At 46.7% G+C, this 72,089-nt stretch overlaps 1 protein-coding gene across 1 annotated transcript; it reads left to right on the forward strand.

Annotated features, from left to right (window-relative positions):
• The first annotated feature begins 19,788 nt into the window (after positions 1-19,788).
• CYTL1 (cytokine like 1) lies at positions 19,789-23,942 on the forward strand. The gene is given in 5 exon segments (XM_019716688.2): positions 19,789-19,863; positions 19,865-20,035; positions 21,808-21,852; positions 21,980-22,108; positions 23,280-23,942. Coding segments are annotated over 5 exon segments (489 nt in total). The 5' UTR covers positions 19,789-19,803; the 3' UTR covers positions 23,364-23,942.
• Positions 23,943-72,089: the final 48,147 nt, after the last annotated feature.

Raw genomic sequence — 72,089 nt, forward strand, 5'->3', positions numbered from 1 at the left:
TTTCTGCCTCTCTCTCTTGCGGGGTCTGGGGGAAGATGTCTCTCTGTCTAAAACAGCAAAAATTTCCAGAGACGTGGGAAAGCTGAAAAGATGGAGCCAGCCAGCCCCATCAGCGCGACACAGCTAAAGTTTCAGGATTGACCTCAACTGCTAGGCTTGGGGTCAGACAGCCTCATTTACAGACCTGGTTCTACCACTTACTGTCTGTCCTATCCAGCCTTGGAGTTCTCATCTGTGAAATGGGGAGGATGGTACTAGTAACTCCCCAGGGTGAGACTTGTATCAGATAATATTTATAAAAGAAGGTAACAATAGTACTTGGCATGTAACAAATGATCAATAAATATTTCTTGCCTTTCATTATGACAACAAGCATTGATTGGTGGCCAGCCTACACCAGGCAAGGTACTGAACCAAGATAAAGCAGACACAGTCCCTACATCAAGAGGCAGGGGGAGGAATGGTGACAGGTATGGGCTCTTGGCCCTGTTCTGCCCAAGTTTCATTCCACTTTTGCACTCTCTAGCAAGCTAATGTGGTAAATTACTTAATCTTTTATAGCCTCAGTTTGCTTATCTGTAAAATGGGGATAATAATACTTCCCCCACTCCTAGGGTTGTTATGAGGAATAAATGAATTGATGTTGGTGTTTGGGACATAACAAGCACAATAGGTGTTAGTTGTTATATTCAGTAATGAACTATTGTGTACATTGTGCTATTTGCTCACAATTCTCCCTTCTCTTCCTGTCCTTGCCATGGCTCACTGGAGGGAGGGGCAGTTCCCACCACCCCCACACTGCCAATGTGAAGCTGACCATAGGACTTATTTTAGCCAGTGGTGTATGGGAGGAAGTGACATTGCCAGTTCTGAGTGAGTGACACCTTAAGAGATGTCATGTGTTTCAGCTTACTTGTGCTTTGGCAATCCACCATGAGAAGACCTGGCCCTGGGTAGCCTCTGTTCCCAGAATGAGAGATCCAAAGAGCAGTCCTGAAACCCACATGTATCTGAAACAGAATTGTAGGCTCATGAATTAAAAAAAATATGTGTTCATATAAGACACTGAGATGGGAAAGGGTGTGTTTGTTTCCCAGCGTTATCACAGAAAGAGCTAACTAATACATATATTAAATAAACAGTCAGGCATGCAAAGGCTGTGACTGTGATCTGTGCTGTGGTAGAAGGAATCCCAGGAGGCTCTGGGAACACAGGAGGCACTTGTCCCAGCCCTGAGAGGCAGGGAAGGCACAGGGTCCCCACAGAAGGGTCACGAGCATGTGTTCCCTCCCCTTCTTCCATTGTTGAACAAGCAGTTTCTGAACACTTATTTTGGGCCCGGCCCCAATGCTAGGGACAGACCCAGTGAGAAGTAAGACAGGGTCTGCTTTCATGAAGTTGAAGTTCAAAAGTCTAGTGTGGGACAATGACAACACTCTCAGGATGGGTCACACTTTGATTGGCGGAGGGGACATAAGCAAAAGCTGTGAGGGCAGAGGGAGGTTCCTGAACGGCACTCCAGGTCAAAGAAGGTGGTCCGAAAGAGGTGGTGCCTAAGCTTTCTCTAGAAGAACAATGAGGACACAGCCAGGTGGGAAGACAAAAGGAGCCACCTCTGCAGTCGCCGAGGCCAAGAGACAAGGGTACCTGCAGAAATCGGGAGCAGTTCCCACTCACTGGAACACAGCGTCAGAGTTCGGAAGTGATCAAGGTAGCAAAACCGTGTTTGGGTATTGAGCGTTCTCTACGTGCCAGGCTGTGTGCCAGCCCTTTGCAGGGAACCAGGCCTTCCAGCACCCCCCTTCCCTGTTTCTCTCCCCATTTACAGGTAATGTGTCAGGCCCTGTTATTTCAAGTGATTTTCCTGAATCACCTTTTTAATCCACATAACAAACTTGCTACCATGTTTCCCCGAAAATAAGACAGGGTCTTATATTCATTTTTGCTCCAAAAGACGCATTAGGACATATTTTCAGGCATAATTTTTCATGTACAACAATCTACATTTTTTTCAAATACAGTCATGTCATCTTCTTCTGGAACATCGTCATAAAGTACTAAATGCATCCGTCTGGCTGACGATCTTAACTGGGGCTTATTTTCAGGGTCGGTCTTATTTTTGGGGCAATATCATGGGGGGGTGTTATAGAAAGAAGACGAAAGCACAGAGAGGCTACACTACAGACAAATGGTTGAGTGGTAGGCCTGAGATTTAAATCCACAAATTAAATATACAGAGGGTGCCAAAAAACTGTATACACATGTTAAGAAAGGAAAAAAACTGCATTAAAAATACGCTATGGTAACCGCTTTGAGCACCTCTTGTAATTGCAGAAGTCAAATGTGACTTGTGTTCATCCCTTGTCATCGGTAGATATTGAGGATTACAATTTTAATACATTTTTTTTCCTATCTTAAAATGTGTATACATTTTTTTTTGCACCATCTGTATATAGTAAACCTGGGGGAAAAAAGGGCAGATGGAATAGTGGCTATTTGGGGAGTTGTGAAATTCAGATCATTTTTATTTTCTTTTAAATGCTTTTGTATTGTTTTACACGTTTTCTAGTAATCAGTAAAAACAATGATAATTATTTTCATTTTGAAAAAAATCTTGTGGACACTAAACCACACCTGATTTAAAGGCGTGTTTCACAGTTCGTCACTACAGTGACTGCATGACATGAGGGGTGTCCTGCGATCATCATAGAGAAGAGTCTCAAGAGGGTCAGATGGCTTGTCCTTGGTGCCAGAGCTATTGTATTAGTTTCCTGTGGCGGCTGTAACAAGTCACCACAAACTTGGTGACTTAAAACAGCCGAAATATATTTTCTCACTCTTCTGGAGGCCAGAAAACCAAAATCAAAGTGTCAGCAGGATGGGTTTCCTCTGGAGGCTTTGAGGAGGGGTGAGTTCCAGGAATCCTCCAGCTTCTGATGGCTCCAGACACTTTTTGTAGGGCTGCCATTTTTGCTTTAGGGCTTTTTTTTTTTTTGTAAAAGCATAAATCCTGTTTGGGTTACTTTCAGTTAGCGAAAACAGGTACTAATGAAGGTCTTTCACCACAGACCTTCGTGGTGTAAAGCGAACTTTTGAAAAGTGGAGGCTACCTGTATATTGTAAGCAATCAATACATGTTTAAATCGGCCATGAGGACAGCCCAAGAAATGGATGTGATAAAAACCGAGTTTGAGGTAATGTTTAATTGCTCCTGCAAAAGGCTTTCTCACTAAAATTTACTGCTGAGCCTGTATTTTGTCAGACACTGGGCTAGGAACACTATGGAGAGAAGTAAGCAGCAATGTATCCACCACCAGCCTCTGTGATAAAAGGTATCGTGGAAGCAGAGCAAGGATGCTTTATGATCTTTCTCTGTGTCTAGTCTTAGACAAAGTGATCATTTGTTCCAAGGGTTACGTGAGATATTTTATGAGAGATAGATTTATGAGAGATAGAAGTGAAATGATATGCATAATTAAGACTAACACATGGTAAATATGCTTAAAAACTAAGTACAAGTGTGTGTTTTTATCCCAAATAGAGGCTACAGTCCCTAACTCCTCCTATTGGTGGCTCTATAAAATACCCACAGGAAGAAACTTTCCAGGTATAGTTGGAAAAGACTGACACAGGGGAGACTCCGTGGACACTGGTAGCCAAAAGAAGACAGATGCGAACTCCATTCTCTTCCTGGTGTCTGGGTGAGGGCTGCTTCTTTCCTCAGGAGGACATGGTCACGTATTTAATCTGATCACCCTAACCTGAGCTATTTATTCTCCTTGCCAAAGCTCATTTCCAATGAGAAAGGTCTCCCGGTATGGAAAGTTGTACCCTGCCTCTCTCACTCTGGTCTCCCTAGCAGAGGTTGGAAGCTTCTAGAAACCCTAATCATGACTATTCAGGCTGAAGGAATTGGTTACGTCCTACTGAGACAATCTAGCGAATTATTGTGAAGTAAGCACATTCCTCTCCTATCTCCAATACAATGTTGAGTGCTGTCCAGTCCCCTCGAGAGAGAACGGCTGGACTTGGTCTCATGTGTTCTACATGAAGCCGGCTCCAGGTCTTGTCCTCTTGTCTGGCTCACATACTGATAAAGCTTTGTATGATCTTCTAACTGTGTGTAAAATAAACAAATAAAACAAAAGCCATCTGCTTCTCTGAGCTGAGCATATCTCGCTTTCCCAGGGGATGACTGTGGAAGGATCTTGGAACTTAACGGGTCTGAGGGTTCTCCAATGAATCTGACAAGGGATCCAGTACGTGATTCTGCGTTACTTCTCAAATCCCAAATATAGGCGCAGAAATAAGAACTTGGATCCTTTTTCTGACTTAAGTTGTCATGCGTAGATTTTTAGGGCTGCTAGTCCTGTCATTGAGAACACGATCGAGCATTCACCATACTTGAACTTGGAGCCATCAACCTCCAGCGGCTGTAACCTTGCATTTTGTGTAACTCGATCGTGCTGTAGAGGCTAACGTAATTCCCCCGGGGAAGGTTGTCTTCTGTGCCAAGTCGTTTTTTAGAGTCTGCTAGATCAGATTTTGTTATCGTTTCTGGTAAGCCTATTTTATTTAAAACTTGATTCTGGTTCACTTAGAGTAAATACCGTCAGCTTGCACTCTATTTCAATATGTTCTGTTTGGCAGCATTGTACATCATAAAGAAAAAAATGAGAGAGATAGTTTTGTGGCACACCAAGATAAGGAAAAGTTTTCCCATTCAGTTCTGTGGTTGAAAATCATTTCACTCAGATAGCAAATTATCTCTAACGATGAAAAAAAATAATCATTTCAAGAGGGACCTTTTTATTGAGTCTCGGTGTGTGCACGGGCGCACTCACTCAAAATAAAGGTCCATAAAATGCTACTAACGTGGTGTGTCTGCATTTCTTGGCACTATAAAATTTCCCTAGAGGCATTGTCATAGTTTGGAACTTGGTAGCCCAGCAATTCTGAGTTCCTTGTTCTTACATTAAAACAATTTGCATAGTAGCTCCATGCTGACCTTAAATTAAGTGTTTGCAGAAAATTCTAGCTGTGATGTGAACTAGGCTGGGTCAGAAGGAAGGTTCTGTAGGGCCAAACGCAGCATACATGGAGTGTTTCATTGTATTCCCTCCTGGGTTTATAGGGATTCTTAAGTGTTTAAAGGAGTCGTCATGAACACTCTGAAACTGTACTTGAACTTGTGTGTGTGTGTGTGTGTGTGTGTGTGTGTGCGCGCGCGCGCGCACGCGCAAGCGTGCACATTTGAGTATTTTTATGGGGAGAGAGTTAAAACCTTTCCCAGTTCCTTAAGAGGCTCCATGAATCCACGACTCCCTTGAAGAAAGGGACTAAGAACCACGGTTCAACAGAATAGTCTGTATCAGGGAGAATAAATTCTTCTAATAAAGCAGAGCCATGTATAGCGGAAGCAATAGTAATGATCTACTAACAGACACCGTGTATTGAGGGGGAAACTATGTAGCCGAGGAGGCAGGAGACAGACCTTAAGTTGTACTGCCCAAGACTCTGCTAAGCTACTTCCCCTCTCTGGGCCCCAATTTCCCTATCTGTAAACTGAAAGATTGAAGGAGTAGGGCTGTGTGGCAAAAACTGCTATTTGATCTTTGGTATCCATTTGTCCCTTTTTTAAAAAAAAATGAACACTCATACATTCAGGTCTAGCTAAGCACACCTGACTGGAGACTACATTTCCCAGCTTCCTTTGCAGGTAGGAGTGGCCATGTGACTAAGTTCCAGCCAATAGGATGTGAGAAATGAAATGTATATTAGTAACTGCACTCTCCCTTCCCCTTCCTGTAGGTTGTGATGCTTACATGGCAGTGTAAGCCAGCTTCAGCCCTGCTGAAGAGGACCGCACCCTAGGGAGTAACAGAAAACCAGAAAAAATGAGCCCTGCCTAACCTCATGCAGCAGGATACCCTACTAGACTTGGGCTGCCTACCCACCTCTGAACTGTTAAGAGAGAATAATACACTATTATAGTTAAGCTAATGCATTTGGAACTTGAGGGTTTCTTTGGTCCATCGATCTAGCCCATTATTTAACTAATACAGGTTGGATGAATGGTCATCGTTGCAATTTTCCTCCCCACTTACATCCAGAACTACATAGGCACACAACAGGCATCCAGCAAGCTGAAAGAATGAATGAACAAATGAACAATCAAATGGGTTTAACAGTCAGGAATAGTATAGGCAAGATTCATGAATCAACCACATTGGAGATGGATGACATCATGTCCAAGTATTCTTCCAATACTAAAATCCTGTTGTGTTGTTTCTCAGAGCTGAGGTTTCACTTGGAAGCACAGGGTGACTGGCATTGTCCCAGCTGAGTGTTTACCAAACAAAGACGGGGAGGGGAGGTTCTAAGAGGGACCTCTCTCCTACCTCCTTTCAGTTATTCTTTCATTTACTCAACAAACATGCTTATTCCATGCCAGGCACAGGAGGTACAGAAATGCACAACTCCCTATGCAACCTTCACAAACCAGTGAAAACGGTGCAGTGATAAGTAAAAACAGTGTGTAGCTGAATGGAAACTGAAACAGGCTAAAACATGGTGATCTTTTCAATCTTTGAGTCTTCAGAGTCACCCCAGAGCTGGTCTCTAGAAAAGAACTCTCTTTGTCTTCACTGACTTTAACATGACCAGGAGTTCTTAGTTTGCTTCGGGAAAGTTCATCTGTCAGAGCCCGTTCTCAGAGTTCTCCAGGCCTCCTCAGTCTAGGTCCACTGCCTTTGTCCGCAGAGCAATTGTCATTTATTAGCAATGACCCTGGGATCCTGGAGGGGTCAGAGTGACGGCCGGGGAATGAGAAGAGCTGCTTGTGATGTGAACCCACCACCGGCTGTTGGACCCCTCATTCATTACTCAGTCATTTAGCTTGAACAAGTCATTTCTTTTCAATTGCTCCATTTGTAAAATGGGGATATTTTTTCCTATCTTATAGCGTCATTGTGAACTTTGAATCAAAGTGCCCAACAGAGTGCCGGCTGCCTGCCAAGGGCTCAATGCATGTGACTAGATGCTGATTTTGTAACATGAGGAATATCCCTCTAGTCCAGAAGTGTCACTGGCATCTAGTGGATAGAAACCAGGGATGTAGCTAAATACTCTGTAATGCACAGGACAACCCCAATAACAAAGAAGATATGTCCCAAAATGTCAGTCGTGTCGATGCCGGGAGTCGCCACCACTCTAATCCATCAAAATGCCAGTTTCAACATGATACATTGAAAGTCTTGCTAGAGATCTGCTGTGTGCAATTTAAAATGTCACCCTTGCCTTGGTACTTAATATGTAATTATGAAACAGTATTTCTACGACTGTCAATTGGAATTTTGGGAGGATTTGCCTCAAAATACCAGCAGCACAAGCTTTAGTTTTCTATCCACATATGAATCATTGCTGGCTGTCCTTCATTGCTGGCTGTGACTTACTTAGGTCCCCTTCAATACTTATCAGGCAGCGTCACAGTTGTCTAGTCTGGCCTGCCACTGCAGAGTTTATTTTCTGACTTCAGAGACACCTGGACCCAATTTGCATAATCAGAACCGCGTGGGGCCTACAGTGTGAGGAAGGAGCAGAAATGGTGAGGAGGATCATTACCAGTTAAGTTGTGATGATTGTAACATTTGCTCAGTCAGTGTTTATTGAGCACCTACTATATTCCAGGCACTGTGCTAAGTACTGGGTATTCAATGGGGGCATAAAATAAACACAGTGCCAACGCTCATTGCACCTAGCTGCTTTCAGATGGCTTTGGCATGTATTATTATATGTACACAAACCTTTGAGATAGGCAGGAATGGCATTTGTTACAGGTGAGAAAGTTATGCCTACAGATAAGTGCGCAATCAGGATTCCTTGTTGCAAAGAGCAGAACGACTTCTAGGCCATATAAGCATAAAAGGAAACTATTAAAGGATATTCATTAGCTTACACAACCCCTGGGAAGCCCAGAGAATAGAACTGGCTGTATGATGCAGCCAGTACCATGATTATAACACCCCGTTGAACAGGCTGCAAGCACAGTCCATTGCTTCTAGGCACCAGCATTGGAGAAGGAGAAACCGAGCATCTCTACCCTCCTATGTTCCTTAGAACGTCCCATGGTTAGGTGCCACAGACATGGGGAGAGGTCACCCAAAATTCTGGGGAAGGAAGCATTGTTGAATGTATTATCCCCTTCTCATAACTCCCTCCTCCTCCCCTCTGCAGGATTAGCCAGTTCCTCTCCAGCCTCTACAAGGACTAAGGATATTAGTCACCATGCAGCCATTCATTGAGCAATTACTGTGTGCCAAGTAGTGTAATAGGCATGTTACAAACTTTAATCATTTTAACCACCCTATAAAGACTGTTTTTCCATTTTCCATGTACGCACAGTAAGGCTCAGAGATTGATTCATCTGTCCATTTTTTCAATAAACATTTATAGAGGCCTACTATGCAATGGGCATTTCTGGCTGCTGCAAATAACGTGAAGAAGAAGACATGCAGTGCTTACAATTTAATGGTGATAAGGAGCTTGGTTCTGAATGCCCGTCGCTGATGAGTGATTGGGCCAAGCACATCCCGCTGAGGCTGGCGGGCTCCAAATGTCAAGTGCTCAGCTATGCACTAAGATACCTCTCCAGTGGGGTCTATAAATGGAGGCAGAGGTTTTGGACAACTGTGGAGATGCTTGCGGGATTCCATAACGAAATTTATATCTAACTATGAAAATGCATTTTTAGCCTCATTTGAAGGAAGTCACTGATGGCCAGGAAAAGGAAAGCAGACACCAGCAGGGGACCATGTCAAGTAAGCCCCTTGCTACTGATGTTACTGCACGACTTCTGTGACTAGGCTGCCACAAAAATGCATCTCGAACCAGCCTCTGATGACAGAGCCTGGAGAGAATCCAAGACACCTCTGCCACCTACCTGACAAATTCGCTCAAGGGCTGGGACCAACGTAAGAAACAGCTGAGTGAATGTAAGGATCAGGATAGGTTTCTTTTGCTTATTTTTGAATGACACATCAAGCAGGGAAATGTAGATTACTTTGTAAAACACTTGACATGTGCACAACAGATCAATTTTTGCAAAGCATCGGGCAAAACCATCATGAATGACATCAACAGTGAAAACAAGAAAGCTGTGTCAGGAAGCCCTGTGATGCTTATGAAAGCTATTGATAAGCGTGTTCATTCTGCCATTCATTCATCAAATGTTTGGGGGGAAAGAAGTGCATAGAAGTGCATTTCTGGCACCAATCGCTGTGCTGGGTGCTCAGGATTCAGCTGTGAGCAACATAAGAACGTGTATAAGACAGAAGAACAAGCAAAGATCTGTGACTCATGTCAGGACAGGTAAGGGCAGGAATCTGTGGGAGAACACGGCAGGTGGCTTATCTTGTCTGGGGTCAGAAAAATGCCTTGTCAGGGAAAGGACAATGCAGACACCCAGTAGTCTGAGCCTGATTGCAGCAGGGCTCAGAACAGGGAATAGTGTTCCGGACAGAGGAACAGCATGGTCAAACCTCCAGGCCTCAGAGGCAAAATGACACATTTGAGGCACATGTTTTATAAACATTTGATGCCCACATGTAAGAGGTTATTATAGAGCTTCCAGTGGGAAAGACTTGATTAATTTCCATACATTCTTTGGTTCAATTGTCAAAAGACTGATTCTGTAGCTGTACGAGGCACAGCTGCTACTTAATAAATCTCTACTGAACAAATGAATAAGTAACTAAAGAGTCCCACACTCCATAGAGTTGAAATGGAATTAGGGAGAGCTGTGCTGCATGGATGAAATCTTTGTGACTTGTCTGGAAATGTAGGGGACGTGCCTCAATCCGCTTTTTGGCTTTTTCTTCTTTGTTTTGAAATGTTTCGATGGTAGAATTTTATAATGCATTTGGTGTCTTACATCTCCTTTGTGACAGTGAATTTGGCTCAATGCACAGAACTCCCAGTGTCTTTTGAAAGTCTATGACAAGTGAAGGCAGCCCATGTGACTGTCGGCATATTTGGACAATCCCAGCCGATGAAGATGGTTTCAAGACTTGTCCTACCATAAAGAGCACTGACTCTGCCTTTAGGAAGCTGTAGGTTTCCTTACCGGCCTGTGAGTTCCTAGCAGTGTAACTTTGGCAAGACATATGGTCCCTTTGAGCCTGAGAGCTCCCAGTGTAAGGTGGGGATTTTATGCTCATCTCTCAGGCTGGTTGTGAAGAGAAAGTTCGGAGCGTGGCCACTGTAAGTGCTCAAAAAACGTTTCCACCCTGCTTACCATCCTTAGTCTGTGCCGTAGGCAAGCCCCATGCTCAGAAACTATGGCCTCCGCATGAAATGAAAAAGGAACTATTCAAATAACACGAGAAAAAACTAGGAGGCCACACTTAACGAGGCTTACTGTGCCAGCACCGTGGAGAGGCTGGGCCGGGTTCTAAACCGCTTTCTGAAGAGGCTGAAATGTTTTGTGCCCAAGGTTGAAGTTATTCTCGCCCGCTTCCTGCCCCGGGTGTGTGTTGGCGACAGGGCTTCCTGGAAGGATAGAGGCCAAAACACTCAAAATGCTCTCCGAGGGAGGAAGCCTTAACTTCACAGAAGCTAGAGTCCACAGGAACTGGAAGGTGAGGGGGGGTTTCAGGGGTGAGGGCCCAGCTGGGTGCTTGTTTATGGCAGCTGTGCTGGGCACTGAACTCAAAGTGGCCTTCATTTTATGGGGGGGGAAGGCAGCACAGGGCACCATTTATTCATTCATTCCGCCAACACACTCTGTCCTTCCACTAGGCCCCAAGTGCTGGGCTAGGTCCTGGGGGACGTGCCACAGCCCCCAGCCCTGAACCTCTCATAGTCCAGTGTGTAGGTGTGCATTATGGGGCGCAGGGTAGGAGCTGGGTTTCTGGGGCTGCAAAACGCACAAACAATAATCAGAGCAAACCCACAATTCTTACTCTACCCCAGCACTGGTTGACCTAAGGGCTTTGCATAATTGATTCTCTCTCCGTCCTGGGGTGAAGGTAGGGGTGCTGGCAAGCAGCATTGTTTTCATTGCACAGATTCAGAACTAGAGCTCAAGTCACACAGCTAGAAAGATACAGAGCTGGTGTGTGAGCCCCAAGTTTGGCTCTCTGATTTGAGTTTAAACTTCTAAATCAAGCTGGGAGTCTAAAAGAAAGAATGGGGGGGGGGGGGTGCCAGGGGCCTGGCGGAGGGGAAATAGCGAGTTGTTACTTAATGGGGGCAGAGTTTCAATTGGGAAGATGACCAAGTCCTGGAGATGGATGGTGGTGATGGCACCACAACGAGAATGTACTCAATGCCACCGAACTTAAAAACAGTTAAAATGGTAACATAAATAAATAAATAAATTTTTTAAAAATTACCTTATGTACACCTCATCAAAATAAAAGAATTTCTTTCATAGGTACGGGGCACGATAGATAGACCAAGAAATAGTCATCCCATTGCTCAGGATCATCTTTCGTTATCAAAGTAATGGATGGGAACGGCGGTGTAACCCTTTCTACATCAGGAGGCGTGACTGGCTACTGGTGTCAGGTTCTAAATTTAAAAGAACGCTGTGGTTGTAGAAGCATGGCCAGTGCAACGGCATATGTGTTCAGCTAAGTCAATTCGATTAATTCGTTGAAAAGAATCTATCAAGTGAATCATTTAGCATCCTATAAACAAAACAGAAGGGGAAAAAATCGGAGCCTCTGAATACAATCTCGATTACAACGTGCTACCTGCTAACAACTGGGGGATTCCCCACGCGCTCTGAAGACAGGATCTGGGAAGGGACATTACTCCTCAGTGTCCCCATTCTGCCTGAAACAGCACCCCACTTAAACTCTCACACCCACAGCTCTGTGAGGGGCCTGTGGGGTCAAGAACCTGGGGGTCGTGTGTCTTCCCAACATTGCAGGCTGGCACAGGGGTGGATGAGAGCCTGCTGGGCCCATGAGCCCCAGCTCTGGCCACGCGGCCCGCAGACTCGGACTGCCCAGGGCAGAGAGGACTCTCAGACCCATGACTGGCCCCTGAAAAGCAATGTATCACCACATGTAAAATAGACAAAAACCCAAAACATCGCCTTAATTAAAATCACCCCTCATTTCCCACGGAAATGAATGTTCGAAGGTAGAGTGAGACCTGCACAATATCACACAGCTTGTTAGCATCTAAGTATTAATAAAGCATTTCCTTCCTTCTTGCCTTCTCTCTGTCCTTCACCAAGTAAGGACTATTTAATTGTGTGACCCTGAGCCAGTTACTTAGCTTTTTGCTTATTAGTGCCTCGTCTGTGGAGTGGGGACGTGATGATACCAGCACCTTCCTCGTGGGTTTTTAGGAGGACTCCTTTGGTGAACACGCACAACACCCTAAGAGAGGCAATGGGCACTCAGCAGCCTCTGCATCCATATTAGCGGTCATTCGATTCCAGGTCCTCAACCCACACACCGTGGGATGGGGCAGGCAGGCGGAAAAGTAGCATCAACTCACAGTTTTTTGCCAAGTGTCAGCCTTCCATCGTCCTAGAACACCCTGTCCAGGCTTTGTGCTTGGCCCAGGGAACACAGAGATGACCGCTCAGCACCTGATATCAGGAAATCCTGAGTCTGACAAATAAACCGTTGTAAGGCACTTAAGGTGTAATTAAGTTGAAAAATTATAATCCTCAATGAATAACCTGCCAGGGTAATGTATTGCTCAGTGTATTCACTTTCTATTGCTGCATAATAAATCTTCACACGCTTGAAGGCTTGAAACATCACCCATCCATTAGCTCACAGCTCTGTCTGGAGGGCAGACACCAGGGTGGAATCAGCTGGGTTCTCTGCTCTGGGTCTCACAGACCTCTGGGACCTCTGGGAACAAATCCACTCCCACACTCACTCAGGTTATTGACAAAAGTCAGTTCTCAAGGCTGTGGGGCTGAGGTCCCCATTTCCTTGCTGGCTGCCAGCTGAAGGCCACTGTCTGCTCCTAGAGGCTGCCGTCATTCTTCCCATGTCACTCCCTCCACCTTCAAACCAGCAGTGTCAGGTCAAATCTTCTCCACCCTTGGAATCTCTCTGACCTCCCCTTCTGCTACCAACCTGGGGAAACTGCTGCTTTTAAAAGGTTTGAGTGATTGCATCAGGCTCACCTGATTAATCCCTTTTGATTAACTCAAAGTCAACTGATTAGTAACCTCTAGAACATCTGCAAGATCCCTTTGCCATATAACTCACCTAACCACAGGAGTGATGTCTCATCTAATGCACAGGCTCCGCCCCCTCAAGGGGAAGGGGTCGTACAGGGGTCATTGGAGGTCATCATAGAATTCTACCTTCCACAGTCGGGCTGAGCTAGGTTGTGCTGTGATAACAAACTAACCATAGTCCGCACCACAGGTAAGCTGGGGCATTGTCCAGGTCTTCTCCACCTCACGGGGAGGCTGGCAGAGCAGCCACCATCCCCGACTCAGGTGGTCCCACAGCAGAGAGAAAGAGAGTGGCAAAGCATTCACAGGCTCTGAAAGCTTCTGCCCAGAAGAAACACCCATCATCTCCTCTCATGTGCCATTACACAAAATAACTCCTAAGGCCACGTGCAACTTCAAGGGGACAGGAAAGCTCCATCCTGACATGGGCCCGAGACAAAGGAGCCTGGCCATTTGTGATGACCAGCACTAATGATTGCCACAAATAGTGACTCATCAAAGAGAAAGCAACAGTGGTGAGGACTCTGCAGGGTACTGTCTGAGTCAGAACTCTTTCATTTGCAAGAGATAGAAGAAATCTCACTGAAACCAGCTCTGGCCAAAACGAAGCACCAGCTGTGTAGCAAGAAATGACCCCATGGCTGCTTACAAAGTCCAAGGAAGAATTGCAGGACTCCACCTTGAGGACTGAGCCCAGAGGTGCAGCTCCATGCAGGCCCTCCTCCGTCTACCTTCTCCTCCGCTCGTGCACATCCCTGATCCCGCCGGCCCCTCCGGCGGAAAGGCCCACTCCATGGTGGGAGACACCGGTGGAATGAGAGAGCGACTTTCTCCCGGTACCCATCTGTTAATCCCAGGGAGGGGTGCTCATTGGTCCACCCTGAGGCGTCTACCCATTACCATTATCAGCGGGGAGGTAAGAATTGACCTAAGATACGGTTAAGAAACAAGGTCTATAACCAGAAAAAAGAAAAAAAAAAGAAACGAAAGAAAAGATTAAAGAAACAAAAACCATGGAAGGAGAACTGACTCTGGGTGGTGAACACACAATGGGATTTATAGATGATGTAATACAGAATTGTACACCTGAAATCTATGTAATTTTACTAACAATTGTCACCCCAATAAATTTAAAAATAAATATTTAAAAAAAAAAAAAAAAAAACGAAAACCACAGCTCCCATGGTCACTCCAGCTGTTTCATGTGTATTTCATCTTCACAAAAACTCTATGCAATAAATGTGATGAACCCCACGCATCAGGGGAAGACAAGGGATTACAAGATTTGCACAGTCACATCAAAACAGAAGTGAAAGGGATTAAGAAGTACAAATTGCCAGTCAGTCACGGGGATATAAAGTACAGCATAGGGAATATAGCCAAAAATATTGTAACTGTGGTGCCGGATGGGTACACGGCTTACTGGGGTGATCACTTCATAAGGTATATAAATGTCTAATCACAATGACATACACCTGAAACTCATATAATGTTGTATGTCAACTGTGACTGAAAAATAAAACAAAACAAGTGAGATTGAAACTGATGTCTGTATTACCCCAAAGCCCGTGCTTTCTCTGCTAAGCCAAGCAAGACTCTTCTAGAAAGATTTTTTTTTTTTCCTGACTCCTTTCTGCAGAAACAGGCCCAGGGAAGACATTTGGGAGAATTTGTCCCGCACCTTGTTTCCCATTAAACTTTGAATCCATGTCTTGAGGCTTAGAGAGGGGTCTGTATTCTAGAACATGGATTCTTTTCATAATCACTGTGCAAACGCCAAGCCCAACCTGGGTGTTTGTCTTCACTCCTTCTCTCTGGACCATGTGGGCCAACTTTCCACGTGGGGCTGCCAAGAGCGCAAGGAACAAGCTCAAAAACACATCACGTCAACGGGTGAGACGTGCTTCTTTTAACTGAAGGAACGCCCATGTCAACAGGAACACTGCAGCAACGGTCTGGCTAGGTGCTCAACCTACGCCCCCCTCAAATACCTGCTGGCTGTCACTGCTGGGTCAGGTCAGCAGGGGCGTCCCTGGCTTCGGATCGCAGAATGCAGGCAGGTGTGGAGAAACCCAGAGGTGGCCTCCAGCACCAGGCCCGGCGTGTTAACATCTCAGACTGTGTGTATCTAGTGTGATGTTTCCCACAGGACAGGAGCTGCCACTGGGCTCTTCCAGTCTCTGGCAAAGATAGTTACCGGCTGGACAGTGGGCAACAGAGGAGATCTGAGCTTGGCTGTGGCCATTTCGACCTTAGTGGCCATCACCAGCAAGCACAGGACAAGAACAGAGGGGACACTCAGGAAAGGTGTGAGTCTGTGTTTGAGCCACGTAACAAAGGGTTAAGGAAACAGCGAGTTCCTATTTCTTACAGTCTGCTCAGGAATTTCCCATAACCCTTTAGGGCTGGGAACAAAGCGTATTTCCCTGATCGCCTGTTTCATGTATTGGAATATGCTATTCTGAACAGCCAGAGGAAAAAGTTAAATGCTCTTTATCCAGAAATGCTAAAAAGAGTCTTGACTAGGAAAATACCGACTAGAACAAGAGAGACACTGGCAGGGTCTGCTACCAGCACAAAGCTCAAGGTTTTTTTCAGTGGTCGGGGCAGATGTTTCCTCTCTGGGTGGGGATGAGATAGCATGTGTCCCAGACCCCATTGGCAGCCATTTTGTGACCACACAGGGACAGCTTTAAAACGGAGCTAATGGGATGTGTGTCAGTTCAGGTTCAACCAATGAAGCAGAACCAGAGGAAATTGCGTGTATGAGGGTCAAAGGCCACCTGGGTGTGGTAACTAAAAATCCTAAGGATTGCGAATGAAGTGTGATTTGGAGCACGTCACTTAACCTCTCTGTGCCTCAGTGGCCTCAAATGATGGTAACAGAATAAACGCATTAATACTCGCACAGGGCTCAGAGCAAGGCAGCAGTTCCAGAGTTACCTATTGTCATTATTACCTGAGTAAAAGTGCAGGAAAGGACTGGTCAAGATGGCTGCGGAGCTCGGCTGGCAACCAGCTACAGACCTCACACTCTCCTCCAGGCCTCAGGGAACCGGGGAAGAATTTCAAACGGGCTGGCAGGAGTGGACTTCTGCTTTAGAAATGGCTCCTGGAGCGAGAAAGGAGTCTGGGCAGACACATAAATCGTGATACAAATGTGGAAAAGGATCTTGAAGCCACTTCCCATGGAAAATGTTTTAAGAAATGGGTACATTGACTGTGAAAGAGAGTCAAGTCTGTTTGGGGGGGCAGGGGTGAGTAGGTGGTGGTGACAAAGTGAGGTATGAGCGTGGTCTTAGAGTCACTACAGGCCTATTCTGAGGAAGAAGGCACAGGAGTTTTAGGCTAAGAATAGCAGCAGCAGGCAGTCATCACATCTCACCTTCACCTTGGGAAGAATTTGTATAGTCAGAGGTGCCCAGAGACTGGAGGGTGGCCGTATGAAGTAATGAGTTCCCCATCTAGGGAGGTAAGCAAGCAGACGCTGGATGAGCCCTTGACAGGGAGGCTGTAAGGAAGCACAAGCACCAAGCAGGTTGGTGTAGGTTATTTCTAAGTTCCTCACAACCTTAATCTCTGTCATGCTACTGAACCCCAGGGACGTTAGTCTCCTACGTCAGCTGTAACAAATCACCACAAACTGAGTGGCTTAAGACAACATAAGTTTATTCTCTCACAGTTCTGGAGGTTAGATGTCCACCATGGGTCTCACTGGGCTGAAATCAAGGTCTGGGAAAGGCTGTGCTCCTTTCTTGAGGCTTTAGGGGAGAATCCTTTCCTGGCCTTTTCCAGCTTCTAGAAACTTCCTGCATCCCTTGGCTTGTGGTGTCTTCCTCCAGCAGCACAGCATCTTCCAAATTCTCTCTCTGTCTCTCTGTCTCTCTCAGCATCCCGCACACACCTCCGTGCCCATCCATTCCCCCAGCACTTCCTCAAATCACAGATGGAACCACTGCTGGGGAGTGACGGGGGGAATGACGTGATTTCGCCAGCAGGCCACGTGCCCCGCGTGCTTTATTTCAGAAAGTTAATTGCTTTGTTTACTCTTCTACATGTGGACCGCACCCCCATCTCTCTCATTCACGGTTTCATCCCCATGGTCTATCTCAGGAGATTCAATACAAACACGTGTCGGCAAACGAATGAAGAATCCACTCAAAGAAAATGCTGATATCCGGCTGAGAAATATCTCCCCGCTCGCTCCTTAGCTCTGGCTGTGGGTCTCTCCTAGCATAACGAGGTTCCACACACAATGGGGGCCGAGGCCCCAGCTAAGACACTGTGGGGGAAGGGAGAAACCTTTAGGAGAAGACAAAGGCTTTAGTCTGTGGGAAACTCCCGGCTGGATTTTTAATGTTCACATTCCAGATGGAGCAGCCTGGTGCTGGAGGAGAAAGGGGGCGGGGATAGGGGCCAGGGAAGGGGCTGAGGGGGCTGCAGGGCAGTGGCAAAGGAGACCTTTGTGAGCACAGCCCCACCTGCATCCAGGGCACGGTCTAGGGCAGCCAGTGGGGTTGGGGCCGCGCTCCCTGGGTGTTTAATGGGCTGCGCCTTGCTCTGAGTTAACAAGATTAACAACCATCAGGTTAATTCCGAAAAGCCTTCCTGGGCATCTGCTCTGCCCAGCTGGGTGCAGGGTGCCCGCAAACCGAGATGAAAAGGAGCACCGGGTGGGTGAGGGACACAAACAAAAGCTGCTTAGCTCATCGTTGGGTGCTCAGGACACAGGGGGAGCTTCCGATTCGTTCCAGATGCCCCTTGAGGACCGCAGACGGTGTCCTGAGTCAGATCTGCCAAGGCCACATTTATCTCAACTTCAAAGGCGCACCCCAGGCCTGCTTCCCAGCACAGGGACAGCTCCTGGATCTGAGCAGTCCAAGGACTTGCTTTGGTGCCTGGGCTTGCTCTCTATCTTGTCCTGAATGTGGGGCTCATTCGATGTGCACATCCGGGAGCCCTGGGGCATGTCAAAAGGGGCCTGGAGTCCCTGGCCGGAGCCGGCTGTCTGCCAGGGAGGGAGTGAGGAGGCGCCTTCCTCCAGAAGAAAAACATCTGTGTCTGCTGCTTGCACCTCCAGTTCTGCCCTGTCGGAGAGGGTGCCCAGGAGACGGTCCCTACGTCACTTTGCTAAAGGTGTTTAGAGAACACACTCTCACCTGCAAAACAGGAAGGCATGACTGGGATCCCTGCCTAAGGCTTTCACACCAGAAAACCAGATAAATAGAACGTCAGGGCTGGAAGGAGCCTCTGGCATTGCCCAGGGTGACACTGTTTTATGGACAGGTCCTGGGAACCGCACTGGGCAAACAGCAGGGAGAGGCTGGAGTGGGGTTCTTATCCTTGTGGTCCATCCTCCATCCACCCCACGTCCAGGACACCACGTCCCTTCAACTCGGCCCTTTGGCCCTCATCCTTGGTTGTTTCGTTCTGGTATGGCTTGCCCTAGCCCCTTTCTGCCCTCCCTTGCAGTGAGAGAAGCCTGGGCAGCCCAAGGGCCCAAACTCATCTCTGACTGCACTCCTGCTTCTCCGCAGTTCCATGCTATGGGGTGGAAAAATGGAAGGGACACAAGGCACAGAGCCCCACTGGACCCATCTGCCTCCAGCTTTGTAACCTTGAGCAAAGTCACTAGAACTCTCTGAGCCTCCATTTTCCCACCTAGAAAATGGGACTGTTTTCTATGCTACCTGCCTCACAGGGACACTTGTAGGAATGGAGACGTGACATTCGCTCAGACATTAGCTCAGTGGCATTAGCTCAGCATGTGTTGCTCCTCATCGTTGCTTCTGAGCGAGGTGGTCTCATCATCCCCATTTCACACACAAGGAGACAGAGGACAGAGTTAAGAAACTTGCCCAAGATCATGGCCAGAAGTGAGTAACCATGCACTCCACCGAGTGTCCCAGGGGACAGCGTACTCCCATAACTGGGTCTGTTACAGGAGAGCTGCCTGCAGAGCAGCCTCTGAAAGAACCGCACTTGTAGAACTGTCCCCTTATTCGAGTCTGCTCTGTACCAGGGCCTGTGCCGGGCCGAGCCGCGAGCTTGCACTGGCTTGGGGAAGGCTCTCACATTCCTCACCACAGGCACCAGCACGAGCCCAGCCTCCAGCTGCAGACTCGCGGCTGCTCAGAGGGTAGGTGACCGCCCAGGGTCCCCTGGCTGGTCAGTGGTGGGTGGACACTGACACCCAGCTGCCTGGTCCCAAGCCCCAGATCACTGACGCTCAATCTGTCACTCTGGTCCCTTTCCCTCCTCCGGTTCTGCTCTAGGAAATCAGCCAGTTACACAACCGGTTTGATCTAGCGGAGACCCTCTGAGGAACCACCCCTCAATCCCTCCTTATCTTCCTCTTGTCCCCTGTCCCCTTGCTGGCTGGTCCTGCCACTTCAGGCAAAGCCCCTGCCGAGAGAGAAACTTCTACTGAAAGTGGGCAGAGAAAGGCCTTGCTTCCCTTCCAGGTGTCCTGCACACCCCCAGGCGCCCCTCCTCTCAACAAGGGGGACCTTCAGGTCTGAAAGGATCCAGTGTCCCCAGCCAGGCCAGGGGGGCGTGCTCACTGGACTGGCTGGGCCCCACAGGAAATGGAGGCGTGGAGGACCACCCCCAAGCAGCAGCTTAAAGGGGCGGCTGGCCGGGGCTGCAGCTGGCTGCCTGTGCATCATGACGTCCTGGCTGCTGCCGCTGCTGCTCCCACTGCTGCTCAGCGGCCCCCCCGCCGTGCGGCCTGCTCCCCCAACGTGCTATTCCAGGATGCTGAGCCTCAGCCGGGAGGTCACCGGTGACTTCCAGAGCCTGCAGGCCATGGAGCCCTCGGTGAGTTCCCTCCGGCCTGCTGAGGACCAGCAGGTTCAATGCAGACCCAGTTCCCGAAAGTTTGCCTTTACACCAGGCAAACAAACATAATAAACAAAAAAACACACGTTATTTTTCTTTTCTGGTCGCTGTTAATCTCAAGGGCATTTGTGTTTTAGGCCCATCGTACTACGTACGGTAGCCGTGGTTTGCACTTTCTTTTAAGTACAAGGAAAAGTAATCAAGGACTTCGCAGTTTGGGCTTGTAACTTGCGAGCAAATGTCAGAGGATCTGTTGTAAAATGTAAAAAGCAAAAAGGTCCCGAAGGAGTTAGAACTCTGGAGTTAGGGAGGACCAAAGACTTAAGCTAACTAAGACGCTTTGCTAGCCTGGTGAGGAAGAGTTCGCAGCAAAGGGGTGACACCCAGCACGGGACTCCGTCCCCCACCTGCTGTGGGGCGCTGGGCAGATCACTCAGCCTGAGTCTGAGTGACCTGGTCTGTGAAAGCGGATGGCTGGGCACCCACCCAAACGCGTCGGGCAGCTGTGGAGGTCCAAGCGGTGAATACAGACATAGCACACAGCCGTCTGCACTCGGGACTCCAGGAATGGCAGCCACAGTTGTCACTGCTCTTCTAAGAGGAAGACCAGGGGCCCAGAGAGCGGAGGGCCCAAGGGCCTCCAGGAGCTAGAGTCCTGACCCCCTGACTGCTCATGCAGTGTAGAAACAACACGAGTTAAACGTCATTAAAAGCGGTGGTAAAATGTAAAAGTGCCCCTTTACCCCTTGTAAACACTTCAAACAAAATGTAATGTTTCTCAGATGTGGGGTTTACGATACCCTAACACCTTCTTTGTATTTTCGTTTATAAGTTAAATAATGTTTACTTTTTTCCTAATTATAAAAGTCATATCCTTTGTAAAATGGTTGGAAAATGCACAAAGGACAAAGAACATAAATATTACTTGCAATTCTACCCCCTAGAGGTAACTGCTGCCATAGCATTCTGGAGGATAATATTTCAGCTTTCCATCTATGCATAGGTATGTATGTGTGTGTGCGCGTGTGTGTGCGTGTGTGTGCGTGTGTGTGTATGTGAACAGATTGGATCACACAGCACAGCAGTTTTACGATTTACCTTTCAATGACACCATCAAATAAATTAACATTCTTCTGCAACAACATTCTGTTGTATGCTTGCATTGCAATTTATCCAGATTCCTTGGTGTGAAATATGTAGAGCAAACAACTTTTAAAGGAAACTGATTTTAAAATGTAAAAAATGAACGTATAGGCTCGGAACTGCAGAGCTGGAAGGAAGTGGAAAGATTATGTATTCAAACTCTAATTTCACAACTGGGAAACTGAGTCACACAGAAGAAAAAGACCTGCCCAAGGTCACACAGGGGATTTCTGGTAGAGCAGGACAGAATCTGGGTCTCTGGACCTCAGTCTTGCACAAAAAGTAAAACACAGTGATATCAGCATACGTATATATGCCCTTTCATATTATTACAGTATATATATGTGTGTGTCTGTATATAATATGACAGTTCCCTAACTCATAATAGATGATATAAAGTTTGCACTCTGCAAGTCAGATTCTGGAAGAGCAGTTGCCTATTTTTGGAGGCATGTGGCACACAGTACAAGTATTGTGCATGTCAGCCTTAAGACGTCCCATGGGATCTGGGGCTGGGCTGGCTGTGGGATGGCTGGCAGAGAGCCGCCTGTGAGCAGGCTGAGGGTGTGTCCTGTGGGCACCACAGTAACGCGTACCCTTTTGTGCAGGAGCCGTGTGTGAAGTACCTGCCCAGGCTGTACCTGGACATACACGTAAGAGGGGGCTGCCTGCCTGGGGGAGGTGTGGGGGCGGGGAGCGACCCCGTGCCGAAGGATGCAGGAGCCCCCAGCTCCCACCCCTCTGGCTACTGACTTCTCCCTCCCTGGCATCCACTCCCAGAATTACTGTGTGCTGGCCAAGCTGCGGGACTTTGTGGCGTGGCCCCAGTGTTGGAAGGTGGCCCAAGTGGATGCGCTGAAGGACAAAGTACGGAAACTGTACACCATCATGAACTCATTCTGCAGGAGGGTAAGTGACGCCATTGGAAGTTCGTTCTCTATGTGAAACGCTTATGGCATGCTTCCGGTTCTCAAAGCCCTTCCTCAACCATTGTTGCCCTCGGTAAATGATGGGGACTCAGGACCCACCGTCTCCACAAGCTCCCCGCTGATGTGGGGACAACACCCAGGACCTAATGATATAAGACAGACTCTGTCAGGAGCCACCTGGGGCAGGGCTGGGGTGAGAGGGTGATGGAATTCTGAGAACTCCAGGGGTCAGAGGAGACTTTTCTGGAGAAAGGGGCTTCAGGAGGATTCTGGTAAAAGAGGGGGAGGAGACAGAAAGAGCAGGAAATCAGCGCTGGTTAAGACATGGAAAGTAGACTCATGGGATCCCTTGGACACAGCCTTCGGCCTCAGACAGACCTGGACTCCTGTCCCCATCTTCTTGCTTCCCAGATGGGCGCATCCCCTCACCTCTCTGAGACAGTTTCCTCACTCGTGAACTGGGGACAGCATAGTGCTTGTCTCCTGAGCGCTTTGGGAGGATACTAACAATTACTCCCTGACCATGTGTGTGCCGGGGGGTGCTGTAGTAACTCTCTTGATCCTGAGAACCCCAGAGGGTGACTAAACACAGAATCCCTACCAGCGTCCTTGGCCAGGAATAAGTCCTCGGGGAACTTTAACAATTAGCTATTAACTTATAATTTATTTGTTCATACATCAAAGATTTGTTATGCATTTCTGCCCCACACCCATTTCCCTCCTCACCTCCCTCCCCTTGGTCTTTGGGGAGGAAGACGGGAAGAGGACCTCGTTACGATACCATCTGATAAGTGGTGTTACTAACTCTAAAGTGTTTGAAGGTGACCTCTGGCGCTGTCTGTCACCGTGTCCCCAATGCCTGGTCCAGAGTTGCTGCTCAGTAATTAAGGTTCACTGATTCATTCACGGTCTCCCCCATCTATCCATCTGGTCAACCAATAGGTGCGTGAATTCAGTAAATAGTAAGGAATCTGTGAGAGTCTATGGGAATATGAAGACGTGCCCAGCTCTTCTCGGGAGAGTAAGGGATGGAAAGCTTTTGCCCAAAGGGAACAGCCGACACCCTTGAGGATTAGCAGGAGTCCTATCGTCATGCGGGGGCTCGGCCACCACCTTCAGTAATGTCCCTGCTCCCTGCACATCTTTTCCAGGACCTGGTGTTCCTGTCAGATGACTGCAGTGCCTTGGAATACCCGATCCCAGGGACCACCGTCCTGCCAGACCGTCAGGGCTAAGGCAGCCGGACCAGAGAGAAGCCATGGGGACTGAATTATGTCAACTGCCCAGACACAATGGGCTGAAGCCATGGTCCCCTCAGGTCTCCCTGTTACTGTAGTATCTGAAACTGTCACGCGTCTGTCCACCGTCTGGAAAGCAGGGACCGTGCTCTATCCCCGGAACTTACTTTGAACATAGTTAGAAGCCTTGTCTTCATTCCCCTTGGCTCGTCTTGCCAGGAAGGTTAGATACACAAGCATGTTTATTTGATCACGAGGAAAAAAAGGGCGAACAAGCTTCTCTTTGATGAAAAATTAGCTTGAAAACAAGCAAAATAGCATGTCTATAGTACTGCTTTAAAGGAGTAGTGGTACCATTTTCCTTTCCTGATAGGAACCTGCTTACATGTAACCAACCTTCTATTTCATACCCTCTCCCATCACAAACATTCCTTAGACTTACCTTTCATGTTTAAAGAAATTTTCACTGCCTATAAGATGTATTTGCAAGGTTCGTAATTACAGAGCGCTGATGGGAACCACTCTTTCATAGAAAGGTGATGAAAATCAAATAAAGACGATCTTTACAGTGAGAAAGGTGTCCTGCTGTGTTTGTCCAAGGTGGATGTCAGTGCTTATTTCACGTTCTTTCTAAAAGTCGCTGCTCTTAGCAAGATGCCCATTTCTCCCTTTTTCCAAAAAGCCCAGGTGTTTCTGGGTCTGCTTCAATCCACCTGCATGAATGTCCGTCCTTAAAGCGTTGGGAAATGTTCCCATTTAGATTTCGGGACAGACTGTACCTTGCATCATACCCACAAGCAATGCAGCACCTGGCACGTATCACGAAGGTCAGACGCAGGCACCTTGGAGGCTGAGGCTCATGGAGATTAAGTGACTTGCCCAAGGTCACTGGCTGGCAGGTAAGTGCGTTGAACTCAAGGGCTCCAAAGCCCACACACATCCCAGGGCCTCCATGCTGGTTCTCTGTAGATGAAGCATGTTTGTTTAATTAATTCATGAAGCCTACAGCACACTCTCAGTTGAGTAACTGGATTGGTGAAATGTTGAAATGTGAAATGTTTTCTGTTTGTTTGTTTTTAATTTGCATGTTACACTGGGGTTGTTTTGTTTCTTTTACTCCCTTCGGTACCTATGGGCCATGCCAATCCTCCTTCATCTTAGACCCCTATGACTTCTCAGATGATTTAGGAGAATGCGTCATTAGGTTTTTGTTTTCTATTCAGAAGTAGAAGACCGCAGCATTGCAAAACAAACTATGACTGTGTTGGTTTCCTAGGACTGCTCTAACATGGCACCATAAACAGCTTTCACTGTTGACTGCCTCCCATCCAATTTCCACACAACAGCAGAATAATCTGTTTTAAATACCCAATAAATCATATCCTTCACTACTGAAAAACTTCCTATTGCTTCCACATTGAGTGAATTTGAACTTCTCAAGTTGGTCTACTTACTTACCACTCCCACCACCATCAGTCTCTCTAAAGCATCCCGTGACACACAGCACTTGTTCACTTGTTTGCTTACTTGCCTATTGTGGGTCCCCCTATTAGACAACAAGCTCCAGGAAGGCAGGGACCATGTCTTCTTGTTTCACCCTTTTATCCCCTGTACCTAACACTGTGCCTGACAGTTAGTAGATGCTCAATAAAACATTTTGGACATTTATGGATACTGGATACTGCTTACTGGGAAGACTAAGGAAAGTCAACAGTGACAATCTTGCAATTCCAGGTGGCCCATCCCCATTCATTTTCATAAAATGCACTACATTGCACACACTCATATCCTCACAGCCTCAGAGGCCTGCTTCCTATGTTCTTGCTCCTTAGGTCAACTTCAAAACCTCAGTAACTCACAGTCACCCACGCAGGCACGCACAGACCCACAGCTCGTGGGTGTTCATTCTCCCAGCGCTGTGATCAGAAAACATGACTGCCTGGGCTGTAGCCACCAGCAGGGACCTAAACGAAACCCTTAGCTTTCCTTCCTGAGTACATCAAAAAGCTTAATCATCAGTTTGGCTGTCTTGGAGCACTTTGACTGCTGAAATCAGCATTTCACCTCCATACCCAGGGGCAACTTAAACCAACTGAGAATTATTAGGCAAAAATCCTCATCATTTAATCTAAGTTGATTTGCAAAAGTGCTAATAATGTGCAATCGCCTTCTGCATTTGCAGAATATTCAGGTCTATAGACTGTCACATCAAGCATTCCCACGACAGAGTAAGGACTGCCCTGAAATCTATTAAGTGTTGGAGGAGAAGAAGGAACAAATAGAAAAAGAGCACAGTTACCCAGAAAATGGCCGAGTCAGCAGTCATAACTTAGGTTTATATTCCTTCACACTGAATGTGTCCTGGGAATTATTTGGACATTGGATGTGCATTTCTAAAACATGTGCAATCAAGTTCCTGAAATGCAGCTTGGCTTATTTTTCAAGAATTTTCTGGCAGCCACACAAAGATAAGGAAATGTGCTCCAGAGTTATTGGTTTTTCATTCACTTCATCTTGACACCAGGGATCCAGCATCAACCCAATTTAAGATGCTATAAAATCAGAAGACGCTCCATATTCAGAAGATGGGCTCAGGTTGCTGTCACTGTCACAACAGGGGTCACCCTTGGTCTGGCCTACAGTTCCGCAGACATTCTGAGTTTGGAAAGCGTTCAGCTCTGGAGGAGAGGATCTGGAGTTGGGGTCAAACTTTGTGTATTGACGCTCCAAAATACTCTTAATTTATTGATGATGATAACATCTTAAGTATGTGGAGAACTTTGCAATTTACAAAATATTTTCATGTCTATTTTTCCCTTTGTTAACTTTAGTTCTTAGGCCAACATTGGCGAATGGGTGGATTAGGAGAGTTTATCTGTATTTATAGATTTAAGAGTGAAGTTTCAATTAAATACCCTTTTACACCTACAAAGACGCCTACAATTTTCAAATCTGACAATATTAAGCGTTCGTGAGGACACGTGGCAGTTGACACGTGCAGACAATTGGAAAATGATTTGGCATTACCTAGTGAATTTGAAGATATGTCCACCCTATGACCCAGCTATTTCAACCCTGGAATAGACCCTAGAGAAACGCTTGTACATGTACCCCAGCAAACGTGTCTAAAGATATTCAGAACAGGATTTCACAAATGACCGGGAAAAACCCCAAAGTCCATTAATGACAGAAAGTATGAATAATAATGATGTCACATAATGCAGATCATATAATGTTGTAGAGTCATACAACATTATATGATGACAATAATTAATATATTACAATGACAAGTAATCACACGCCTGAATGTCAGGTACATGGTGAAGAGGAGGAAATATGGAATGTTGAAAAGCACAAGAAGAAACTCAGAATGATTCCATTTCTATGAAGAACTAACAGGCAAAGCATAAAGTGTATTTTGGGGACTAGAAACATATGGGACTAAAGCTTTAAAGGAGTTCAAGAAAGTGCCTAAAACAAAATTCAGGACAGAAGCTATGCCCCTGAGGAGCAGAGGAAGAGGATGGCATGAGGAGGGCAATACACACTTTGAAAATAATTGCATGCTTTTTTCTTAAGTGACGTTCAATATTTTGTCACTCTTTAGAAAAAAAATATATATTATTATCCAGTCAATATTTAATAAATAAAACATTAGAATGAAGAGCATTCACATAAAACATCAAAAACTAATTATAAATGCAATTTAAAAACCAATCCCATTTACAATAGCAGCAAACACCATAAGGTTCCTGGGAAGAAATGTAAAAAAGTATGTGTATAAACTTTACAGAGAAAATTGTAAAACTTTATGGAAGGACATAAAAGAACGCCCTATATAAATAAAGAGATAAGCTATGCTTATGAATCTCAAGTGAACCTAAATTCAGTACATCCAGTGACCATCCCAACAGGATGGATCTCAATATGCTGAGCCTAAAATTTATAGAGAAGTATGAAAAAAATCAATAAATTCTGAAACAGAAGAATGGGGGCAGGGAAATTTCCCAGCAGGTATCGAGACTTGTTATTACATCATAGAAATTAAAATGCTGGAGTTTAATGCTGGGATTAAAAAATAACCAGTGGAACAGAACAGAGGGCCCAGAAACAGACCCATGGAAATTTGGTAAATTGCTGAGAACACATGACAAATCGGTGGAAAAATAATAAACAACACAATAAATGGTGCCAGGACAACAGGCTACCCACTTAGGAAAAACGGAAATTTGATCTCTTCCTCATACCAGACACAAAAATAAATCCTACGACGACGATGGCCTTAACTAAAGCAATTATTTTCGAACATTTAGAAGAACACATGGCTGAATAGCTTTGTGATATTAGGATAACAGGATCCAAAGAGTGAATGCAAGGAAAACGAACATTAAATACAGCAGAGGATTTTAAAAGACACAGTAAATAAAGCTAAAGAAACCCCCACAGGTTGGAAAAATAATATGCAGACAACTGTTCTTGTCCAAATGCCTACAAATCGATAACAAAGATAGAAAAATGGGCATAACCTGGAAGGGGAAATCATAATGGGCGTTTAAATATGTTGAAACTTTCTAGCAACCAGAGAGAGGCACATTAAAACCACAATGCGATTCAAGCTTACGCTCGTCAAATCGGAAAAAAATAAAGTCTCATCACACCAACTCTTAGTGCAGATAAGGAACAGCAGGAATTCTCATCTGGCGCTTTTGGAAGCGTAAGTTGATACAAACTCTGCAGAGAACCATTTCATTTCTAAGGATAGATCTCAGGCAAAAACTCACAGGAGATGTGAAGGAGGATATTTATTATTGCCTCATTACTGGCTATAATGGGAAAAAGACAAAAAGACTAAGTCTCTCAGAAAAATGAATGAACTCTGACATACTCATTCCGTGCAACATTACACAGCAGTTAAAGTGATGCGTCAGACGCCCATGGTTCAATGTGCATTGATCTCAAAACCACTGTCTACCAAGAAAACAGGTTGCACAACTGTCCATCCCTTATGCTATTTGTGCATCTTTAAAGCTTTCAGAAACTTCTTGGGAGCATAAGAAAATGGACAGGAAACACTTCACATTGATGATACTGGTTGTGTCTGGAGAGTAGGGAAGAAGAGATGGTACTGGGAGGAAAACAGAGGATTTTAACTTTACCAATAACACATGAATTTTTAAAACTTAAAGCATGTATGACAAAATGTTAACGTTTACTGGATCTGAGTGGTGGGTCCGTGGTACTTACTGATCATTCTTTGCCTTTTTTCAGTATGTTTCAAATATTCCAGAATTCAAAATGTTAAGATAACCATTGTACTCGATGGAATAATTAAAATCACCTTCCATTAAATGACACAATTATTATTCAATTATTGCCTTTCGCCCCACTTTTCTGACATAAAGTGCCATTTCTTCCTGCAAATTGCTGAGCTAAACTTCGTCATTTGACACAGAGGCAGAGAGAGCTCTGGGGAGAAAGTGATACTCAGAGAGGTTCAGTAATTGGCCAAGAGTAACCCAGCCAAGAAGTTTGGGACCTAAACTGAGGGTTCCAGACCAAGGGGCTGGGCCAAAGCTTAGACATTTCCTCAAGACCGTCAGAGAGGAACACAGAATGGGTGGGGCCACACAGCTGCTCAATTGTACAACCTCCAAAGCCTGAGTTTTCCCCTCCCCAGTCCTGCACCCCCCACCCCCAGCTGCTGGCCAGGGCCTGGGGGAAGCCTCCATCCTCCACTCACCCACTGCATGTGGCAGGAGCCCTGTGCTGATCCACTCCAGGTACCAGAAGCAGACGTCGATGTGGGAGACCTACCTCCTGATGGGAGAACGTTATCTGGCATCCTCGTGGAGCCCCCAGCTGGCAGTCTCAGCTGCTCCCTGAGAAAAAGGAAAAATAAAGATGAAAGGGTCTTGGGCCCAGAAATGATGTCCCTGACACCTTTGCTGCTTTTAGCGTCCCTTCAAACGTCTCTCTGGTGATTTGTACCTTCTGTGCCACAGAGATTTTTTTCTCCCTGTATGTTCCGTTCAGGTTGGCATTTTCAATCACGTGTTGCGAGAATTCTCTGCTCCAGCGCATGGACCAACAGCATGTTCCCACCAGGCAGGTCAGCTTCCCTCTTCTTTCCACCCCATTCATGCATCCACACTTCTAAATCAATTCCTCCTCGTCCCTCCCAAACCTCTTCTTTCTCTGTTCAGTTTCATATGGAAAGTCCTGGAATGATCCAGCAAATTCACAGCCTTGTGTAACATATTTTATAAACAAAAAACAGTGTTGTTTTGATTAAAAGTGGGGAGGCAATGAAGGAACCGTTACTGTAAAATTAGTCAAATACAGCAGTTCAGTCTGGAAGGCATACACATGGTGACGACACGTAATCAGCAAAGAAAATGAATTCAGATGCACAGCGTTGATGCTGGGAAGCTGATCTGGAGCCATAGTCCCGTGAGGACCAAGTGAAACCCTGTTCTAGGCAGGGTCACCGCAGAGGCCTGCAGCCCCAGGGACACGACGCTGCTGACGGCTGTTGGCACCGCTTCTTCCGCTTCTGGAGCCACGGCTGCCAGCACAGGCCCCCCTGGTGCCATAAGCAGCAATGGGCTCGTTACCCTCTTATCGTGTGGTGTCACAGACCTCCTGAAATCGCTGATAAGCCTGGCTCCCACCTGGCCCAGCCTCTCCCGGCAGCAGCCTGGCCTGGGAGGGTGGAGCGAGATGCCATAAAGCCACGTGCGGCTGCCTGCGAGGGCTGCATTCCAGGCCTCGGTGAAATGGATTTATAGCCCCTGCTTATCTGTGGCCACGGGTTGTGCTTCCTCCAAGGAAAGTGGGCCCGGGAATGAGGTCCCTTTCTGAGGGTGGACCCCGCATGGCGGAGGGATCCGTCTGAAGGAGCAGCCCACCTCCCCCTGGTCCCTGCTCAGACCTGTGGGTCACCCCGTCCCAGGTAGACGCAATGACTCACATTACCTTTTTGTGTTTCAAAAACGACTCTGTGATGATGGCTTAGAACAAAATACTTTTCTCCTATCTTAAAGATGACAAAAGGAAGCCTTCAGCAGGGAAAGTAACTTCCCTGAAGGCCCAGTTATCCAGCAGAAACAGCCTTGGACCAGATCGTCCGGCCCGAGGTCACCTGATGCTCCGCCCACCTGCACTCTCGGACTCTCCTCTGTAGGATAAGCCTCACCCCCACCCTTGCATGTTGTAAAATAACGTTTTGCCAAGTTCTTTTGTGACTCATGTTTGGGGAGTGAAATGGTTACACTCTATCACTCCTAGGCTGGGGGTGGGTGTAGGGGTTCGGGATACTTAACTAGGCTCCACAGGAAATGTCTTAGCTGTTCACACACAAAGCAGGGCTTGTTTTGACCTTGAAGTCAACCCAACCTCCGATTACACCTCCAGCCAAAAGAAGCAAATGGGATAAACCGGTGGATTGTGCTCCGAAGCTGGTATCTTGCCGGGGCCTGGGGCAGCAAACAACAGGGCATGGTGATGTGTTGGGAAGACAGAGAATGCCTGCGGAGGGCAGAAGCAAAGCGATGCAAACACTTGGCCACAGGCAGTAATGAAAAGCTTCTTCTATCGGTGGAGGAACGCTGGGTATAAACTGAGAATTCCGTACAGTAACCAGCAAGAGGGCTGATGCTGGGAAGACTGCCTGGAGTAGGTTTCTGAAGGAGAACTGCAGTTGCCAGACAAAGAACAGATGGGCCAGAAGGTCATGGCAGCATGATCCCCCCCCCCCCCCCGGACCATCCACGACACCATCAGACGGCTTCATGCAGGACAGAGGGCTGCGCACACGTTAGGAAAATACACTCTCTTGGAAGTGCCTAAAAAAATTCAAAATAGAACTACATGATGACCCAGCAATTCCACTCCTGGATATTTAGCCGAAGAAATTCAAAACACTATTTGAAAAGATATATGTACCCCTATGTTCCCTGCAGCATTATGTACAATAGACAAGCTATGGAAGCAACCCAAGTGCCCATCAATAGACGACTGGATAAAGAAGTGGTACATGTATACAATGGAATATTACACAGCCGTAAAAACAATGAAATCTTACCATTTGCAACATTGATGGACCTAGAGGGTACTATGCTCAATGAAATAAGTCAGACCAAGAAAGACAAATACCATCTGATCTCACTTATATGTAGAACCTAAAGAACAAAATTAATGAACAAACAAAACAGAAACAGATTCATAGATACAGAGAACAAACTGATGGTTGTCAGATGGGAGGGGGGTTGGAGGACTGGGTGAAAAAGACTAAGGGCTCAAGAAGTACAAACTGGTAGTTACAAAATAGTCACGGGGATGTAAAGTAAAGCATAAGGAATATAGTCAATAATATGGTAATAAGTACGTATGGTGCCAGGTGGGTACTTATCGGGGTGATCACTCCATAAGGTATATAAATGTCTAACCACGATGCTGTACACCGAAAACTAATATAACATTGGATGTCAACTATAATTGAAAGAGAACATTTTTAAAAAGAAAAAAAATCCCACAATCACACCACCAAACAAACAAGCAAACAAAGAAGACATATTCTGAAGCCAGAAGCCTGAGTTCAAATCTTAAATCTGTCGCTATAAGCAGCTCTTGGCCTCAGTCTCCACAGGGTTGTGCCGAGAGCTGTGTGGATAAGTGATGGCATGGAGAACACTAGGGAAAGAGGCTGGCGCACAGTAGGTGTTACATCGATAATCAATGACACATCAATAAAGGTTAGCAGCTGCCTCTACTGGGATGCTTTCAGGGACCCAGGAAATGCTGCTGGAGAGCAGGGGTGGTGGGGTGCTCCTTGGAGAAACCCCAAAGCTTTGCCTGCATGCACTAACCATCAACAGGAAAAGTCAGAGCTGTCTGGGGCTGGCCATACCCTCCAGATATAATTAATCATAAACGGAATTACACATGCAAATGAGATTCTCAGCTCCAGCAAATAGTGATGTGGGGATTTGGGAAACAAGCATCAATGAGAACTTTCTATGCCCGTTTCTGAAGTGGTTGAGGATTCTCAAAGGTCAAGAGGCAGTGGTAGATGCTTAAAAAATCAACCTGATAACTGCAGTCTGAAAACCTAACATTGTTTGCTTTTCACTGCTCTCCAGTCTGTGGACCAAAAAAAAAAAAAAAAACCCAAAAAAAAACAAAAAACAAAAAAGACCAGGACTTGGCTTGGCCCAGCTGGTCTCCTTCCTGACTGGCCCTTCCAGCCCTCTCTCCCCACCAGGAAGCCACAGAGACCATCTCAGGACATCAATCTGACCCTCTACATCTCACACAACCCCCCACCACAGCCTCCCAGTGTCAACCGGGCTGATGGGAGCCCCTGGGGTCACAAGAGAGCGTCTCTTGGGAGAACCTGGATGAGGAGCAGGTCTCAGAGTACCCAGCAACCACAGTGGCACCAAGACCCCATGTGACCTGGAAAATCCCTTCCCCCTCCTGGCGTTGCTTTCTCAGATATGAGGTGGGGGACCAGAGAGAGATGTAGTCACGTGGGACTTGATGGTTCAGTTCACTCTCCCTGCAGTGTCAAGAATGTTTTTCTCCTCTGGCTTGAGCAGGGGGGTGGGCTTGGTGGAGGAACGGTCATCAGTCAGGTGTCTACCTCCCTCAGTTGACCTGAGACCAGACCAGGTTGACGGCTGCTGAAGACAGTGTCCTGGAGCTTTGTGCAGCGGGAAAAGCACTGCTGCCCTCTAGTGGCCACTGGCCAGAATGAACCGTGGCTCCTTGGGAGATGCCCGGAAATACACTCTGATGGGCACTGAGCCCTACTGTGGGCCCGGAAGCAACTTGCTCAGTGTGGGGCACAGGAAAAGGTCAAACATGCCCCGCCCAGGGGACTCATGCCTAAAGGGGGCAGATGTGCAGGCTATATGGGTCCCAACTATAGCCTCTAGCTATGTGACCTTGGGCACATTTCTTAACCTTTCTGTGTCTCCATTCCTTCATCATTAAAATTGGGCTAAAACCAAAATGTCCTCCCAGGTGCAGCTGGTCACCATGACTACTTGTTTCCCAAGTCCAGCCCCTTCTTGTGGTACCCACTGCTCCCACCTGGACCAAACCACCAGCATCCGTCTCGGGTCAGTCTGCCTCCAGCTTTGCCCCTCTCAGTCCTGTCCACACACAGCAGCCAGAGGTCCTGCTGAAAAGGCAGTCAGATCACACCAGTCCACTGCTGACTGTCCTCCAGTGGTTTTTCATGACACTCTGAGCAATAGCCAAAGTCCCAGCACGTCCCCCAACACAGGATCTGGGCTGCCACCTCTCAGACCTCACCACCTACCTGTCTCCCATTGCCCACCCTACTCTGGCCACACTGACCACTTCCTGTGCTAGAACACACTTCCTGTCATCACCCCTGGCCTTTCAATTTCAAATGGCAACTCTCCCCCTCCCCCCACACTCCCAGCCCCCAACCCGACATTACTTTTCTCCACTGTACTTATTGCTGTTATAGTGTTTTAAGTTTTCATTTCATCAGCTGTCTACCTCCCCCACCAGAGTGTCAGCTCCCCGGGAACAGGCACTTTTATCTGTTTTTCTCACTGCTGCGTTCCCAACATCTATTACAGTTATGTAACTCATTGCAGGTGGTCAATAAATATTTGTTGGATAAATAAATGAATGCGTGAGCAGGGGTGTGATTAGTATAAAATTAGCTAGTCCCGGGCTGGGCACAGGTGAGCTTCCAGCGTAACTGTCGCTCTTAGTAAAGTCCAAAGTGAAATGACACTGAGAGAAAAGTGTCCTGACCACTGTGGGGCACAGAAGTGCCTGTGTTAGTGTCACAATATCAGGAAGGCTCCCGGGAGGAGGTGACAGACGTATGAGCATAAAGTGGGTTTTGAAATAAGTAGGAGTTTGCCCAGGCTCTCACCTGGGTGTTCAGGTATGTGGAACAGCAAGTAAAGATGCCGCAGAAGGGGAAACGTCAGGTGGACAGGAAGCAGCAGGTAGCCCGACGTGCCTGGGGGACCAAGGTGGAGTTTGAAGCAGGGGAGAAGCACCCCTATGTTCTAGAAAAGTCGCTCTGGCTGCTATATGCAGGGTGGGGTGGGGGCAGGACTGGAGGCAAGGAGAACCCCAGAAGGCTTCTCCAAGGCAGTGGCAGTTGGTGACAGGACAGGTGGCAACTGCCTGTTAAGGCAACTGACCAGAGCAGTTAGTAGAGAGGAAGTGGGGTGAAAGCGATGATTCCTGGATCTTATAAGGTGGGAGGACCTGGATGAGAAGCATAGAAGCTACCTTCCAGTCCTGAAATCTTTTTTTTTTTTTTCAGCATTGCCCCATGACTTTTTGGATTATTAGCCACTAATAGGGTTCAAGCACATAAAAAACTATTTTATTCTCACATAAAAAATAATCCTCACCAATATCGTCATCAATGCATTGAATGGTACTGCCATAAAAGCTTGCACCACTATGGGTCACATCACTGGGAATAGAGTGACCAGACTGAGGGAGGTGATATCCATTGGCTACAGCTAGAGCACGTGTCCCAGCATGCACTCCAGCCCAGAGGAAACATTGACAGGCTGCTGTTCCCAGGAGGGACCTCCCAATACACACTCAAATTTTCAGCTGCTAGAAGGGTCACATGTTGGATCCAGGGGTGTTCAACCTAAAGATGGGAAGAATCAGAGAGAACAGAATACACAAGCGCTCTCTGCGGTTTTGTGTCTCAGTGCTATTTTGGGGTTTACATGATTATTAGCTTTGCTCCAGTTGGTGTCAAAATGTAGAATTAAGGGTCACAAATGGAAGTTGCAAGGAGCAGAGTCTGACGTATTCGGAAGGACTTTCTACCAGTCAGAGCTGTCCACCAAAGAAATTGACTGGCCTGGGCATGGGGTGAGCTCTCCCTCCCTGGAGTAGTCAAAAAGAGGCAAGACATTGCCTCTTGGGGAAAAGGTATAAGGCATTTCTGCATTTGGGTTGGACAAGGCGATCCTTAGGCATGCTTCCAAAACTGCAAGTCCACAAATCTGTGATCTGACTCAGTGGTACCCAGGCATCCATTCCCCGGTTACTTCATCCCCCTCTCCCAGGCCTGGATTCACACGCTGCACCAGGAAACGTCCTGAACCGTTTGAACCGTGAGACCCGAGGAGCCTGTGTCTGCTTGCCCGTTTTACAGGCTGGAAATGGAAAGTTAAACAGCAGGGTGGACTTACACAGATTTGCACAACTGCCTCACACCCGCCACGGCACAGACCCAAGGTCATTGACGCCCAGGCTGTTCACTCCACTTCATAAGGTTCCACTTTTGATTTTTTAAAAGGTCAGTTTATTTCCTCTTATCTGCAAAAAGTAAAGTAAATGTGCCTGGTTGTTTCCATTTCAGGAAGAGAAAGTTCCTCACAGGGTCTAAGTTGGGGAGGGGACTAGGGCTGCGACTCGTTACCATCAGCTTGTGACGCCCAGGTTCCATCTTTGTCACTGGGGCGTTGTCACTTGATCCTCACCCTTGACCCCATATCCACCCCCTATTGCTTTAGGCCTGGCTTCAGGCTGGGTGGCAGACGTCAGAAATTCTCTCCCCGACAAAGGTCAGTCCCCACAGCACGTAATGGAGCTGCCTGGACGCGGTGACTCACAGACGTGACAGCCAGCCCTACATGGTCCCAAGGGCCCTGCTTTGCACCACGGGGAGTCAGGCCAGTGCGGGGGACCAACCCATGGCCAGCCAGTCTAGACAACTAGTCAAGTCGTCTGCGCAGGGTTTCTCAGCCTGGGCACCTGGACCTTTGGGGCCAATTAACTCTTCATTATGGGCTGACGCCCTGTGCACTGCAGGGTGTTTAACGGCACCTCTGGCCTCCATCCATTTGTGACATGCCAGGAGCATCACCCAATGGCCAGCCAGCCAGGATCATCAAAAATATCTCCAGATTTTGCCACATGTGCCCATGGGCAAAATCACACTCCAGTTGACAACCACTGAGTTAGAACCAACAGCATCTTCCCTCTTTGCCTTGCTCCCAAAATATTCTTGTGAGGTCCTAGAGCAGGAAAAAACATTTTGTTGAATTTTTAGATTGGAGTATGTCATTAATGGGTGGGCACATGGATATCACTATGCCAGCCCCTAGAGTCACTGAGTGTCCCAGATCCAATCCAAACTTCTCCTTTCATAGAGGAAGAAAGTGTGGCCCAGAGAGGTTAAGCAAGCAGCCTGAAGTCACACAGCAGGCTCAGTCATCTCACTCCCTGCCCAGTGCTGTTTTCACTGCCCCACACCAAGCCTGGATCCCACCAGCACCAGTCAGGGGGCTAAAAGTTGAGAGTAGGCAAAAAGCCCTCTCTTGACAGGAACTAAAGACACAGACAGAGCCTCATTTTCACGTTACAATGCTGTGAAAATGCACAAAGCGAAGTGTTGTAAAAACATTGGTGGAATGAACAAATACTGTGAGCCATGCGAGCCGGCTAATAAAAGGAAGAGCCCAAAATTGTTTGTTGCTATTATAAGGGTCATTTTCCCCCCTATAAAAAGAGTAATTTTCGTTTACAGGGACCCCGGGCAATTTTCCATCTAATTTGATGTTTTATAACGTCTGCAAAGCCACGCAGCCTTAGTTGGCTGTGCGGCCGTAGACATTTTATTTTCAAATTTTCAAGGTTATTGGTTCATCAAGAGCAAAGGAAAAATGTGGCTGGGTTTTCATGGGTCCTGGTTAGAAAGGCAGCAGTTGATGGTCTGGGGGCTGGAAATGAACTTGCTGTAAAGCCCCCAACCCCACGGCCTTCCCTCCCTCAGTGGAGTTTAGAACAGCAGGCTAGAAAGGCTGGGGGTGGGGTCATTGTCACAGGTGAGGCCCCCACGTGGCTGCCCTGCCCCTGCCCGGAGGCAGTTACACTGCCCAGAGGCTCAGTTATCTAGACCTCTAGGTCTAAAGCACCCCGATCTTGCCATGCTGCTGCCCTGTCATGCACCCCCTGTTAAGTGCCTTATGTAAGTTTCTCATTTCATCTTCACAACAGCCTGTGGAGTGGGACACTATTGTTATGCCCAGTTTACAGGGGAGAAAAGCGGGCTTGGAGAGATTACCTCTCCCCTGAGCAGGAGGCGGGAGGCCCTCATCTGAACCTGGTCACAGGACTTCGGCATTGAGGTCCTTCCACTCTGTCTACACTGGGACACTCTTTCCCACCATCATTGCACGGATCCTCCCCACCATCCAGCTCATCGTGGAGGGCCTCAGTTTCCTTTTCTGTGAAATGGGCATGACAGCATCTATTGTCCTGGGAAGTGCTGAGGCCTCAATGAGATCACATCAGTGAAAACCAGCCCTGGGAAGATGGTGGTGCTGAAGCCTCGACAACAGAGGGTCGCTCCCTTCCTGCCAGACAGTGAAACGAAGGAGGGCTTGTGGGAACAAGGGCCAGAGACGACAGGGTGAGGAAAGACAATGACAGAAAATAAGGAAGAGGAAGCAGAGAGGCACAGGGACAGTCTGGAGAAGAACCCCAATTGGAATACACATGACCTGGTTGTCACTGAGCATGTGCTCTGAACCAGGCTGCAGCTGCGGGCTGCCTGTGCACACAGCCATTCCATTCTCAAAGTAGGACACTGGAGACTATTTTTCTCTTTTACAGATACAGCTCTACTGCCGAGGCCACGCATGGGCATGTCCCACACTCTGGAGGACGCCATGTCAGGGTTGTCAGCCCCATGGGGAACAAATGGAACAATCCGATCCCCAGCTCCTGGGACATTTCCGTTTATTCCAAAGCTCTCTTCCTCTAGGGCCACCTCTGTTCCTGAGGAGCTGATTCAGATGAAAAGGTTTTTGTTTTACATATACATGTGCTTTCAGAAACAGAATGCCACCGAGGAACTCAAGGAAAATGGAAATCACCTGAACCCCAATCCACAGACATAGTGGCACACCTTTCCAAATGTTTAAGCCACATGGGATTATAATGCATACTGCACTTTGCAAGTTCTTTTCTCACTCAGGAGTTACAATGGACAACTTCCCACGAGCTAACGGCCTGTGCAGCATCTGTAATGGCAGCGGGTGTTCCATTGCTCGGCCATAACAGGACGTGTTCTAGCCATTGCCCTGCAGTGGGACACTTGGGTTGTTTCCAAAGGTTTACAAGGATTTAGAACGCCGAGTTGGACACTCTCATAACTACGGGGCATGTCCTTATTTGCAAGAACCATTTAACTGAGGGCAACATGGCAGGGAGCCTAGGAGGGCCTCAACTTCCAAGAAATTCAAACCCATCGCCACCTTCTGCATGGAGCAGGACCAGATGTGGCAGCTCAGACCCCTCTCGGCCACCTGCCAGGTGTGTAACTGTAGCTCTCAGTTTTCTTACCTGTGAAGTGAAGGTGTAAATAACGCTTGCTTCACTGGTCGCTGGTCGTGTGAAGGCTAAACAAGACAGTGGCACATTTTGGACTCTCTCCAGATTTCCCTGGAGGAAACATAACGTCCAGCCCTGCCACCAACCAGCAGACCTTGAGGCAGAGGGACAAGGGATGAGAAGGACAATATCAAATGAAATCTCAGGACCGGACAGGAAAGCAGAAGGGAATATGGGGCGAGACGACAAGCCGTAGAGGGCAGTGAGGCTGGGGTTTTGCCTTCCAGGTCCTAGGCTATGCTGGAATCCCCCGACCACAGAAGCCTCTGCCGCAAGGGCACAGGTGGGCCCCCGCTAGGTCAGCTGCTCATCCCCTCCCCCTCGGGTGCCTGGGAGGCCCCCAGTCCCTGCATTCCCACCCCTCGCTCCGCCCCCATCCCACTGAGCTGTGATTGATGGCTGCCTGCCCCCCCCACCCCCCCATCCTGGCCTGGAGGGCCTTGAGCACAAGGACCACAGGGCAGTCATTTCTGTCACCCGAGGGCCCATGCACTGCCTGGCACAGCCAGCGGCCACAAAGGAGCACGTGACGGAATGAATGAATAACTGTTTCAGGTGGGATTTAGAGAGGGTTCAATCGGGGGCACTGAGTCAGACGCCAGGGTACGCAGTGCGGGGGGTCCTGCCCCATTCTGGTAGTCTGAGATTCTGGGGAGTTGCTGGGACCCCGGCTCGGGTCCCCCTCTGTGCGGGTTTGTTCTCCTCAGTCAAGTTACTTATCCCCTCTGCTCTCCAATGTCTTCATGGGTAAAGTGGATGAGGAGTGTCTGCTGGGACCTCTTAACTACGCCCCCCTCTGAGCACCTGGCAGCAGTAGGCTATCGATTGTTAGGGAATCCGCGTGTTTGCAGAGGACCCAGTATTTGTTTTAATCAAGTATGGTAAGACAGTCAGGCAGCGAAATGGCTATCACGAAGGACGCAGTTTTCACACGCACAGCTCCTGAGAGCAGGAGGCTCGCCGTGCCACAGGCCACACGAAGAAGCTCCAGGGTCGGTCAGGAGGCAGAGGGAATGGGGACTAGGCGGGCAAGAGCCCTCACTGAGGTTTCCACGGGAAGAACCAGGGAGGCAGGGTCAGCAGGCTTAGGAGGGGTTAGTCTGAGTAATTTCAGCGGCTCTGGGGCCCCAGGTTTGTCCCCCGTGGTCTGGTCCCTGCCCTCGGTGACTGGAAGGATAGAGGGAGGTAGTGACCCTGAGTGTGAGCACACAGTAGAGGAGGCGTGCAGGGGGGCTCTGGATGGGTGGTTTGCATTGGGAAGGTGTCCTCACAGGAGTCCCTGACTCTCCCTAGGAATCGGCTCCCCCTGGGAGGGACAGTCTTTCCAAGGTCAGCAAGGTCCCAGAGGTCAAAGCATCAGAATACAGAAAATTAAAGACATGGTTAATACACCATGAGACCCAGTACAAAACAAGGCCCTGGAATCAGCTGAGTTTAATCCCAGCCCCATCTCTAACCAGCTGTGTGACTTAGCCAGTTACTTACCATCCCTTGGCTGTAAACCTGAGAACTGCAGTCATGGCCTCTAGCAGTACATGAAGTGGGGCCAGCCAGGCACCTGCCTCGGGCACCGACACTAAGGGCATGAATACATCGCTGGCATAAGGCAGAAATCCAGTGCCAGGGAGCACAGGTCTCTGCACAGCAACCTTACAGGGCCTGCAGAAGGGGAGCGTCAGCCCTAGTCCTGCAGAGGTGGCTGCTGGGAAAGTAAGCCAGGCTTCTCCCCCATGCGGACCCACCCAGCTCTGCCAGCCAACAAGAGGCGATATGAGCTTGCAGACCTCAGCAGCTGACATTCAGAAACAGAATGAGGTATTATCCAGAGCTGCTTAGCCCAAACGAGGGCTTTATTTTATTATCTACATTTTAAATGCTTTACTATGCCCCCCAAGATGCTGTCTGGTTTGGAAAATCACCTACAGTAAATGCACATACTAAATCTCTTATTTTGAACATAGAGAGGCGTGCAATTTTTATTAATAGAGCATAAGTTTCTCTCTGCTTTCCCTCCCACCCCCCACCTAATAAGCAAATATTTGAAGAGTATCTGTTGAAGAGATGCCACTGGCCAGTCTCAGTTCAGCCCCTCTTGCATCAGACTCTCTGTGAAAAAGGGAAGGTGTTCTGGAAGGTTCTAGCATCTGCTCCCTTCCCCATCACCACGTGGATCTTGGCCATTTCCAACCCTGGGTAGATCCAGCCCCTCTCACTCTCCCTAGAGAAAGTCACGTGGACATAGAGCCCCCACACCTCCTTCTCCGTCCCAAACGAGACCTCCCCATCCTGCCCCCCCTGGGGTTCCTGGCCTCCCGACTCCCTTCCTCCTGCATCAGACTCTACAAATTACCCCCGAGGACAGCGAGATGAAGACACCCGGGGTGTCCATCGGGGGGAAACAGAATGGAAAATGCAAGCTCGGCGCACCCCCGAGTCTAATGGAGCAATTAGAAATGACGGGTTCCAGCGTGACATAGTAACACGGTGGGTCTGAAACCACAGGGTGGAGGGTGGGGGAGGGTGTAGAAAGAGGAGGAGGGGTGGGGTGTGATGGGAGGGAGGGGGAAAGAAAATGAGACGCATGAGCAATGTAGCTTACAAAAATTGAAATATGTCCACACAGGTAACTCACATTTCATAAGAACATCCAAATAAAAAGACAAACACATGTGCACACACGAGATGGAGGTGGGGTACGGGGCTCAAAGGGAGCAAATACATCCATGAAAAGAAAGGCTTCCCCAGCCACGTGGAAGGAGGTGTCAGGCTGTGGGGATATGACCACCTCAACCTCTGCACCTGAGGGCTAATGAGAAGGAAAAAACAAGAGAACACTAAACATGTACACACATACATGCGCGCGTAAAGCAAATCCTGCTCTAAATCGGCCTTTCCCGTTACCTAGATGAGCCCAGCATCCTCTCTGCTCAGCTTTGGCCACGCTGCTTCCCCTGCCTAGAGTGCTGTTCCCACCCCTCAACCACTCAGCGTTGCCTGTCCTTCAGATCCCTGCTCCCATGCCCATCCCCCCTGCCGCCCCCCCCCCCAGCTGGCCTCACCCCTTCCAGACTCCCTCATGCTGTGCACCAGCACATCTACGTCTGTCCTCCGAGTGCACTGAAGTCAGGGCTTGCTCACCTTCTTCTGTCACCCTAACCCTCTGCAGATTCACCTCTGCCCCCACCTCACCACAATGTCGCAGGTCCCTCCCACTGTCCCCACTTGGGACATTCCAGTAGCAAATCCAAAGCCCTTCTCAGCCTGAGCCCCTGGGCTCTGCCTCTCTGTATTCTCCTCCCTGCTGTCTTCCCACTTTCCCAGGAGGCCTCTCCCTCCTACTTCCAAATGAGGCGCGACCCCTGGACCCCCACCTGTCTCTCTCTCTGCACTGTTTCTCAGGTTCTCCCCACATCACGGCTTCCCTGTCCCCTCACTCACTGGCCATGCAGACCCCACCGGCCCCTCCACCGGCCCCTCCAACTCAATATACCCCATGTAACTTGCCCCTGGCTCCTCCAAGCCCACTGCTCTACCTGGCTCCACCATCAATGAAATTAGAAACCTGGTGTCATCTGTGACTCTCCTCCTACTGGCCCCTAGTTGTCACTGTCCTAAGGTTTGTCTTTGGTGTTCATGTCTCAACCCTCCAGAGGATGGTGCCGGCGTCGGTGGCAGGGACACTGAGGAATGAAGCAGAGGCCCAGGCTATAGATGCTTGCAGTCCTGGCGCCAATTTGGAGGCAGGCGCTGTGTGACAGGAGCAGCACCCAGACAGCTGAAAGGACAGCTCTCACCTGGTCGGCGCACAGGTCGCCCCCCTGCACCAGACAGGGGCCCAGCAGGAAATCCCTCCCTGAGAAGACTCTAACAGGACTGCTGTCACAGTGTGTGCGAGGTTTGGGTACCACAAGGGACAGGGCACAGAGTAGAGGCCACTATCAATCCTCAGCCTGAAGGAGGACGTGGCAGTGGTCACTGTCACCACATAGGAGCATGGTGGGTGGGGGACAACAGACAGGAGCTGTGGGGGCTCCAGCAGAACAAGGCAGCCAGCCCCCTGCAACCACGGTCTAATATACATTTTATTATCACGTAGGGATGGTGAGGCCAACGGATCAGGAGAGAACTGCCATTGGACAGATTTTCGTTATACTCACAGGTCCTGAAAGAAGGGAACACGCCATGACACGGCATGGGACACACGGGGAAGCACGGGGGTCGTCAGGAGGCAGGGGGAGGGGAAAGCGCTGGCAGGAGCCTTCACTGAGGTTTCCACGGGAATGGGTGGAGAGGCGGGGTCAGAGGCTGAGGACCGGCTGCTCGACAGTGAAGCAGGCGCTGAGCCAGGAGCTGTCCCCAGGTGTCTGGTGCCTGGCCCTGGGGGAGTAGGGCCAGCAGACAGTAGCTCAGAGTGAGCGAACCCTATAAAGAAGGTGGTTGGAAGGTGTGGGCTCTGGTTGGATTGAATTTAGAAAATGCACTAGTGAGTTGTTTACTCTCTCCAGGACTGCTCACCCTGGGAGGGTCAGCAAGGCCCCTGAGCTTAGAACTTAGAATATATACAACATAAAACACAGTTAATACACTACAGAAAGAAGGAGCTGGGGTGGGTGGATGACGAATGCCTACCCCTTACTCTCCTCCTACCCTTGTATCTCCTGCTGATGTCACCCACTGGCCAAACCCAACTGGGAAGCAAAGGGCGAGGGGGCTAGTGACAGAGTCAGCCTCCCTGTCACAAAGCAGGGAGCCGTGTGGTTCCGAGGGGGAGAGGTCCATACTCAGGGGCCACTAAAGTCAGTGTGTGCAGATAACGGCCCTGTCTGCCCATCACATGCCTGTTGAATGGGTGATGCAGTCAGTCTGAGAAGGTGTGCTGGAGGACACACCTCCTGAGCTGGGTTTTCAGGGATGAAAAGGCACTTTCCAGGGAGTGCTAGACAAATGGAAGAGCCTCCACAACGCCACGGAGATTAACACAATATGTTTGGCAAGCTGCTAGCTTTGCAATGTTGCTGGATTGTGAAATTTCCGGGGAGGAGGGTGGCTGGCGCATACTAGACGCTCAGGGAATGTCTCTGCCTTTAGTGTTTCAATCTCCTCTCTGGGCCCGTCTGCAAAGCAATGCATTCATGGGCGTAAAATGCTTCCAACAGGGACTGGTGCAGAGTAAACGCTCAGTAAGCCTTGGCCATCGCCATTACGCTTGTTTTCAGGAGGAACTGTAAGAACACCACCTATCCCACCTGCCAGGTTCTGAGGAAGCTCAGATAAGACAATGCATTAGAAAGTTCTTTGTAAATCAAAGAACCAACACAACCCATCTCAGGGGCAGTAAGTAGCCTGGTGTCTGGACAGGGGAATGGGCCTAGCGGTCAAGCCCCAGGGCTCCAGCAATCTGGGACGGGGGCAAGAGCTGACTTGTTTGGGCCTCACCAGCCTCACGGACCAAGTCATCCCGTGGAATGAGGGAGAATGCCAGGGTCCGCTTCCCATCTGTGATCAGCCTTGACTCCAAGCCCATGCTCCACACCCAGTTTTCTGGAAGAGGGAGAAATAGCCCTCGGGGGGCCAAAGAATACAATACCCTTGGATGCCCCTGGCTGTGTGAGATCTCTGAAAGGGCTTTATCGCTGCACATGGGCCGCTGCCAAAGTCGAACCAAAGCCCTTCCCAGGAAATTCTTGGCTCTGCCTGTGAGCAGCCTGTCTCGTGGAATTAATTTTAGCCTATATGATGCTAAAGCCATGCAAACAGAGACGTATAAAACAGCACCCCCAAGCCTTTGCATGGCAATAAATACTGAACGCGCTGAATTTATGTACGTTGCGAGTCAGCCCCTCTGCAGGACAGCGTAAAAGCCATCCCGAGTGGGAGCTGGGACATTAAGACGCTCTTGCTCGTGGGTGCCACTGGGCCCCATGAAGGTCACTCATGCCTTTTTCTCAGGCTCATTCCATCTTTCTGCTGGGACTGTGGATTTCCGGACTCAGGCTCTGGCCCTTACGGGGTGGCGGGGAGGCCGCCACGGCGCAGGTGAGTTTTAAGGCCATGCAACCACAGGCGGAACCTTTTCCTCAGCTCCATCAAGTACCCTGGGGAAGGGGCTTTGGGAGGGGGGTTGCATCCTGGAGTCAGCGGGCTGTCAGCCTGTCAGGCTGGAAAGAGGTTGTCAGATCATCTTATTCAATCTGATGATGTTAGAGCTTGGCCAGGGTCACACAGCTCAGTGGAAGCAGCTGGATGAGGACACCATGGGGGAGGAGACCAGCTCGAGGTTTGGAGTCAGAGAGTCTTGGGGTAGAACCCTGACTCTGACAGTCCCCTGCTTCTGACGTCAAGCAAGTTGTTTCAACTCTGTGCTTTGGTTTCCTTGTTTGTAAAATAAATGGTACCAGCCCTGGAGCACGGAAGATGAACCGAGATGGTGAATGTTCAGCATCGCCTCCAACGCCCGGCACACGGTGAGTGCTTGAGAAATGGCCACTGTCATTATGATGACACCTGAGTAAATGCATATCTTAGTCTGGGTTTCCAACGAGTAGAGCCAAAGACTTAGGCATAAGCAGTGTGTTTGGGAGATGGTCCCAGGAAGCAGGAATGAGGGGACAAGGAGAGTGAGACAGGAAAGGAGGAAAAGACTAATATAAGGTCTGTTATCTACTGTAGGCAAAGGGAGACCCATTCTGCTGGTGGACTTTATGGAGAATATTATAAAAACTTCATCGAAAGATGTGAAAAAGGGCTAAATGAATGAAGGGCTATGCTTGTAAATTTCTGGGAAAACTCAATGTGGTCTTGTGATCAACCAGGGTTTGATCAGGAAAACAGAAACCACTGCCGGTATTCAAGCAGGAAGAAGTGAGATACAGGAGTCCGAGGTTTCCACTGTCTTTGGGATGCTGAGGGAGCAAAGCTCAGGAAGGGTGCTTTCGGGAATTCTTGGGTTCAGAGGTCAGGAGAAAGACACTTGTGGCCCTGAAGTGACACTCAGGAAGACACCCAAAGCTGCGGTCAAAACCCCACGTCCAAGCTCCACAGAAGCGTCCAGAGAAACACACCTCTTCCTTCCTCCCAGCCTCATGCTGGGGCCTCTCCTGGGTGGGCTCTTGCTGGACCCGAGGACAAGGGAGCCTGGGACGTGCAGTTTGCAGGCTTCATGATTCTGCAGGACAGGGAAGCGCTGGGGACGGTGAGGCTGGTCCGAGGAGGGAACATGGTGTTGGGCATCGTCACCGATGTCCATTGTCCCTCTACATTTGTCTATAAATGTGACGAGATGCCAATTACATCCTCCCAAATGATAAGAGTCATGAAGAATAAAGATCCAAGGATTACCAAGGCAATGTGGAAGAAAAAGAAGGAGGAAGTGTGTGTCGGGGTCCCTTTGACCACCACAGGCTCAGTGATTCACCAGGAATCACGGGTCATCCTCACAGCTGTCACTTATTACAGCGAAAAGACACAAAGCAGAATCAGCACAAGGAAAAGGTGTGTGGGATGAAGCCCACAGAAAGGCAGGTGCAGGCTTCCAGAGTGATCTCTCAGTGGAGTCACGCAGCACACACTTCCCCAGCTTGCGCTGTGATAAAGCATGTGGAACCTTGTCCCCAGGGAAGACCATTTGAGACTCATCACCCATGTTTTTTATTGGGGGCTGGTGACATACACATCCTATGTCCGGCACTCACCAAGATTCCACATTCCCAGAAAAAAAGCAGGGGGTCATCATGGACCGTGTTATTTGTGCAAATGGTATCGGCACAGTGAGCTACTCCTATCAATTATGCGAATCATGGGAGCCCTCCTGAAAGTCAAGTTCCCAGACACCAGCTCAGGGCCAACCTTGCAAGCACACCTTTCCAAGAAGAGTAGCCGCAGGCCAGATGTAAGATCTGACAATTAAGTTCTCGTACTTGTTACAACTATGTTGCTAACCTTTTTTGACATCAGAGGGATTATTCATTATCAATTTGTACCAAACAGGCAAACAGTTAACCAAGTTTACCATTTGGAAGTGCTGAAAAGGCTGCATGAAAAAGTTAGACAACCTAAACTTTTCACCAACAATTCATGGCTCTTCTATCACGACAATGTACCAGCTCCCACGGCACTGTCTGTGAGGGAGTTTTTAGCCAGTAAACAAGTAAGTGTATTGGAACACCCTCCCTACTCACCTGATCTGGCCCCCAGTGACTTCTTTCTTTACCTGAAGATAAATAAAATGTTGAAAGGAAGACATTTTGATGACATTCAGGACATCAAGAGTAATATGACGACAGCTCTGATGGCCATTCCAGAAAGAGTTCTAAAATGGCTTTGAAGGGTGGACTAGGCACTGGCATCAGTGCATAGCTCCCCAAGGGGAGTACTTCGAAGGTGACCATAGTGCTATTCAGCCATGAGGCATGTGGCACTTTTTCTAGGATGAGTTCATGGACTTAATTGTCCAACCTTGTATGTTCTCTTTTCTGCACAAGGGGGAATTGTACTCGCCAGATATTGAAACTTATTATAACACTATATTAATGTTATATCTCTATACATTAATGAAAACAGTTACAGTGTTGACCCAGGGACAAGAAACATGTTAACGAAGAGAATAGAGAGAATGCTGGCAGTAGACATCCCACCCACATATGTAGGTACAAAGCTAGCACTACAGACCATTAGAGAAACAGACTATCCTTCAAGAAATGTTTTTGTTACAATCAGGCAGTCATATCAAAGTAAATAAAATTAGATCCTTTGCTCATTCTATTCATAAAAATACATTCTTCCTGGGAAAAAAAAGACTATAATATGAAAAATTAACAAATATTTTTAAAGAAAAATATCATAAATTTAGTGTAGGTGAGGATATCTTAAAACACACACCCACCCCCGAGAGAGAGGGAGAGAGAATCTTTATGATTGGATTTGGCGATGATTTCTTGGATATGGCACAAAAAGTACAAGCTACAAGAGAAAAAATAGATAAGTTGGACTTCATCAGAATCAAAAATTTTGTGCATCCAAGACACTATCAACAGAATGAAAAGGAAACCCACAGAATGAGAGAAAATATTTGTAAATCACATACCTGATAGGGGATTGATATATAGAACATACAAAGAACTCCTACAACTCAACAGCAACAACAAGACAACACAACTTAAAAAATAGGCAAAAGGCTTCAATAGACGTTTCTCCAAAGAAAATATACATATGGCCAATAAACACATGAAAAAATGTTCAACATCATTAATCTAAACCACAAGGAGATAAACCACTTCATTAGGGTGCCAGTCACCAAAACCCAAACAAAAGCAAACATGAAATCGCAAGTGTTGACAAGAATGTGGAAGAATTGGGACCCTTGTGCATTGCTGGTGGGAATGTAAAATGATACAGCCACTATGAAAACTGGTACAAGAAATGCCTCCAAAAAATTAAAAATATGATCCCGCAATTGCACTTCTGGGTATATACCCGTAAGTAGTAAAGCAGGGACTTGAACCCTTAATTGCATCATTATTTACAATAGCTGAAAGGATGGAAGTGACTCAATTGTCCACTGACAGATGAATACATGAGCAATACATATACAAGGTCTGACAATTAAGTTTACAAACTCATCCTAGAAAAATGCTACAGACCTCATTACTGAATATCACTACCGTCACCTTCAAAGGACTCCTGTTGGGAAGCTACGCACTGACGCCAGCCCCAATCCACCCTTCAAAGCAGTTTTGGAACTCTTTTTCTGGAATGGCTATCAGAGCTGTGACATATTATCCTTGATGTCCTGAATGTCATCAAAATGTCTTCCTTTCAATATTTCCTTTATCTTCAGGTAAAGAAAGAAGTCATTGGGGGCCAGATCAGGTGAGTAGGGAGGGTGTTCCAATACAGTGATTTGTTTACTGGCTAAAAACTCCCTCACAGACAGTGCCATGTGAGCTGGTGCATTGTTGTGATGCCAGAACCATGAGTTGTTGGTGAAAGTTCAGGTCATTTAACTTTTTCACGCAGCCTTTTCAGCACTTTCAAATAGTAAACTTGGTTAACTGTTTGTCCAGTTGGTACAAATTCATAATGAATAATCCCTCTGATGTCAAAAAAGGTTAGCAACATCGTTGCATCAAGTGCGCAAACTTAATTGTCACTATATATATAATTATTCAGCCTTAAAAGGAAAGCAATTCTGACACCTGCTACAACATGGATGAGCTTGGAAGGACATTATGCTCAGTGAAGTAAGTCAGTCACACAAAAACAAATACTGCATGATCCCACTTACACGAAGTACCTAGAGTACTAGTACTTTGTCTCTAAATTCGTAGAAATGAAAGACAGAATGGTGGGTGTGTGGGACTGGGAGAAAGGGGGAAGGAGGTGCTACTGTTTAATGGGGACAGAGTTTCAGTTTGGGGAACAGTTTCCTGAGATGGAGGGTGGTGATGGTTGCACAACCATTTGAATGTACTTAATGTCACAGAACTATAGGGTTAAAATGGTCAATTTTACATTCGTATATGTCACCTCAATTTAAAAACACACCACAAATCACAAATATGTGAGTAAAATGGACTACATAGAAATGTCACACTTAGATGACAAATAGCAGCACGAAAAGTTAAAACACTAAACCCAGCCCGAGAGAAGATATTAGCAACATTTAAAATAAACAACAAATTGAAAGGCTTTTAAACTAGTAAGAAAAAGACAAACAATGTAACAGAAAATCAGTGGACAAAATATATGGGAGAGCAATTTACAGAACAGCAAATCCACATGGTCCACAAGCACATAAGAAGATGCTCGTTCTCTCTGGGGTCACGAAAGTGCATGTTCAATCAATGATTACATCATTGTACTGTTTCTGGACGAGCAACATTCAAGTCCGATGATACCAACTCTGAGGGATTGTGGGAACCGCTTCACAATGTTGGGAGAGTTGCTGATAGAGCCATTCCAGAGCAATTTAACAACATTTAGTAAAATTGGAAATGCACACAGTTTAGAGGAGGTCATTGCAATACATACAAATGACAACAGAGCCGTACCAAAATACATAAAGAACTCTTCAGTAATGCCCACAGAGCCATCTAATGGCTGGGTTGCACCTACTCTTAGATCCCATGTGAAGCCTAAAGCCACCAAAAAGAAAACCGAGATGTCCCTCTATCTCCAGATGGATGAATTCTTCAGATAGGAGGGAACTGGAACAGGGTTAGATCAAGGTTAGATTATGTTTCAATGTTGCATTTTCAACGGCTTGATACATTATTGAAAATAATTAAAAGAAAGAGAAAATGAATAAACAAACAAATCAGCAAACAAGTGGGTCATGCATAGGCCAATAAGACCTTTGGTTGAGAATAAAGAATTAAGAATACTTTAGTTCTGTGCACTAATAAAAGAAGTAAGGAAAGGAGAGACGGAGGGAGGGAAAGGCCCTTCTGCTATGACTCAAACGTGACACCCCTCTGTCTATAGGGTAGAGAAAACTTTGCGCGAGAAACACAAATAGAGGCGGCCAGTTGGCTCCATTGGTTAGAGAGCAGTGCTCATAACACCCAGGTTGCCGGTTCAATTCCCACATGGGCCACTGTGAGCTGTGCCCTCCACAACTAGATTGAAAACAACGACTAGACTTGGAGCTGATGGGTCCTGGAAAAACACACTGTTCCCCAATGTTCCCCAATAAAAGAGAAGGAAGGAAGGAAGGAAGGAAGGAAGGAAGGAAGGAAGGAAGGAAGGAAGGAAGGAAGGAAGGAAGGAAACACAAATAAGGATGTTCATTGCAGCATTGTTTATAATGCCATAGAACTGAAAGAAGCATGTACACCACTAATAGGGAAATGGAAAAATCGGTTGTGGTATGTTTATATGGCTGAATGCTATGAAACAGTTTGAATAAATTAACATAATCTGGTTGAATCAACATGGTCAGAGCCTCAGGACAGGGCTGAGTAAGAAAAAAACAAGTTACACAATCATATGTACAGCATGACACCATTTCTGTAAAACCTGAAGCCCACAGAGCAGTATCATCTGTGTCACTGATGAGCTCACGCATACATAGTAACAATATGAAAACCTGGATGGGAAAGTTACCCTCATCTTCAGAAATCGATTGCCTCTGGAACAGTATGTATGAGAGCAATGGGCCCAGAGAAGGGGAGAGATGGGACCCCAACTGTATCTGTAGTGTTTTATTGCTTTCAAAGATAAAAATCTGAGCAAATAGGAACAAAATGTTAACCTTTTAAAATTCTGGTTTTGCTGCATGTCTGCATCTTATGTTCTTGTCAATACTTTTAGTGCATTTGAAAATTTTCAATTAAGACCCCCCCCAAAAAAAAAGCCTCATCCTCAGTGCTGCCCACTGGTCCAGTGTCCCAAGCTCTCCTCCACAGGTCACAGAACCCTCAGTCCTGCCATGAAGCCTAAAGCCCACGAAAGAAAACCCAGAAGCAGCATGAACTTGGCACTTGTCTGCTAAGACAGTCTCAGGCTGCTATATCAGATACCATAGACTGGGGAGCTTAAACAATAGAAATCTATTCTCACAGTTTGTGATGCTAGAAGTCCAAGGTCAGGGTGCTGGCACGACCGGGTGCTCTTCCCGGTTTGCTGACAGCCACCCTCTCCTTATATCCGCACGTGGGGGAGACAGAAGCAAGCTGTCTTGTGTCCTTTCATAGGACGCTAATACTATCATGGGAGCTCCACACTCATCACCTAACCCCTCCCAAAGGCCCCACCTCCTAATACCATTACATTAGGGACTGGGGTTTCAACACAGGAATTTGGGAGGGGGGGCATTCAACCCATAGCAGGCTTATTTACTTTCCCTGTCTAAGCCTCAGTTTCCTCATCTATAATAGAGGTATAACACAAGCATCCACTTCACAGGACTAGCGAGGCCAAGCTCTGCAGCTCCTGGCACATCACGAACACTCAGCAAAGGCTGCTGCCTTCTGACCATTAGAATAAGACTCTTACCCCAGATGTTTACCAGCTATGAAAAGGAAAATCAAGCATGGTCAGTGCTTTCTTTAGCCATGACCTTTCTCTCAAACTGGAGGTCTGAGAGACTGCTTAAAAATAAGATGACCCACAGAGAATAGGCAGTGACTAATACTTGCCATGCCACAATTTAAAAATTCAGACGGTGATGTGTCAAAAGTCAGCATGGCATAATATTGAGAGGAATTGGAATAAGTCTTCTGGACTGTCCCCTGTTAAAACTGTTAGGCTCGTTCAGGTTTCAGGGACTTGCCAGATCTTATAGTTATGCAGATTTGTCCTCCACACAAGCTCTCCTAGAAACCCCACCCCAGGTCCGTTGATGAGCTCCAAGCCAAGGCCATGAGCTGAGATGTGTGTTCCCTGACTCACGCAGAAGAGTCTTCTTGGGTAGGGTCTGGCCCGAGCTCCCATGAGTCACTAAAGCTTGGCCCAAGGTTGACACTTGGAGGGTAGTGTTCCAAAGTTTCCCATCAGAAAGTGCTCTGAAGTGACAGCTCAGTTTATAACTGGGTCCTGGGCACATGGGTGACTCTGTGTCATCATGTATACTTTTGCACATGTTTAAATCGGCCAAATTTTATGTTACCTGTGAAGGAGGGAAAGGTGACCATGTCTGTGCATTTCACATAAGGGGTTCACTTAGTTTTCACAACATTGTAAAGTGTGTATCATAAATCTTCATTCTTCAGACGCAGACACTGAACTTCAGAAAGGAAGTCACCTGCCTACATTTGCACAGCTTGTGGGGGACAGCGCTGAGACTGGGAGTCAGTATCTCAGACCTCAGAGCTGCTGCTCTGTCCACTCCTCCTTCCATGTCCGTCCAGATCCTCTAAAACGCAGACCCCAACAGGGTTAAATGTGCAAAGATCGTGTAAGGGAACCTCCTGTGAGAGGGTCCAGAAAGGCTGGGACAGCCGATGGACCATGACGCAGTCTACTCCAGAGAAACAGATGGGAAAGGAATGTTGGTGGGAGTGGGAGTGTCCTAGACAGCTATGTAGTCTCAAAAAGGTCCTGCGAAGCCACTGGGGTGTCTTCAAGCTAAGGTCAGGTGTCAGAAAATTTCAGCTTCCTCCAGACATGGTAATGAACTTCAAAGCAAGTACATCCAGAAATAATACGGAAGATAAAATGAGCACACCTACATTATTATTATAACTATAGTCCATATATCCAAAAATTTAGATCAAAGATTGAATATATTAAGAAGCAACATAAAAGGTAATTTAAGGAAGGAGAACTGACTCTGGGAGGTGAACACACAGTGTGATTTATAGATGATGCAATACAGAATTGTACACCTGAAATCTATGTAACTTTACTAACACTTGTCACCCCAATAAACTTTAATTGAAAAAAAATGCTATTTTTAAAAACCCAAACTGAACTTCTAGAGATGAAAACCATAATGTCTGAGATGCACAATACATTGACTAAGATTAGTGGAAGATATGATATTGCAGGGGAAAAAATGTCAGTGACATTTAAGATATAACAATAAAAATTATTCAAAGAAACACAAAAAGATACAAAATACTGGAAAAAAATAAGCAGACATATGTAATCGGAGTCAAGAGAAAAGAAGAGAGGATGGGAAGAAAAATTATTTGAAGAAATAATAGCCCAAAATTTCCAAAGTTGATTAAAATCAGAAACCCACATATCCAAAAGCTCAACACAGCCCAAACACAAGAAACCTGAAGAAAATAACACTAAGGAACATCACAAACTGATTTGCTGAAAACCAGTGATAAAGAGAAAGCATTAGAGCACAGGAGATCCAAGATGACAAAGCAGATAAACACTGTGCCTGCTTCCTTCCGTGAACACATCAAAATTACAACCAAATTATAAAACAATCTATCTGGAGCACCATCTGAAGTCTAGCTGGATAGAAATTTTATAACTAAGGCTATAAAGAAGCAGCCACGTCAAGACTGGTAGGAGGGGCAGAGACGCAAAAAGGGCAGCTCCAAACCTCCGTGTGGTGGTTGAGAGCTGAGAGGGATATCTCAGCTGCAGGAGTTCCTCCCAGGGGAGCCCAACACTTAGCTCCCCAGCCTGGAGTACTGGTGCTGGGAAGAGGAGCCCCCACAACTTCTGGCTGTGAGCACAGTGGGGATTCTAACCGGCCAGGATGGAAGGCTGCAGGAAACCCAGATGTCCTCCTAAAGGGCTTGCGCACAGACTCACTCACTCACAGACACCCACCTTGGGCTCTAGTGGAAACACAGTGAATCAGGGTGCGTTGAAGGCATAAGGGGGACAGACTGATCAAGGTCTGGAGGACAGTCGCCATTTTTCCTATGTGGATTCCTCCTCCTTGCATGCAGCCAGCAAGCAGGCGCCATCTTTCCTGTGCTGAGCACTCCCCCCACAGGCCAAATCTGAATCTGATTGGCCTGGAGCCTGGAGAGCTCTGCTGGGACCCCGCCCCCACCAAACTTCAAAATGCTGGAGGAACCTTCTCGTGAGCAGCTAGTCCCACCCGTATTGCACTCTTTCTTGCAAAACTATCAGGGTCTGTGGGCCCCAGAAGGGCTGCAACTGGCCTGGGTGTGTTCTGAGACTTTTGCTGAGTAGCTCCAGGCTCAGCACTGGAACCAAACCAGAATCTATATTAACCTGGTAACCACAATGCTTCCTACTCTAGTGACTCCCTGAGACTCTGCCTCACCCAACTTGAGCACTGCATGAGGCTTTATCAGCAGCTGAACCATATGGGAGCCAGCAGGTGGCAGCAGGCCTCCAGGTGTCCTGGCTTTTTGCAATGCTGCCCCAGGCCCAGTACTAGTGGCTGCTGTCCTTGGTTTGCAGAGTGGCTTCTCCCACATAGCTCCAGGTTTAGCACAGACAGAGAACAACTGCAGATCATTTTGTAGCAAAACAGAAACAAATTTATGGATACAGAGAACATTTTGATGGTTGCCAGATGAGAAGGGGGTTGGGGGTTGGGAGGGGGGTGAAAAAGCGGAAGGGATTAAGAAGTACAAATTGGTGGTTACAAAGTACTCATGGGGATGTAGGATATAGCATAAGGGATATAGTCAATAATATTCTAATAACTATGTATAGTGTCAGATTGGTAATAAATTTATCAGTGTGCTAGATGGGCGGGGGATTGGAGGTAGGGTGGAAAAAGTGAAAACATTAAGAAATACAAATTGGTAGTTACAAAATAGTCATGGGGATGTAAAGCACAGGGAATATAGTCAGTGATATGGTAATAACTATGTGTAGTGTCAGGTGGGTACTAGACTTGTCAGGGGGATCACTTCTTAAGTTATATAAATATTTAACCACTATGCTGTACACCTGAAATTAATATAAAATAACATTTAATGTCAACTGTAATTGAAAAATTAAAGGGGGGAAGGTGAAGGGGAATAGGATGTTCAAATTTCCAGCTATAAAACAAGTCATAGGGATGTGATGTACAGCATAGGGAATATAGTCAATAATACTGTGATAGCATGGTACAGTGTCAGATGGTTGCTGGACTTATCATGGTGATCACTTCTTTAGGTATATAAATGTTGAATAGCTATAGTGTACACCTGGAATTAATATAATATTGTATGTTAGCTATATTTTTAACAAAAATCTTTTTTTAAAGTTTTTAAAAAGAAAGAGAACACTAAAGGCAAGAAAGAACACATGTGACAAACAGAGAACACAGATAAGGATGACAGGCAAACTACTAGTCAAAAATGGTGAAGCATAAGACAGTGAAGCAACATCTTTAGATAAAAAGTAACTGTCAAAAAAAAAAGTAGTTCAGTGAAGAAAAAAAAGGAAACTGTCAATCTATAATTCTATACCCAGCAAAATATCTTTCAAAAGTGAAGACAAAATAGAGACATTTTCAAACATACAAAAGCTGAAATAATTCATCCACAGCAGACCTGTACTATAATAAATGTTAAAGGAAGACCCTTAAACAAAATAAAGATAATACCAGATGAAGTCTAGGTCAACGAAAACGTAAAAGTTTTAAATATGAAGATGCAAATAGTGTTAAAGCAAGAGATGAGAAAAGTTACACCATGCTAACACTAATCAAATATTTCAGAGCAAAGAATATTACCACAAACAAAGAGGTTAATTTCATCCTGATATAGGAGTCAATTCATCAAGAGGACATAACAATTCTAAACTTTTTCACATCCACAATAAGTTTCAAAGCACACTAAGCAAAAACTGAAAAAACAAACAGAGAAATCCATAATTATAGTTGGAGATGCCAACACTCCATCTCAAAAATTGACAGAAAAAGTAAGCAGAAAATTAGTAAGGATATCAATTACTTGAACCACCCCATCAACCAGCTTAACTGACTTTTAGAGAACACTCTATTGAACACACATTATTTTCCAGTGCATATAAAACATTTATCAAGATAGTCTGCATTCTTGGCTACAAATTAAGTTTCAATAAGTTTCAAAAGAATATAAACAGAAAAATATCTGGAAACCCCCCAAATATTTGAAAACTAAATAGTGCATTGCTAAGAAACCTATGGGTAAGAGAAAAAATCAGAAGAGAAATTTGAAATATTTTGAATTGAATGAAAATGAAAACACAACATATCAAAAGTTCTGAAATGCAACTAAAGCAGTACTTATAGAGATCTAGTTAGCATGAAATGCCTATATTTAAAACAAGTAAGGTCTCAAGCCAATGACCTCAACTTGCACTTTAAGAAGCTAAGGGAAAAAAGAGAATAAAGGGAATCAGAGTAAATAGAAGAAAGGAAATACTAAGAATAAGAGTGAAATCAATGAAATAAAAACAAAAAATTGATGAAACCCAAAGCTGGTTCTTGAGAAGTTCAATGATAAAAATTGATAAACTCCTAACCAGACTGATCAGAACAATAAAAGATAAATACATAAATTACTAACTTTGAGAATGAGAAAGGTAACATCACTACAGATTCTACAAATATTAAAATGATTCTCTGCAGCCAGCATTACTGTGATACCAAAACTAGACAAAGGCATTGCAAGAAAAAGAAACCAAAATACTAATATTCCCCATAAGTATAGATGCAAAAAAAAAAATCAAAATTTTAGAATCCAATAATGTATAAAAATGATAAATAATACATCATGACCAAATAACATTTATCTCAAGAATACAAGATAGGTTTAAAATTTTTAAAAATTCATGTAATTCACATCCTTAACAGAATAAATAAGAAAAACACATATCATAAATGCAAAACACACAGTTTATAAAATCCAACATCTACTTCTGATTATTAAAATCTTAGAAAATCCTGACTATGAGAACTTTCTCACCCTGATAATGAGCATGTATGAAAAATCTACAACTAATATCATAATTAATTGTGAAAGATCTAATGCTTTCTCCCAAAGAACAAGCTGGGGGCGAGGGGATGGCAGTTTGTAAGGGGTATAAATGTCCAATTATTACATTGTTTTGTACATCTGACACTAAAAAAAAAAAAAAGAACAAGACAAGGATATCTGGTTTCACCCCTTCTATTCAACATTTTATTGGAGATTGTAACCAATGCAGTAAGGCAAGTAAAGGAAATAAGAGTATCCAGATCGGAAAAGAAGAAGTAAAACTGCCTTGATTCACAGATCACATGATCTTCTATGTAGAAAACCTGATGAAATTTAAAAAAAAAAAATTTTTTTAAGGTACTGGAACTAGTAAGTGAGTTAATCAAGTTTTCAGGATATAAGATCAATATACAAAATTCTATTTTATCTCAAAATATTGTTTATTAACAATCAGAAAATAAAATAAAAATACCATTTACAATAGCATCAAAAAATATAAATTGTCATGTGGGATGGTTTGTCGAAAGTGTGCAAAACTATAGTTTGAAAACTACAAACGTTACTGGAGACACTGAAGGAAATCTGGATAAATAGAGAGATAAACTGTGCTCGTGGATCAGAAAACACTACATTGTTTGATGCCAATTCTCCCCAAACTGATCTATACATTCAACCCTTTCCCAGTGGGTTCTTTGTAGAAATTGACTGACTGATCCTAAAATTTCATATGGAAATGCAAAAGGCCTTAACTAGCCAAAACAATTTGATGAAGAATAAAGTTGGAGAACTTGCACTAGTTGACTTTAAGACATTGTAAATCTACACTAATCATGACATGCATTATTGGTGTAAAGATAGACAGATAAACCAACAGAACAGAATAGAGTCCATAAATAGAGGTATGAATATGTGGTCAGTTGATTTTCAACAAAGGTACAAAGGTAATTCAGTGAAGCGAAGATACTCTTTACAACAATGAGTGCAGGAACAACTGGATATCCTATGCAAGAAAATGAATTTTGATCTCTGCCTTGTACCATATACAATAATTAACCAAATTAGATCACAGACCTGAATGTAATACCTAAAGCCATAAGCATCTAAAAGAAAACACTGGAGAAAATCTTTGTGACCTTGGGTTACGCAGTGTTTTAGATGTGACACCAAAAGCACGATCCACAAAAGAAAAAATTGATAAATTGGACTTTGTCAACATTTAAAACTTATGTTCTTCAAGCGACACTGTTGAACATAAAAAGCCAAACGAAAGATGGGGGGAAATCCTGGCAAAGTATGTATCTGATAAAAGACTTACATACAGAACATACAAAGAATTATTAAGACTCAATAATAAGAGAAAAACAACCCAGTTTTTTAATGGGGATCATATTTGGATGGTAAATAAACACATGAAAAGATGCTCAACAATATTCATCGTGAAACACAAATTAAACCACAGTGAGACACACTACATGTCCATTGAAATGTCTTAAATTTAAAAGATTGATCATTCCAACTTTTGATTAGGATATGGAGCGCCTGGAAGACTTGTACACTGCTGGTGGGAAGGTAAAGTGCTGCGATGACTCTGGAAACCAATTCAGCAGTTTTTTTAAAAGTCAAACATAAATCTACCATATAATCCAGTCATTTCACTCCTCCATATTTATGAATGATCAATGAAAATAGACATCGGTGTGAAGACTTATATATAAATGTTTATAGCAGCTTGATTTTTAATAGTAAAAAAAAAATTGGAATGACCCAAATGTCCCTCGAGAGGTGGGTGCGTAAATCATGGTGTATCTATCCATGCAATGGAATCCACTCAACAATAAAAGGGGATGAACAATTGATCAGTGCGACAACACAGGTGAATCTCAAAATAATTTTGCTGAGTGAAAGAAGCCAAACATACAAGAATACCTACTGTATGGTTTCATTTATATAAAACTCCAGAAAATGCAAAGTAATCTACAGTAACAGGAAGTAGATAAGTGGTCACTGTCAGCCGGTGGGGATGGGGAGCCACCGGGAGGGGCAGAGGAATTGCCAAGGGGCACGAGGAAATGTGGGGACCCTGGATCCGTTCACTGTTTAGACTGTGGTGATGGCTCCACAAGCGTATGCATCTGTCCAAACTTATCAAATGATATACTTTTATGTTTATAGCATGTCAGTTATACTCAATAAAACTGTTTTAAAAGCTCTCGTCTGGTGGAGCTTACATTCTAGTGGCACAAATGAAGCGAGTCAGTCCAAATCGCTACCTGACCCATTCTATAATCACTTGTTTGTGTGCTTTTTCCCTTTCCTGCCACTGAAATGTAAGAGGGCAGGACTTCATCCATTTTCGTTGATGACTTGTGACAAGATAAAGAAAAGTTTGTCCTCTTGGACCGAGTTCCTCTGAGAAAGGCAGCCACCCTTTCTGGGAGAGCAGCTGGGTGAGCCCACTCAGGTGAGCTGGCCCCTGAGGAGCTCTGGTTGCTGCTGGCACCTGGGCTTCGGAAGCTGCCTGTGACAAGATGGGGGCAGGGGCGTAACCAGAGGGTGGGATGGGCCACCTAACTCTGCCCATCAGCCTCTCCCATCCCCACCAATTTTCTATCCATGCCACCAAACTGTTGCATGCTGGGAGCTTGTGGGTTTCTTTTTCCTCCTGGGACTTCATGAGGACGCAAGATGAGCCAGGAGAATGTAAAACCAGGATTCACAGACTCTCTGGGGAGATTTGGAGTTTTCCAAGCTGTGGAATGGGGTTGAGGCAGTCCTACCTGGGTTTCAAGTGCTGGGGAGGCACTCAGGGGTCCCCGAGTTCCAGAGACGGAAGGGAGTCCGTGGGCTGAAGACTTGGTGAGGTCTCAGGCTCCAACACAAGCTGAGATTCTGGCTCCGCCCACCCCTCCTGCTTTCCCTCACAAGCTCTGTGCCCATGAGAGAAATCATTTATTCTTTTCTTCATGGGGAAGCATAAACATGGGAGAGAAAAAGAAAAGAATAATAGCTAGCCCCTCCCCTTTCCCAATTAGCTGTGAGAGAAGCTGGCTTTCCCAGGGCAGGGTGAGCACTCCTGGCTGGCATGGCCTCCTGGAATCCTGGGGTGAATGGCTCCAGATTTGGGGGCGGGCCCCCTGGGTGGTGGCTGAAGGAGACTGGGGGAGAACCGGCCAAATACCAGGGGCGTTCACACGAGGGGCTTTGTTTGCTGTTTCAGTGCAAATTAGCAATTAGCAGGGGCTGGCGCTGGGCCACCTCCCTTGCAAGGCTAACTGGCAGCGCGTGTCGTTTTGTTCTTGGCTGGGGACCCACACAGGCTGGGTGGCAGAGAGCAGGCTGTGTGGGGACCCAGACAAGAAGCATCCCAGGCCTCCACCCAGCAGACTGCTCCCACTCCCGTGGCACAGTGCCCAGGGACCCCCCAGCATGCTGCCTTCACAGGAGTTGGGGGCAGAGGAAGTCTGACACACAGGGGAGCTGGATGGGGCCCCCCAGAACCAGAGATTCTCAAACTGGAGTGAGCAGCCACAGCCCTGGTGGCTTGTGGGAACTGGAGGGCTGGGCCCCACCAGGGAGTTCCCAATTCATTTGCATTTCTAACAAGGTCATCTGGCCCCTGACTCTGGTGGCCCTAGGAGGACTGCCACCCTGAAACATCTTACAAGATAATGAAAGAGAACATTTCCTTCTTTGTCATTCATATTCAAAATATTTGTGAGGTGTAAGAAAATACTAACAGAAAAAATGCGGGGCCAGACCCATCATCTGATTGGCATCAGAAAGCAAGAGAAACAGGGATTCAGAAGAATGAAACAGCGTTCGGCAAATAATTTGCTTGGCCTGCATAGAAAGCTAGAGGAACTGGGATTTAGGCAAAATGAATTATTTGCTGATTTACCCCTTTGGGATACATGCCAAGGAACAAACCTCACAGGAGAGCGAAAGATGACCCTGGAGCCAGGGTGACACCCACCTCCCTTTCCAGGGCAGCCCTGGTACATTTAAGCTTCTAACGCGCCACTCCCCCAATCCACTGGAGTCTGAGGAATGGGACAGGTGAGCCACAGACCCTTTGGTTTTATTGGAGGTGATTGCCCAGACCTGTAGTTAGCAGATTTAGCAAATAAAAACACAGTTAAATTTGAATTTCAGATAAACAATAATTAATTAATCTAAGTGGACCTCTCATATTGCATGGGGCACACTTAGATAAAATCCTGCCCAGTCCCTGCTCCTTCCCGCCCACCCCAACCCCACCCCCATTTGTGCTGACCTATATCTGACCCATAGCCCAGCCTACACCTCCTCTCGGAGGGGGGGTGCTCAGGATGAAATCATCTCATCCATCAAAGTGCTTAGGCCCATGTCTGGCTCGTGGCATGGTAGCTCTCTAGTCCCCTGTGTGTACCATGTTTTACATACATTTTATCCATTTGATTCTCACAGTCGTTTTGCAAAGTTACCATAATCCCATGGTAACTGCAATTTACAGTTACAGATGAGGAAACTGAGGCTCACAGCCAGTTAGCAATGGAGGCAGGTTTATATACTTTTTAAACAAAAGTTGTATATATGTAAGGTGTGCAACAGGATTTGACAGACATAGAGAAGTGATTACTGCAGTCAAGCTGATGAACATGTCTTCTCCTCATGTACTACTTTTTTGCCTGTGTGATGAGAGCACCTGAAATCTACTTTCTTAGCAAATTTCCGGTATTTGGTTCAGTATTAACTGTTATGTCATCATACTCTGCATTGATCTCTTAAGCTGCACCCTATGTCACGCCAAAAGCCACTCTTCCTCTGCTGCATCCAAACCCACCTCACTGAACAGCTGGCCAGTGTCATGAAGCACATGTGACTGCCCCAGGAGAACTGAGATTCCGGGGAGCCATGCCACTGTCCCGTGGATTGGCATTGGGGTGTGGGGGTTCAGCTCAGAGACTCCCTTGAGTGAACGCAGTCTTGGCATTGGCCAATTCAATGCCAGAGACCTTGGTTTTTCATGTGAGGGGAATAACTCAGAGAAATGGTCAGAGAGATCTGGCTTTCAGTCAGTCCGGCTGGGTCACCCACTGGCTGTGTGACCTTGAGCACATGACTTACCCTCTCTGAATCTCAGTTTGCTAATCTGAAAAATGGGACTCACTATGCCTACCATTTCTGCTCCCCTGTACCGCTGGGAGACTGAAACGAAACAATGGTGACATGTCCTTTTGCAGAGTACAATTGAATGTGCTGGGGACACGGGGGTTTCTGGTGAGGTCTCAGGGGATGGCTTCCTAAGGAGGCTGGCTCCTGTGTAGCGCTGAGCCTGAGGTTTTCCAGGTTTCATGGGGTGACACCAACCAAGGACTGCAAAGAGTCCCTCCCTGAAGTGTTTCAGGGTGACACGTTTTAGTCATTGTTCAGAAAATGTTGCCAATGGGTTGTTGTTGATGCATTTGAAAGAACTCCTGTTGTCTAAGACACTCTAAGTATTGAGGTGACCAACAGGGAAGGGCTTCCTGGGACACAGGACTTTCAGCTTTAAAACCGAGACAGTCCCAGGAAAACCTGGACACGCCTGCCTTCCTGGTTAGCGCTGTTATTCTTCTCATTATGCTTAAGCCCGTCTCCTCTAGAGTCTGATTACTCTTTATAGCGCCCTCTACTGTACCTCTTAGCTCGTGCCAGCTCCTAGTACTAGCAGTCATCATTAGTTATAAGCACTACATGGTTCCATGATGGCTTTATGGCCAGTATTTATCCTCACACTGTCCTTGTGAAACACATTTCGATTCCTGGTCACTCTGGGAAGTCACGGTGGTAAATACAACTTTTGAGGAACCCCTTAAGGGCTCTGATTCCTCTGTCCTCCCAGCTCCTGGAGGCAGTCACATCCCCAAGCTGTTTCTGGAAAACGGAGCATTTAGTCCCAGGAACAAATGACAACCACAGGCAGGGAAGCTAAGGGAAAGAGAAACATATGGGCACCTTCTCCTCCTTCCACAATGACGGTTTGGTGGAGGCAAAACTGTGACTCCCTTTCGCAAACCAAGCCCCAGCCCAGCCTTCCAAGGTAGGTCCAGATCCCCGGGGCACCTGCCTACAGCCGGAGAATGAAAACGTATCGCAACTTCCCTGGGCGGGAGTAAAGGAAAGCACGAGGATGCCTAGCCATGGCAGGGCGTGAATGAACTCGTTGCTTTGTTTTGCTCATTCATTCGATCCAGACGTTGGGGTTTTGAGGGATTATAATGTCCTCAGTGCTCCAAGAGGAAGCACAGAGGTTGGAAAATGGGCTCCTGGAAACCGATCCTAGGGAAGTCATCCCAAAGGGGGGCTTTGCAGCCAGCAGTGGTTAGACCCTGGGCTCTGCCTCTTAGCAAGGCTGTGCCTTGTGAAGTGGACCTCACTGCTGCCTGACTCACAGAACTGTTGTGAGGTGGGATGAAGGCTGTCATACCTGGGATGAGACTCCAGGTACACGGGAGGTGTTCAGAAATGGTCCACCGCTTGTAATAACAACAGGGAGACGGGTATAACCGTGCAGAACGTCTGCATTCCTATATAAACGATGGTTGGAAGCCAAATATAAAATCAAATATTTTAAGTGTGTCTGTGGGATGAAATCACAGTGGTTTTAAATTATTTTAATATTCCTTATAGCCCTTTTTGACCCGTTGAGTCATTCAAGAATCTCCGATAATAACAAAAATACCAACAACAACAGTAACCCACACTGATGGAGAGCTTACCAATAACAGTAGTAGCGACAATCTTATTATACCAATAGCATTATTCATATTATATTGTTCATATTATTAGGGTGGTACAAAAGTAATTGCAGTTTAAAAGGTTAAAAATAGTTGCATGAAGGTAAAGGGGATCAAATATATGGTGATGGAAGGAAAACTGACTCTGGGGGTTGAACACACAATGAGATTTACAGATGATGTAATACAGAATTGTACACCTGAAATCTATGTAACTTTACTAACAATTGTCACCCCAATAAACCTTAATTTAAAAAAAAAGTAATTGCAAAAACCACAATTACTTTTGCACCAACCTAACATATATTATTATAATTAGTACCATGATATTATTAACTCTATATCCAAAACTCACACTAACAGAGCACTTAGTATATATGCCAGACACTCTTTTTTTTTTTCATTTTATTGGGGAATATTGGGGGACAGTGTGTTTCTCTAGGGCCCATCAGCTCCAAGTCGTTGTTCTTTAATCTAGTTGTGGAGGGTGCAGCTCAGCTCCAAGTCCAGTTGCTGTTTTCAATCTTTAGTTGCAGGGGCGCAGCCCACCATCCCATGTGGGAATTGAACTGACAACCTTGTTGTTGAGAGCCTGCAGTCTAAACAACTGAGCCATCCGGCCGCCCCTGCCAGACACTCTTGTAAGCATAAGGCATGTGCTACCCACCTCACTTAATCCTCACAGAGGGAAAAAATAATAAAAAGGAAGTGTAAAAAGTAGGTCATATTTTTGCCCCTGTATTTACAACGAGGAAATCAAGGCACAGAGAATTTAAACCCCTTGCCTGAGGTTACAGCAGTGAAGGTGGGATTGGAACCCAGGCCATCTGGTTGGAGCCCACATTCTTCACCATCACGGGCTGGGTGCTGGGCGTCAGGCCTGGAGGCCCCACTGACTGTCCCCTGGTGTGAGTCCACTGCAACACCTGGCTTACGTGCCACGTAACTCATGCAAACACATTTGGTCGATCTCATTACTAAAATACGTTTCATTATGACAGAAAGGAACAGTGTAGTTTGATGGTTTTTACAATTAAAACCTTAATCAACTTAAAATAGTAATCAGATGCCATTTTCATTGAATTTCACATTTCCATTCTTCATCAGCATCATGGTTCTCCCCAGAACTAATTGACTCTGTACCATGAACCCAACGACAGAAGTTGAGTAGATGGAACAATGGCTCTTATTCTGAAAGAAAGACAGGAGGGCTGGTAGGGAAGATGCCCAGAGAAGGGAAATCAGCAAGTCTTCACCTAAAATGGGCCTTGGAATAGGCTGACTTGGGTTCAAATGCTGGCCACCAACAGGCCTGTGACGATAAGCAAGTCACTTCAGTTCCTGTGTTAGTTTGTGGGGGCTGCTTAAACAATCAGACTGGGCGGCTTAAACAACAAATTCCTCGTCTCATGGTTCCGGAGGCTGAAAGTCCAGGATCCAGGTGTCGGCAAGGCTGGTTCCACCCGAGGGCTGTGATGGAGGGTGGGTTCCGGGAGGCTGTCCTTGGCTTCTAAATGCCGCCTTCTCTCTGTGTCTCTTCACATTGCCGTCCCTCTGTGCATGTCTCTGAGGGTTCAAATGTCTCCTTTTTATAAGGACACCAGTCGTGTTGAGTTAGGGCCCTCCCTGATGAGTTCATCTCAACTTAATTACCTCTATAAAGACCCTATCTCCAAATAAGGTCACGCTCTGTGGCACTGAGGGTTAGGACTCCAACATTTAAATGGGGGAAGGTGACACATTCAGCCCTTAACACTCACCAAGCCCCAGACTCTCGAGCTGTACGATGAGATTTGGATTAATTCCCCTATTCATTTATTTGATTAAAAACCCCTTTTGTATACTCCCCAGACGTCATCTTTTCCATCAGTCAACCAACTTTAATGCATCTCCATCTTGTGCCAGGCCGTGCTAGCCTGAGCATAACAGAAACAGCCCCAAAGGGTTCCTTCAGTCAAGAGGAGAAATCAGATGGAAGTGCTCCGATGAAAGAAGGTTCTAGAAGCTGTGGGAGTCTGGGGAACCATTCTCTTGAGTGAGGAGCCCCCACTGGGTCTGGAATAAGGACTAGGAGCTCCCTAGGGAGGGCCAGGGAAGGGGGACGGTGAGGACATTCAGAGTAGAGGGAACCCAGGAAGCCGAGTCAATGAAAAGTACCTGCTGAGGTCTCCAGAAAACTGAGATTCTGCCTCTAAACCCTCCTGATGCACAACCATTGACTAGGCATGCCCAGCCCACTGTCCAGCCCTTTAAACTGCACTTCCAGCCCCCACTCCATCTCACGATGGCAAGCCCTGGCCTCAGCTGTCTTTGGGCCTCTTTTGCTCGCCTTTGGCTAATTGGGGGTTGCTGTAATTGGCCCCCAGAACCCCTTCTCTACCATTTGGTGATGAAGTTTCCATGCATGGTTGCACACGAATGTAAGAATGTGTGTGTGTGTGTGTGTGTGTGTGTGTGTGCGCGCGCGTGCGCGCAGTTGCTTTCATTGAAAGGAAATTAAGGTTTTCCAGGACCTTCAGTGTCTGCAAATCAGCATCCTGGTCTGTGCCATTCACCTCTCTGAGCCTTGGGTCCCCGGCATTTGCAAACTGGGGAGATAAGACCTAAAACCTAATTCACACAGTTAATACAGGCACCGTGTTCAAACGTGCACCCTGCAGATTCACATAACACCCACTGGCTGTTTTTAGTTGCAGTACATAATTTCATAAATTTGTTGTTGCAATAATGTGAGGTACCGTGTGCAAATGCCCAACGCAATCCCAGGCATACAGCAGGTGTCAATTAGGGATAGATGTGAATTTTCAGAAAAAAAGTAGGGTTGTTCAGGTCCGAAAAAGCTGTGTTGATGTCCCTGGAGAGAGCTGAAGTGGCCAGAGCTGCCTGTCATTGGCCTCAAGGTCAGAAGGTACAAGGTCAGAAATGGTGAAAACATCAACCAATATTTGCTGAGTGCCATCTGTTTGCATTGTTCTAAATCCTAAATTACATAATTTAATCTCCACAAATATGAGTGGATGAGTTATTTAACTATGAATTAAATAGTGTACTTTAAGCTCCACTAATATACATGGGTGAGTTGTTTAACTCTGCGATACATTCGGTCTCCACTACTCTTGTCCCCATTTTCAAGAGGAGGAAACTGAGGCACAGAGAGACTAAGTGACTTGCCCCAGATCCCATAGCAGTGAATGGGGAAGCTGGTACATACCTCAGCACTCTGGCCTGGAGCCCTCTTTTTCAGGAGGTAGAGCTGGTCATTAGGTAGAATCAGCTCCACCCAGCCATTCACTCCAAAGGGGTAGCTGGCTGGACCATTTGGAGGCCCAAACCACGTGTGATAGAAGTGCAGTCTCAGCCCGAGCTGCCCACTGCTTGCCAAAACAGACAAAGCACCACGGAACTCCAGAGCCAGTGATAGTCTTATCATGCCACGTGCTGGCTCCCTCATGCACAGTCAACCAACCTGAAACACCCACTGCAAATTCGTTTCCTGTTTTGACAGCTCAGTTATCCACCATGTCACCCTCTTACATAGGTCCCTGGTCAGCCAGCCCTGCTGGCTCTGGAGTTCCGTGGTGCTTTGAATAAGGATGGGGGAGGGAGAACCAATCCCAGGGAAAGCTGCACAAATAGATGGTTTGAAGGGCTGGCGTTTAAATGTGTTAAGTGTTCACAGACTCCCTTGGCTTCCAGGGTGCTGAGACCTTCAGCCCTCCCCAATTTCTCAACACCACTCTGAAAATCAGAGGGTGCTAATGGGCACTTTTTGTGGCCTGGAGACTCACTATGAGAAGCTGTCAGTACCCTGCATATACCCCACCCCTGCCCCAGATGGCTGAGTATGTGTGTGTGTGTGTGTGTGTGTGTGTGTGTGTGTGTGTGTGAGAGAGACAGAGACAGAGACAGAGACAGAGACTTTTCCAGCAAACTCCAGCTCTGTCACTCACGTTCTGCATGACCCTAAGATGTCACTCACATCTTTGGACCTCAGTTTTCTCGTCTGGAAAATGAGCAGTTTGGACTACACCATGTTTTCAAACCCAGAAGAATCCTAGAAATTTCTAGATGTGCTTGGCCCAATTTAAAATCCTGGGCTCCATAGGAAGAGAATCCCATTCCAGAAATCTGTTCCAGAGAGCATTATCGTCACCAGTGACTGTCACTGAGCCCTTCTGAGTGCAGGACACGCTCCTAAGGGCTGTGGGAGGGACAGGTGCCATTTGTCCCACGTGGTACCTTCGTGCCAAGTTACTATTACCTTAATAGTATCTTCCTTAGTAGGATCAACCTGTTAGTTGATAGAGCAATCAAGTAACAAGCATTTAATCCAGTGTCTGCCAGGGGGAAAAGCTGGGACCAGCCTAAGCTAGTCCTGGAGTTCAAATCCCACAAACTCTCTGAGCTCAGAGCCCATCTGTCAATCACGGATACTAACACCTCCCTCAGCTAGTGAGAACTGGGGGAACTGATATGTGGAAATACCTCACACATCTGTGTTCCTCAATAAAATGCAAAGTTTTCTTTCCTAAGATAGTCGAGGCTTAGGGGCTTGGCTGTGCCACGCAGAATCAAGATACAGATTTTTGGCTCTAAGAATTGTTGGACTTGGCTGGAGAGAAAAGACGAAGGTGTAGTGCAGCTCTAGGTATGCGCTGGATGTTAAGGAAACTGGTACAATGGATCTGTAGAGAGCCGAGTTTCTCCTCAAAGCAGCTGAAACGCTCCCAGAGGCTCCCTCCCCTGAATAGTTTTCTAGAGTCCCTCACTGGAAACTAATTTTAGAACCAGAGAAATGTTTTCAAAATACATGAGGATTGTTGGTGATTCGTTCACTCATTCAGGAAACACTCATGGGAGTAAGCGTGGAGTCTCCTTGGAAATAGACACGAGGCAGTGCGACTGTGAATGTGACCGTGTGGTGATCCCTGTTCTAAAGCCTTCAGGAGACAGGCTTGATTATTTTTGAAGTCACAAGTTATCGGGAGCCAAGTATAGCAACTCAGGAAACATGAAATGGAGGAATAGTAAGAATATCTGAAGAGCTGGCTTTCTCATTATCCCGACGGAAAATGATTGTTCCTCCTATTATACAGATGAGAAAAGTGAGGTGTTGAGAGAGCAAGGGTCTTATCTGAGGTCACATGGCTAAGAAATAGCTCAGTTGCCATTAAAATCCAGGTCAGTAGGAGTGACGCAAAACACCCAGTCCATTATCTCATCCTGGTGGAAGACTTCATTCACAGCCCTCATTCCTCACCCTTCCCTGTATCCACACCCTTTGCCATGTGATTTCTCATGCTTTCCTCTCAAAGAAAGAAGAATCTCTTTCTCCCCACCCTGTGCCTTTGGCTTTGGTCAGTGGCAAGTTAGCAGGTGTGATGTAACCCATGGCTTGAGCGTGTTTGCACAGTTGGGCTTCTGTGCCATCGCCATGAGGAGAGCATGCCTGGTTAGTGCACTGGACCCCAGAGCAGGATGGCACGTGTGGAGCCAAGCCACATTGCCCACGGGAGCTCAGATCAATGGGCCAGCAGACACCCAGCATGGCCAAGGTCAGCTGACACGGGAGCTAAATAAATGCTTACTGTTGCGTGCAGCTGAGATCCCGGGCTGGCCTGTGAGGCAGCGTCATTGTGGGTGGCTGACTCACCATCCCTTCCTGGCTTTAGGCTACAGTGTAGTACAGCTCACCTCAAGGTGAGGTTGAGTACCCAAGGGTCTACCCAGTGACACGAGATAAATGTGGTATGTCTTCTCAGAGCGTGGATCTGACCGGGTAAGACATGATTTCTATCTTTAAAAAGCATACTTGGTGATAACGCACTGCAAGATGCAAGGTTGGCATGAATTAAAAGAAAACATTAGACTTAAATTACATTTTCGTTAGAGGAGGGGACCACTGTGAACTTCTCTCCCAGAACCCCTGTTATGTGGGGTCTCCGGTCCTGCTCCCCGCACAAGAACGCAGGACATGGTGAGGCCAAAAAGGAACACCCATGGAGCCATAGGTAGGGGAGTCATACCACTATAGTCTCGCTGGCAGCTGGGTTGGAGACACAGGAAGCAGGAGCCACAGAATTTGCAACCTGCCGTCCACTTCTACTGCCAACCAATCTCACTTGCTAACTGCAATCCGCGCTTGCTAGCTTAGACATGGCAGTTATATCAGTGGCCAATGGCTAACTGGTAACAGCTGATGGCCAGCTAGTCACAGCTGATGGCCATCTATTACCCGAGCCAGCACCTTTCCACGTGAGGCTGAGAGCCTGGAAACTGCTCTCTGGGATCTTGTCCCCATAGCCCCCTAGACAACGTGTCCCTGAGAGGAGGATTTCCGTGGGAAACTGAAGCACTGGTCTAATGGGAACTTGAACCAAGAAGCACTGGGAGAAGGTTCCAGTGTTTCCCAGCTCTATGGCTTTAGGCAAGTCACTAGCCTCCCTTTCCTCATTCCTCAGATGGGCCCAGGCTCCCCCCTCTCCAGGAGTGTTAGGAAAATCAGAGAACATAAAGCAATGCATGTTGGGAGCAGAAACTATGGGTGATTCTTAGGGCCTAACGACTCAATAACAACAACAACAAGTTTCTGTTGACACAAACATGCCTTTCTACCTTCCTCTAGAAATAGCTCTGCTTAGAAACTACAGGCAGTGAGTTCCGTCTCCTGGAATTCGAGGACCCACACACTGCTCAGGAGGGACCTCTGAAGTCACGGCGTGCTCGTGCCAAGACCCTAATGAGTGGGTTTAACACTGGTGCTACTATTATTTATCACCCAGGAGTGTTTACAGAGGCCGGCGGGGGTTGGGGCACTGTCCAGAGCCTTCAGGCTGACATGGTCTCTTCCCCGCTAATAAACGAAGCCTTGAAATATTGTATTTTTTTATTTGTGCCGTGGGCTTTCTTAAAAATAACATGCCCTGTGCTATGTTTTCCTTTCCGTGCTTTAATGCTCTCGTCCTGAGGCAGGAGAGAACAGTAAATGGAAGAATTTGCTGGCAGCAGATCACGAGGGGGGCTTTCAGGGTTCTCTGGATCTGCGGTGCCTCTGAGGCCTCCAGGTGTAGAAGACAGAGAACCCAGCTGCCCTATGAGAACCCAAGGTTCAGCTTCCACCGGTCTGCCCCATTTCCATCGGATGCTCACCAAACCCTACCGGCTGTGCCTCTGAACTCTTCCCCCAGACGAGCCCGTCCTCCCAGCCCTGCAGCCCCACCCAGGACCGGACCCCTTTCTCTGGCCTCGAGATCTGCAACACGCTTGTTTCTGGTCCCCTCCGATCCAGCCTCCCCTGTAACAGAACCTCATGTCTGAACCCAAGATCTACTGGCGTCTTCCGTGGTTTCCCGTTGCCAGGGCGTAGAGGTCCTACTCCCTTCGTTTGAATTCAAAGACCTTCCCAACCTGCTCCCGCTCTCCTGTCCTGCCTCATCATCACCCCTCCCCTCCGAGCCACGCCAATGTGACCACAATCCCCACCTTGCAACGCCTTCTGCTGTCTTGCAGGCCTCCCTGTCTTGCCCCCTTTCTCCACCTGCGAGACTTCCATTTGGCAAATACAAGTAGATCTTAAGTCAAATATTCATCAGCAAACGAACACCCAGGCCCTGGGGACAGGCCCAGCTTCACGGGCATGGGGGCTGTTCAGTCGCACTCAGGGCCCCACACTCAGAAGGGCCCCGAGCTTGGTTTAACACTCTGCTATCACCGTCTTGAAATGCTTAATAATTTTGTCTTTGAACTTGTGTTTGGTAAGTGAAGGAGTCCAGTGGGGCAATAGAGAGTGCCCATGAGCGGAGGAGAGACATACAACACGCGTGTGCACGGTTCCTTGCCATGTGTTCACAGACAGCACTCGTGAGGCCCCATGGGCACGGAATTCCTGTGGACTCAGGATGCAGAATTCAGCGAGACTCACAGCGAGTTCGAGGTAATCGTGTTACGTCTCTGAGTAGCAGGGGCTCTGACAGCTTCCAGGGGTCACGCTTTTTGTCACAACCAGGACTTGTGTCTCATGTGGAAAGAAGACAGTGAAGTTCTAAGAAACACGAATGACAAGGATCCCTAGCGTATCCTTTCTTCCCTGCAACAGCCAATCACTTACGCTGCAAATGATGACGTAGATGGAAAAGATTGGACGACCCTATCTTTACCGTTCAGTCCTTCCTACACATCAGCGAGCTGAAGACAGAGCCTGT

Source organism: Rhinolophus sinicus, linkage group LG02 (assembly GCF_036562045.2).
Source record: "Rhinolophus sinicus isolate RSC01 linkage group LG02, ASM3656204v1, whole genome shotgun sequence".
NCBI classification, from domain to species: Eukaryota; Metazoa; Chordata; class Mammalia; order Chiroptera; family Rhinolophidae; genus Rhinolophus; species Rhinolophus sinicus.